Consider the following 60,948-nt stretch of genomic DNA (forward strand, 5'->3'; position numbering starts at 1 on the left):
ACTGTCATAGTACTAGTTAAAGGACACATATCAAGGAAAAGCTCACATTTGCAGTGTGCACATACATTTAGGGCCATCAACCCACAAACAGAGACATTCCTGATTTCAGTTTGGTTACAGAAATTACCAAATAAAATATGTTCTTGTTTTATAAAATATGACAAAGAAAGGATTTTTTTTTTTTTTTCCGGATGTTAGAGAGACTATATATTGAAACCACTCACGCAGATACAACAAGGCACTTGAAGAGGGCCATTGAGCACAGGTGTGTAGTGTGTATGTGTAGTTCTAAATATAATTATTACCATCATTCTCAAATGGGGCGGAGGGAGAGGTTTGACATATTTCTTGATAAGCGCTGCGGTTAGGTTGTCTGAGGTCATGCGATGTGCAGGTGAACAGACAGAACACCAGACACGTTAGGAACACGTTGTTCCCATAATAATTCCTATGTACTGAAGCACGGGTGTTGACATATTTTAATTGAGTATGTACTGTTTGCATGTATACAGGGCGGGGACATTTCTGAGAAGTTGTACACTTCTCAGAGGCATTTATGATTTACTGTAAGCAGACATCATTATGTATTTACATGTGAGGGCATGTTAGGCCACGCTTACATACAGAGAATCCTTTGAGTCACACCTGATTCAAAGGAGTCAGCTCGTACTTCCCTAGAAGAGGGAGGTTATTTTACAGTTCTGCTGTATTTCGTGTGAAGCAGCTGTTCAACTGCTTTGTTACAGGAAGAAGTTATCAGCCTACCAAAAATATATTTGTATTCTGTTTGAAGGCAAAACTAATAAGATAGCATTGTTTCCCACAAAACATATCTTTACATTAGAAAAATATCGCTTATAACGTAATGACATCTGTTTGCGTTTAGGGTATCTCTAAATGTGCTGTGTCATTTAGAGATGTGGCTTGTAATCTGGGGTTTAGGTGAAGATAGTGACATTCAAAAATGTAGGAGGAAATCATAAAACAAAGTGAACTTGTGACCTAACCTCTGTAGCAAATTAATGAAACCTAATGTGCTCTTTACTAAATGTATCCTAAAAGCCAAGAATATAACATGTAGAATGTTACACTCAGTACCTTTAGTCTGCCTGTGGAAAAAATGTCAGTGATCATAAAACAAATCAAACAATGAGATCTCATTTCATAGAAAAATAGTGCTCTTTTATTATAAATTAATGAAATGTTCTTTTACAAATATAAATAAGTGCAAAGTTGTATCAGTCTGCTTGCTTCGTCAAACAAATATATTCAAGCATCCGTAGCCAGTGGTTTGGCTGGCAAAAGTACATCTTTATAAAAGACAGCACAAGAAAAATAATCTTCACTCATGTTAAATCATGAAAATAAGATACATTATGACTCTTTTCCTTCACGGGAAAAGACAGATACCATTTTTAATACATTCATCTGCAAGCAATGGCAATGCTATCTGTGCCAAAAATACTTCCACATATTTTGGTATACATATATTTTTCAGCACTAAAGCCATATTAAGCAGTAGTACTGTTCTCTCAAGTAAGATCCTCTAGGGTTCAGTCATGTTTGTAATACAACAAACTGTTGTCTAGTTCAGGCAAGTTTGGCATAAACCCTTCATCTAAACAAAATATCAGAAACATGTCTTCTTTCCACAACTTGTTAGATTACTTTAAGTCATTTTTCCATGGTGGCTGTTACAAATATGCACCAAGGAAGCCATCAGTGTCCACTCAGCTAAGTTTCCATTGTCTGGGAATTTCCAAACTGGTCAGAGATGCCAGGATGCTTGACGGACGCGTCTAATACGTCCAAGATTATCATCCGAGGTCAGCAAAAAACAGCCTGACCGTAAGAGCCTGTCCAGCTTTAATGGATGGCCGATTTTCTGAGTCTGATGTGTGTGAGCTCGACAGCCTCACAGCACATTAGGTAAGCAGCAGCAGAGGGAACCTGTGTGTCATCAGACTGTAGACATCTGACTGTAAGCTTCACCTCAGTTTTCAGTAAAATGTATGTCATCAGTGAGGGTTCACTCTCTTTCATACCACAATATTACAGCAGCTCTCTCTTCTCTTCTCTTGGGCTTTTGTTGCCCACTTTTCTGTGAGACCAACACACATCTTGTCAGTACAATAAACTGCTCCTTTTCACAAGCACGAACTTGGGCTTGACTGTCTCTGCTTCATTCCACAGCGTGTGTCTTTAATAGCTGCACTGAAACCATACGGTTCCTTTTTAGTCTTTGCCCCTTCAAGAGCATCAGTCCACTTTAGATAGGAGCCTCATATTCCTGGAGGAACTCCCTGATGGGATGAGGAAGTTGGTCTCTTTTAGAAGAAATGTCCAAATGTCCATTGACTGTTTTCCTGCACAAGTGCTGCAAGGTGGATAGGTTACAGGAGAGAGGTTTGATGAGCTCCAGAGGAATCTTCTCTCCTCCAGAGTAAATGTAGTACATATTCCCACTGCGAGCATTCACTTTGCTCTGAGGCATGTAGAAGTGGATCAGCTTGAGGACACAGTCAAAGTGTGGAACAGACTGAATGTTCTTAGGGTCTGTTTGCAGGTAGAAAGAGGAAGAATCACATTGGATCCGAAGGTTCTTGGTGCCTGACGCCGTTTTGACACTGAGGGCGTACAGGTGCCGGTTGTCGGAGCTGTCTCTGATGAGGAAGGTGCCGGTGGTCTCAGCCGCCAGCATGGCATTGGCCTCCTTCCCGGTGATGGCCCCCCAATAGAAGCCACTCTCCTGCAGCTTGTGAAGTGTGGCGAGGACCATCTGATACTGGGTTTTGGAGGTGAAAGTTTTAAAACGCTGAGGCAGCCGCATGCTGGAGTCCAAGAGGCTGCTGCTCATTGCGGAGTCAAACTTGCTGTAAGTTACCATGGCGCTGTGCCCGCTCTTTAGGCAGCCTGGGGAGCACTGGGTGCCACACAGACAAGAGAAGAAGAGGTAGGGTCCAAAAGAGGCTCCGAGGGTTGTAGTTGTGGAAGGGAAGTTTGTCAGAACACCTAAGGAAACAAGAGAGGAAATGTGAGCTCAGTGTGGAAAACGTGACAATAAACATTCAAATGCAATTCAAAAGTTTAACATTGACATACAATATTAACCCTGAGCTGTGCTATTCATGTTGAGGTCTAATGAGACACTCCTCAGCTCAGGCAGCTCTGGAAACCTTTATTTTCCAGATGTGCAAGCTCTCTTCATCATGCGTTTAAACATCCATATTAAGGATGGGGACATTTCTCCAGACGCCAAGACTTTTTGTGTCTGCTTTAAATAAAAGACCCAAACTGGATGATCCTGTGTTTAAGAGGAGTCATGGTTTCAACAGCGTGTTGACTTAATTGAGTCCATGTAAATTACAGGCATTTCGGGGAAACTTTTTTTGTGTAATCTGCCCTCGAGACTCAGGTCAGTTCCAGTAAAGACATGTTAATCCTAATTGCGCAATCTACACGGCATACCGGCTTCACCACAACAAACTCACTTAGATAAACATGCAAAACATAATTAATATGATCATAAACATTATTAATAAGTATTGAAAAAAAAAACATTTGCTTACCTTTAATGTTTCTCCAAACTCGCTCTTTAAGAATAATTCCAAATCGATGGAAAGATGTCTGTTCAGCGTCTGTCCGGATGATACAAACGTTTTTTTTTGGCAACAATTTTCAGACTTTTTGATAACTTTTCTCGGTGTGAATGTGCCCGAGTGCTTGTCTGCTGTGCTGTGAGTTACTTGTGAAGCCTATGAGCAGAGGAGCCATTATAAACGAGAGTAGACTCCGCCTCCGCTTCCAGGAAAGCCTCCCTCTTGGCAGATTGTCAGGAAGCATGTTTTTTTGTTTTTTGTTAAAGATTCCTGCTATGAGAAGCGCCCTCCCCCCGCTGTTCCTCCAAAAATGAAGTTAAGGAGGAGTTTTCCAAGCAATGCTTTGTTAACAGCGTCGGTCTATTTACGGTCTTATAAACACTTTAAATAATACAATATTTCTCCTATGTTTATGAGCGTTTAAGAAACAGCTATCGAGGTTGATTATATGTTCTCTTTTTTTGGCAGAAGTTCTGCTTTAGCGTCAATGAGGTAATGATTCAGTCCAGCATTGTGTAGTCGGTTTCTGAGAAATTCTCAGTAATAGTGGCTCACATGCTGAGCACCAGTTCTCCAGAGAGGGCGCCAGATTCATAAGCCTTACATTTCCATTATAAACAGCTGGTATCCAGGGGCAACGTATGATTAAATACTCCATGTTGTGAATTTTTGTGTCTATTTTTCTCTGCAGTAATTATTGGATTATTGTTTCCTGGTAGGCTAAGTCCACATTCAAATCTGGTAAGGGCTCACTCAAAATGAAACATCATTTTGTACACATAAACAAATAAAAACAATGAATTTACTGTCCCACGCTCTATAAATAAAACGTAATGTAATTGTTATAAGTATTCATTAATGTAAACTGTAACTCCTCCTGTGGGCACACACAAAGTAAATGAAGGCTGGTGTATTATTTGGTAATAATAGACAACATAAACACATATGATATGATATTAAGTACTGTGTGCCTTTTTAAGATACATTACTTTAGTTGTAAAATGAATTCAATGCAATGTTTTGATAAACACTTTAAATGCCCCCCCCCTCACAACTATATTATAGTGTGTTACAAACTATTTATTATATTATTGTATCCGTCATGTTGAATGACTGTTTCTTATAGTAATCCACCCAGAACTGAAACATTTAACTAAAAAGCAAAAAATAGGTTAAAAGAAGTAGTATTCCTCTTCCACTTTTAGTTTTTAGCTTAATCCTATTTATTAAAGACCTAATTTGGATACTTCCTGTCGTGAACCTAACTCATCCTGGACCTTCACTTCCCAAAACTATCTTTATCAGCTTTACAATAATCTGGTAATCAGCATTAGGCTGTCTAAAGGAAGATGACTCCAATCCTGATGTGAAGACAGACTTATCTTTGGCAACATGTGACTGATAGACTGCTCATTCCATCCATATCGGCGCCTGGCTTGCTGACTCAGCTATGACCATATTAGCCTCAGGTGGTTATTGTGCTGTAGACTAACTCCAGTCTATAGTGTCATGTCAGGCATTGCTGGGCTTTAACCAGCTCACGAATACTCATCAAATAGCAGACGGCCTGTAACTTCAAGTCAGGCAGAAATACCTCTGAAACTTCTCAGCAGAAAGCATCGTTTTTGTGGTGTTCATTTTACCAAACCTGGGCCAAGAGATGGACAGAGGGAGGGGGTTATGGGCAACGGATTGACGCCACAGAGCCTGATGGGTTTAGGTAAAAGCCAGCTGTGTCTACAGAGGTGAGTCAGGTGTTGTCTCATTCAGAGCAGGATAGGGGGGGAAGGGCATCACTGGGATGGCCTCGTAAAACTACTTGTTTCCAGAAAATCTATTGTGTCATCATTGTGAGGCATGTATTTAGCATTCAAAATTCTCCTCTGGGACCATGATTCGTGTCAAAGAAAGGACGAAGGGCATGAGAGCCCCCCCTCATTAATTTTTTAGATCACCATGTTCCCATAGCAACCACAATGCACATTATTATAGCATGCTGACTTGGCTTTTTAGCATGTATAGTGTCAATTCTGAAGTCAATTACACTTTTAAAAGAGTGGAAAAAAATGACTTTTAAGCATAGTGTGGAGGAAGATGCTGGGGGAAAGTCCTGTAAGTGCCTACAGACGTCAATACTTGTTAGATAAGAATAAATAAAACAAAATTAAAAAAAATAAACAATAGGAGACAGTGTGTATACCAGAGGTCAACACTGAAATGGTGGGTCAGGCAAGGCGGATGAAGGACCAAGAGAGCTGGATACGAGAAAGCTTTCCACTCTGTTGCTCTGAGGCTCAGGGTGTGAGGCTTGGCAATGAAAAATGTGTTTCTGTGTGTGTTATCCTGCGTGTGTCAATTCTAGTAGGTTGTTAGAATCTAAATTAAAAAACGTAAAACAGCCCTTTTCAAATGTTTATCCTCCTAATTCTCCAGGCATGACACAAGCAGCAAGTGAGTTCTAACTCACATGCAAAGTCAATGAATGTAACCTTTTTTGAGTGGAAGAGACAAGGCCTCGCATGATAGCGTGTTGGTCTAATCCACTGTTTAGTGGAAAAGGCAGCTGTTTAGGTTTGCCCACACTGACTCAGAAATATACTCTAGCTCATGGTTCCCGTAAACCCACTGGGGACGAGGGGAAAAAAGCTGGGCTCTCTCCTGGAAACAGGGGTAAAGAGTAGAAAACTGTTATTTAACTAAATATTTAGAAACTGTTTGGTCAAGCAGATTTTTACTGAGTAGGGAGGTCTTTTAAAAGCTCAATCATGTTACATTGTTTGTGGTGTTGGCATTTACAAAGGCGCCGCTTATTGCTTGCTGAATGAGTGAGCCGTGAACTCAGGTTGAGCCGACAGCATTAGCATGTTTATTGAATATCATCTGCCATTATAGGTAGGTTAAACAAAGAATACAAAGCAGTTTTTTACTGGAACCGTGAATTCTGAATTAAAGAAAGGTATGAAAGAGGAACCTATGTTGTGCAACAGTATTAATCATAAGAGATATCTCAATAAAGTGGAACTATAACTGATCATCTGAGTTACGTAGGTTCCTGGTATATCGGTCAATCTAATTCCTGTTAGCCTTCTATCATATATTAGATTGACTTCCTACCTACCTTCCTACCTTTATGTCATCATAGTACTGTAAAACTTCTGTGTTGGTTGAGCCACACCACTTCTGTGTAACTACCAATCATCAGTTACAATTTCCTGGTAACTTCCTGGTAACTCTCTCTCTCTCTCTCTCTCTTCTCTCTCTCTTCTCTCTCTCTTCTCTCTCTCTCTCTCTCTCGCTCTCTCTGTCTGTGTGTGTTACTCAATGTCATTATTTGTCTCATTTCTTTGAGTTATGGGAAGTATCAGACCACCACTGACGAGAAGCCACAAAACCCCATAGTGGAAACATTGTTATCAACTCATTCTTAACCAATTATTCACAAACTGGAACTTGTGTGTGTTGCCTAGAAACATTGTAGAGTAGTCTTACCTGGTTTGTGAAGTGAGGCCATGAATTCTTTGAACATTTTTACACCATCATCAGAGATGTTTGTCATCATACTGATTGAGGAACTTTACCAAAGAGCATTACTGTAAGTTTACAGGGAAGAACATGATATTTGTGTAATCATTAATTAGTCATCTACTGCTGAGCAGGAAGTGCTGAATAAAGAAACTCTTCTTCTTCTTTCTTTATTTTCCATGGCATGCACATTAGTAACAGTCCACTCTATTGTATTGTATTTGCAGGGCTGATCCAATCGGTCTCCACCCTTTAACAGAAGCAGTTTGTAGACAGGTGATATAAATAGAGGATTGACATTTATAATCTGAAGTGTAAAATCTTTCAATGATAGTTGGCAGTGATAGTTGGCAGTGATAGTTGGCAGTGAATCCAGCGTAACATGCCGGGCACATGCAGTACTCTATAATATTGCATGGAGTCTATTTATGGCTGAGAGCATGATCAGTGTCACAGCTGTCTTCTGGGAAGAACTAAAAGCAGATCACACTAACATACCTTTAAAACTCTTTCCATTTGATTATTTATGATCATGAATAAGTATACTTGAATAGTGTAGCTTGTCAAGGTGGAGCTGATTTTAACTTCTTTCTATAGTGTTGATGAATATTTTATCTATGAGCAAATCATTTGTTTACTGCGGAATATCTTAAGTAATCATAGCTTTTATAAATGCGGTGGAGTAAAAGTTGTCTAGTTTGTTTTTCTCTGAAATGTAGTAGAATAGAAGTACAAAGTATCATAAAACAGAAAACTTAAGTAAAAAATAAGTACCTTAAATACAAGTACAGTACTGGAGTTATGTACTTCCTGCTACTGGAATAGATCATTATCTATAAATTGTTCATTTATCATACAACAGTTAATAGTAGCCCATAGAACATTGCCAAGAAGACTCTTTGAATAAATCATTTGATTCCTGACTTTATGACGTACTTTCTGGCATTGTTTGTCGTTGGCCCTGCCAGCAAATGACCAGCAAACTTTTCAACCCTGGGCACCGCTCCAACAGGCTGTTTACATTTCTCCACACTGTGGCCTATTGACGGGGCAAGGGCAAATTCTGCCCCTCTCACGGTTAGAAGAGGAGGGGGAGCAGAGGAGGAAAGCTTTCGACACAACAAAAGGAGAGCTGTGATGAATTTACGAGCGATTTCCCAGAGCCTGTTGCCTTTTATTTGCTTTTGTTTTTCTGGCATAAGTCAATGAGACTATAACAGGAACTTATTGTGTGTGAAGCTACAACTGGAACAGCATAGGGGACGGTTGCCAACAGTTCAGCCATGTGACAGTGAACTGGGATGTTCAGCTGGAGCTATTATCAACACCCACATCACAGGACTAACTCCTGAGAGACCTGACCTGGAATTTGAAAACCCTTTATTTCCAAATCACACACTGCTGACACAATTGGGGCAATAACTATTTTAAAATGTAGTGCTCACTTGTGAAAGAAAATTCAGGAAATGCACACTATGAGCACTTGTGATGCATTTCAGTTTGACTGCACAGTCATGGTGTTGAGAAAGAAGTTAGAGAAAGAAGTGAATTTCACAAACGTCATCAGGGCCTGGCAACCAGTGTGTCATTATTTCCACCACGAGCCGCATTGTGCTAGATGTGGTTGCTAAGCACATGGCACCTCAACATTTACAGGAAACGTGAAGTTCAAATGTTCAAGAATACTTTGTAAATCAGCTGATTAACAGTGTGCTACAATCTCTCTTCTAAAAGAAAGAAAGTTATTATAATAAATTGTTGCAATTAACTGGGAGCAAAGCCCTTTTCTTTTAGAGGAATAGTTAGACATATTTTGAAATGAGCTAGCTTAGCTTAGCATAGAATAAAGACTAGAAACAGAATGAAACAGCTTGCCAGACTCTGTCCAGATGTTACAAAATCTAAGGTGAACAATTTATCTACTGGTTATATCTTGTTATTTGAACCTTTTCAAAAATCAATGGGTAAACGCAGAGGTGGGAAGTAACTAATTACATTTACTCAAGTACTGTACTTAAGTAAAATGTTGAGATACTTGACTTGAGTATTTCCATTTTATGCCACTTCTTACTTCTACTCCACAACAATTCAGAGGTAAGTCGTGTACTTTTACTTTATAATGTGAAATATAATCAACACTTAAATAAGACTTTAGTTACACCTGGAGTAAAATCACAAGCTACCCTGCAGGATACAAAGTCATTTAAACTAGCTGCACCTTTACCAGCTTTCATAACACATTCTCACTCCTCCATACCTTTCCGACCTCCTGCGCATCAACAAACCCCCCCACACTCTCAGATCTTCTGCTTCCATCCACCTCACTGCACAACCTTTCCACTTAACCACCATGGGGTCCAGGGGTTCATATATATTATATTTTATATATTTAAGCCAACGCTTTTGTACATATCGTTTGCAAGACTTTGAGTTGAAACAGAGTATTCCTACACTCTGGTACTTCTACTTTTACTTAATGTAATATCTGAGTACTTCCTCCACCTCTGGGTAAACGTTAATATTTGCGGTTTTATCAGGGGTTATGCATCCTGAATTACTTTTAATAGTCCCCTGGCTGCAAAGACAAGTCCTGTTGTTAGTAAGTACCCTCATGTGCAACATTACAATCTGCACCTCTTTGATCTCTGCATTTTCAGACTGAAATAAGCATGTGAGGTCATACCACCATGCTGGCACAAGCCTCATCTGGAAAATGCAAATATCTGCCACCTTCCCTGAATAGGCCAGTGTCCTGATCATGATCAACTGCTGCTTCAAACATTCAGATTGCATCATGTCAGATAATATGATTGATCTGACGCTTCCCGCCTATCTCGGCTCGCCTGCCTCTTTTGCCTCCATCCGTTTATCAGTATCAAATGTTTGGAGACAAAGGGAGCCAGTGACCTAATCGGGATCTTCAAAATGGACTTTGATTCCCACAAACCCCAGGAATAGCTGGCTGATGTCATTGGGCAGATGGTAATAAATCTGTCTACACTGTAATAGCAGGTTGGCTCAGAGATGTTCTCTCTCACACACACACACGTGCACGTGCACACGCGCACACGCACACGCACGCGCGCGCGCACACACACACGCACACACACACACACACACACACACACACACACACACACACACACACACACACACACACACACACACACACACACACACACACACACACACACACAATGTTTAAACGCGCTTAAGCAAGGGTGCATGCTGTCAAAACATGCGATTTTAGCACACGCTGATATGCATGCATTCAGCATTCATATGCAAAAACGATAATGCACTTGTTATCCACATGGGTCTACACTGATGAACACATGCGAACACGGACACACACACTTCCTCTATCACACAGTAGTAGTAACTTGATCCTGAGCTGTGCCAGTAAGTCTGACATTTCCGGATAGATTTAGTGTGTATGTGCAAGGTTCACACATCGTCTCTGTGGTCACCGTCACGATAAGAGTGCTGATAGCAGCGGTGATATGTGCCAGGCAGAGGACAGGGAGATTTCAAAGATTCTAGGGGGATTAACCTGGAACGTTTTCTGTAATCCTGGAGCAGCCAGGATAAGGATGTCACCTTTTTCCTTCAAATTCCCAAAATCTAAAAGGGCCTGACTCACAGATGTTTGAAGATACTACCCAGGATGCATCAGACAGCCACAGGAAAGCTTTGATCCCATAGTCCCTCAGTCGGTAAACGACGCCACATGTGTGCATGACTTGGCTTTTGATGACCTTGCAAGGAATAGTTTTACAGCAGAAACAATGAAGTCATATAAGGGGTCTAAAAAAGGATATGAGGTCATTGGGAGCGTTGAATAGAGCCTATTGTTATGGTGCAGGTGTGAGCTACAGCAGCGCTCTCTCAGTCATCATCTGTGAGTTTTTGTTCACTGGTTTTAGATTGAGCTTTTAAAGGCGTTGCAGCTGCGTTTTCGGTCAGTATGTATGTACAGTATGTATTCCTTCGTCTTTTACACTTCAGTTCTCTGTGCATCCGCTGCAATAATCCCATTTTGTATTGTAGATGTACAACTTCTGCACTTTGAAGTTTTTGACCTCTGCACAACCCAGTTTCCCAGAGAGGCCGAACAGAGAGAGCCCCTGTCTCCACAGCCTTTCCTACATATTTCAGATATGTATTCTGATTGCAAGCATCACACAGAGGAGCTCAATGGGGCTTTTTACTCTGACCCTCAAATGCTGTTATAAAGTTGTGGATCAGAAAGCAAAACTGGAGGCCTCTCTTGCTCCATCTCTTTTCAAGGCATTTACTTTTCGTCCCCTTCTAGCTAGGCACTCCCTTTAGACAGGAAATTCTTATGGAGGCGCTCCAAACCATGGCCTCCCTTTTCCCTCTTTAACTATGAATCTTGGAAATCGGGTACAGTGTGTTCCAATCTTCGACATGCATGTAAACAAACAAACTCCTTCTCCAGAAATCGCTCCATCTTACACATCAACCAGCAGTTCTAATCTGAGATTTCTGCAATGCCTGTACTCATTAACATTGCACAATATTCCGCAATCAACATTAAGTAATATACAGGACGCTATGTTAAGATATGAGATCAATCGTAAAAAGTCCCACAGGAAAAAATGTGCTTCTTTTCACACCACACTGAACAAGTTTCCCAGAATAAAAGCCACCCACAGTTCAATGAATTTGCAGGAAAACATCCCACAATACCATTTTCCCACTGGGACAAACAACCCTCTGCGTTGTTCACACAGTTATTCTGCAGACCCTGCATCAGCAAGTTCACTACCAAAAATATTACAAGAAAAACGTTTCCAGTAAATGTAATTGGTGTGCACTGTTCTATTTGTTCAAAATCAATTCAGGAACACATACTTAATTTAAACTTGTTTCTCAATTTTACCCCTAATTTCCAGTAATTGTCGTTTAAACTAAACTGCCTGTCTGTAAAACAGTTCCAGTACTATACTATGTCTATTGTTTATAACTAGGGTCATGCAGTCAAGCATGCTTCTGTTCAACCAGAAGTGTGTTGACAGGAAGTGAAACAGAACCCGTTTGTTTTTACACCCTTTTAATTTCCTTACCAATATCATAGGTAATCGTTTCGCCTAAGGAAGTCCTTGTGATTCCTGGAAGTGTTTGCTTTTTGGATAATTGCATTCTATTTGAAGAGAGGGACTATCTCATCTCAAACATAAGCCTAAAGTTATTTATTCACAAAAAGTAAACATGCAGACAGCAGCTGCCTGGTGTTTTTACCATAGTTTAATGGTAAGCAAGTTTCAGTTTTTTTATAATTCAGAGTTCCAACTAACGCACGGTCGTAAATCTTTATTTTCTTTTGTTCTCCAACTAGTTTTAATGAGATGTGTTGCAAACTTTCATGCAACTCCATGTTTGTGGGAAAATGCCTTAAACCAAAACAAATAAATGATATACTCTAGTGTTTTACTCGCTGTACTGAACCAAAGACATTGTTTTATTTATTTTCACTATCAGCGTTATTACCTCATCTTCAGCTGTGGCTTACACTCCGGTGTTTGCATTAAGACTGTGTGAAGAAGCGAGCGACAGAGAGATAAAGCGAGAGATAGTGGAACGGGGAAGGGGAGGGCGAGACTTTGTTGTGGTTGTTTTAACTCCCTTTCTCAGAAATCCTGCCCCAGGGATGAATTCAGTGTCCTTTAGCAGAGTAAGAGATTCCTGAAGTGATTTGAGAAGGATTTATTCTTCCAGTAAAGCAACAATTCCTCTGCCAACACAGCACCTGAAGTGTACACGCACCTCAAACGCTGGTTTATAAGGTATCTGCAAAAATAATGTGAGTATGAGCTTCCAATCAGGTGTTTTTTGTAAAAACATTCCAATGGTGCAATCTGATGTCTGAATTGGCCTTAACAGCTTGTTATTGTCTAAGAACAACTGTGACTTTCAGGATTGACAGCTTTAATTTGGCTTAAATCGTCCCTTAAATTAACTAAGCGTAACTAACGTAGAAACCTGTTGAAGCTAATTTTATGCAGCTATGAACAGGTTTGAAAACATCCACCACATGTGATGCATTTAGGTTTGCATGACAGGTATGGTGTGTGCCCAGGCCTGTCTGTGTGTAACATTCTTTGCCTCATACGAGAAAGGGCTCCTCTCATGCCAGCTGAGGTCAGCCCCGGACACTGTGGGGTGCTCCCTGCTCCCGCCGCGGTGGGCTGGGAGGCAGGGGGAGGCCTCAAGCGCTTCTGGGAAACAGTCTGGGCCTAATTGGAGCCTGACTGGTTTCACATGTCTCCACTTACTGGAGGACACAGAGGATGGCTCTGCCTGGCCTATGAGAGCGGCTGCAGAAACCAGGCCTTTCCCCCTTCATCAGCATAACCACACAGAAGAGAATTCACCAGCAGGCCTGACATGACAGCATGGCTGAGTGATGTGGTCTGCTGTGTTTCAGCGCGGTGAGGTCAGGTACTGAGCATTATATTATGTTTTTTAAATTATTGGACCTTTCGGTACAGTTTGTTCCAAGGATCTCCTTTCTGTACAGCGCAAGCACCCTCCTACTATTGTTCCCTGTGAACTCATTCTGGGTCATGAATGATGAAACCTCCCCTTCCAACAGTATATCACATTCCCCTTGTCACGCACTCAGAAACCTCACTCTAACAAAAACACGTACAAGAACAGCCTGCATATCCGTGCTGCACTGAGAAATATGAGAAGTGAAGATGGTGAAAAACAAAAGGTTCCTGCTGCCTCACCACCACAACACATTCTCTACTCTTTTTCATGCCCCAGCAACATGCCTCTCATTTCCCATCATTCGCGTTCATGTCCTTGGCCCTGCATTGTGTTTCTCAAAATCGTCTTTATGATCGTGTTTTATAGCAGTGGTGCTAAAGGTTTTTTTACTCCAGTTGTGTAAAAATACGTACGGTCTGTTTCCAATCCAACCAAAATCTTTTTATTTAAAGGTCCCCTATTATACTGTTTTTCATCAATATATTATAGATCTCAGATATATACAAAACATGTCATTGAAGTGTTTGGCTCGAAATACCAAACAGATCATGCATTGTAGCATCCCATAATCCCCTCTGTTTCAGCCCTGTTTCAAAAGTGCTGATTCTCTATCTTTTATCTTTAGATGAAAATAAGGAGCCACTCCCCACGCCCCTCTGGGAGATATTTGGTTAAAAAGAACACAATGGAGCTCTAGGAGGAGATTCAGTTGATACGGTGGGGGGTGTTTCCTTGGTTGGTTATTGGCTAATGGTTAAAGAGGCCAAAAAAATTCGTTATGAAATCATAAAGTGTCCAAAATCTGATCAGCTCATTTTCAGACAGGTTTTTATTAGGGCTGTCAAGTTAACGCGTTAATAACGCGTTAACGCAAAAAAAAATTAACGCCACTAATTATTTTAACGCGATTAACGCGATTAACGCATGTGTATTTTTTGTCCTCGGCCGCCATAGTTTCAGAGCGCATCGAGTGTAAAATACCATCGACAAGCTGATGCTGACAGCCCCGCTCCTGCCGCCCGCTTGTGGCAGACCACACTTCCACGCTCACTGGCAGGCCCGGACTGGCCATCGGGAGGACCGGGAGGGAGTGTGTATGTGTGGCGCGACTCGCGCGAGCGAGGCACACCTACGTGTTGTTGTTAGCATCTGGTGCTAGCTAGCTGCGCTAACGGATATAAGGAGCTGTTTCAATGACATTTCGCCGACAACTGCGCCGAGCACTTGACTTTATGCAGGTAGCCAGACAGTGGGACATTGTACGAAAAGTCAGCGCAACATTATTGCAGCGTCCAGGCAGCTCCCATTCGAGCATATATGCCTTGAGCTGCACATAGCTCAACGATCCATCACAGTGTCCACACACACACACACACACACACACACACACACACACACACACACACACACACACACACACACACACACACACACAGTATTATTGTATGAGAGAGGTTCCAGGTTGAATTGAGGCGAATATTTGTAATGTTCAGGTTGTTGTGTTTAATATTCATGAGAATATTTGTCATTGTTCAAATGATAATAAACAAACATATAAAGCATATTTGTCCACTCATATGTTGATAAGAGTATTAAAAACTTGAAAGATATCCCTCTAAGGTACATTTAGAACAGATAAAAAATGTGCGATTAATTTGCGATTAATCGCGATTAACTATGGACTATCATGCGATTAATCGCGATTAAATATTTTAATCGACTGACAGCCCTAGTTTTTATATAAATGGATCAGGACAAAAAGAGAGTGAATCTTTTTTCCTGAAACTTTCAGAATCTCTTTACTCAGAGGTGACACATGTTTATGTATAAAAGACATGAAAAAGTGGATGTTGCATGATAGGTCCCCTTTAATATCATTATGCAAGGATGCACAACAGGAATCTAATTTTGCAATCGTTATGTGTATTCACTGCACATCTGGAATAAATTGTTTCACAATTTGCACCCAAGTTCCCTCCAAACACTGCAGGCAATTGCCCAGAGGTGAATATACAATATTGTTTTGTGGGAAAAACAATATTTTAATCTTTCACAGATTAAAGGACTTTTGAAAGCAATTCTCTCAGTTCAGATAAACATGTCTCAACTTCAATAAACTCATACGAGAGAACCGTTTCACATTATCACTGTACCTACTACTCAACATTACCCATGGGCCTCTGCAGCTCTGTAACTACACTGCATGTCAGTAGCATTTAGCATTCACTGTGCATGTTCAACAGAGACTGAAGTTAATCTGTGTTACTACGAAGTGCTTCTGTAGCTGAAATGTCGACCCAAACTGCTTTCAACAGTGGTTTACTCTGTCTGCAAGTTACACATTTACAATGCTATCAATCATACTTACAGACATAATGTTGAATGCAAGATGAAAACATCATTATCACTTTTTCAACTTCTCACAGAGACTTTTTGGCAACAGCCCCGTCGTTTATTCATATAGAGGTAAACAATCTCAACAAGTTTAAAATAGTCATTTATTTAAACCTATAAAATCCAAGTTTAGATTACTAGACAACAGAAATCCAAAGATATGCATATGTATTTTCAACTACATTTCCTGAATGCCCATTCCATTGAGAAAGTCATTTATATTGATTGCTTTTCCAGGCATCATTTAATATGATACATATTCACTTGTAAATATCGACCTTTCCCTGCTGCGCCGACATTTGTGCCATAAATACGTGCATGCAAGCTTTATAAATATAGGAAATGTTGCGTTGCTGCATGAGACTGGATTCAAACAGTGGCAGGAGAATGTGCTTTTTGTTTAACACAGGGTAAATGTGGTTAGAGTAACGCAATTTTTGGCAGTTGTGCACCAGAGAAGGAATGATTCAATTCCAAGGCTGCCCTTAAGTAGCATTCAGTATTCAAAGACATACAGCAGGATGGCCACACTTTAATGTGTGTTGCTGAGGCATAACTGTAATTTGGTTGCAACTAATAAGCAATATAAAAATACAAGTTATCTTTCTAGTTTGCTTCAGTATTTGAATTGTCCCTGCAGCAGAAAGACCATCGCTGCTGATCACACACTGCCCCCTGCTGGAGAGACTTTACTAGAGAGATCTGAAGGAGTTTGTGGTTGTGTAAAAGATTTCCATAGCCAGTGTTGTGACACATTCGTCTTTATTTTTAGCTTGATTAAATGGCAATGATACAAACCTCAAATCAAACATTATTAAACAGAATACCAAAAGAAAATGGCACAGCTAATAGGAAACAAAATGAAGACAACATACCCACTATACATTTTAAATATGTACAACTTTGATAAATAAACCAATACTGTCTAGAATTATGATTGTTTTGCATTTTTCATAATTTCCCTAGGATTAGTGCGTAGAAGAGCAGAGAGAAGAAGAGAACCAAAAGAGGCAGTGAGTGAGGATGATGAGCAGCAGGCACAGATGACAGTAGAAAAGACAACCGACTGTGATGCAAAATTGTACCTCCACGCAGTTGAGTTTGCCATTCGACAAAACGACTGCTTCAGCATCACCATACGCCATCCTGACCTCCATCTTTTGGTTCAGCGCAGTACATTCCTCACACCTAGCAGTTTTGTATTGTTTCACATCACAATTTGGATCCTGAGTCGGGACAGCCCATTCGTTTCCAGGCATAGCTTTTATTGAACCACATGTTTATTTGTGCCGCGTTAAAGCCTCTATAACAATATGTCATATATTATGTCTTATACATAAACAACCTGAAGCACAGTTTTGTACAAAGATCAATGAGGTCTGGCTGAGAGATGAAAATGCATGTGATTTGTTTTACCCTTGAATAGGTAACTCTACGAAGAAAATCAATATTAAATGCAGGAAATAAAGATTAAATTCTGTTGAATGGGGGAAGAAACTGTCGCTAACCAGCAGCTTTTCTCGTGACGTTTCATCTAGATCAACAGGCCCCATGCAGCAGTAACTTTACTAACAATGAAATTAAGTTTTGTGTATTAAGACAAAATTATATAAAAATGTATGGGAAGTGAAATTGAAAAATAGGGCCACCATTTCTAATTTCCAGACAACCTCAAAAAGAAGCCCGGGGTGATAAACAGTTGTCTCTTTAAAAAGACACTGATCCTCAGGATGCGTCTCCAGGACTTTCAGGAAATGAAGAACATGAGTCAGACACAACTCTGAGACCCCATCCAGACACCCTCACCTGCAGCATCCCACAATGCAGCTTCACATTTACAAAAACAGTTCAGTCCGGGACACAGATGAGGCTTTCATTCCTCACATGGCTGTCGTGAACAGGATCCATGTCACGTGGAACGTTTCAGAACGTCATAACAATCTCCTGAGTGGCAACTTTTTTACGTTTTCTTTTTTGTAAGTATAAAATCACTAACAGTTGGCAAATCATACCCTCCCGCCCTTCCTCCCACACCCGCCCCCCCTGCAGTTTCTGTTGCCATTTTCTTAACAAAAGTAAACAAACAAAAAGAGGAATCAACATTTAAAGCTGTAAAAATAGACACGTATTACTGTAACATTAAAGCACGTCAGAAAAGGGATTCACTTTTCTTTCAGGAAGCGAGGAATATTTTGGTTGGAGTGCCACACGGTCAGACCTGCTGAGTTTAAAGGATGTGTGCTACGAGGGGGCTGCATGAGTGTATGCATGTTCTGTATGTGTGCAACAATGTATATGGGATTTATGTTGTTTGATATTTAAGCATCTTCGAAGGGGGTTTGCCGTCTTAAACAGCAAGATTTCCTTTCAGCTTCATACACAGAGAGCACAAACAAAGCTGAGAGAGGAGGTTAGAGGAGGTTAACAGACACTTTGGCCCCGACTCTTATCTAGAAACCCCAGCATGCTTCCTGTTTTTCTGGCCTGTAGAGTCCCAAGTCTTAGAGAAATCCCCTGCAGAGGTCGGCAGACCTAAACCGCGGTCTCTGCACCCCCCCCAGACAGGGCGGGCAGATACCCGGACCCCCTGCTCTGTCAAGTGCAACATCTGGAGCGCAGGGCAGCTCTAGTGCCTCTTCATGGACGACACCTTCTTCTTCCTGGCTGCCAGCATCTCGTAAAAGGGGTCCCTGCTGATGGCAGCTCTGTAGAAACGGACGCAGAGGGGGGGGGGGGGGGGGGGGGGGGGGGGGGGGGTTAATGTTCCTGCGCTTTCAAAGTACTGGCAAGTCAGACATTTGCATGCAGGTAGGGCTCAATTTACAATGATGCTAAGAATTTATGTGTGGTCAAATTAGATTCTACATCTAACATCTGCAATACACAAGTTTATCATATTTCAACATTATCAGGAATTGTATTTCCCTTCATACATTATGGTTCCTGTAGCAAAGACCTTAGAGCCTGATTACTCCAAGTTCAAAGAAACACAGAAATAGGATCGACTGAACCGCACGTGTAAGTGACACACATGCACTTCACAATGCCAGGCCTTTCAGAAGAGAAGGAAACATGTTTTACTTGATGCTGTTCATCCATTCGTCTTTTTCCTCAGTAGTGGGGGCGGAGATACGGTAGAAGGTATGGTTGCCCTCGACTACGCGTCCGTCAGCCTCAGTCTTGCAGGCTTTAATCACCTGGTCCTTGTTGTCAGGGATGAAAAGCTCAAAGCAGTTCTACAGAAGAGGAGAAGATGGAGGTTAGATAATATAGAACACATAATGCATAGATATAAATAACTGTATTTATCAACTAATTCTATCAACTAAAACCTAATTTACCTACAGTTCTATTTAGGTACATTATCCACATTAAGAAATCCCTCTCTATGGTATTCTGTATATATATATATATATATATAATGTTGTGAGGGCCTTACTCCCAGTACAATTGTTTGTCAATAAGGAAATAAACTACCCGTCAATGTAATTGTCAATTAAATGTATTATGTTTGATTTTTTTTTGTGTGCAAATATCACAGTGGTGTAGGTGCAAATCAAAGCAGTGAAAATTCAGCAAAAATAATCCCAGTTTTTAACTTCCTAAAAGGGCAGCACCGAAGAAAATCCTTCTTTATTGTCCATTTAGAAAATGGGTGGAAGTAAGATTTCCAAGTACCAGTTCTTACTGTGTGAAATTAAATAAATGACCAGTAGAGGGAGCTGTACTTACAGGCTTCTTATCCTCCACCTCCTTGATGCTCAGGTTCTCCAGGGGGATAATTCCTCTGGGCTCTTTGTCCTGGACAAACAGAAACTCTGTGAGTGAGAGAGCTGCACACGGGCACAACAAGAACAGAGGGAGCACAGTCTTCAGTGTGACTGAGAAACTGATTGTACTCACTGTGGTGTACTCAAAGTAGTACAGGCAGTTATCTGTGAGGATAAACCACCTTCTCTTCCAGGTTTTAACACGTCCCCCTGTGGAGCAAACAGCCAGCGTCAGAGAGGCTCAACAAGAGAGAGAGAGAGAGAGAGAGAGAAACGAGCACCGAAGCACCGGGTCGAGCAGCAGACAGGCAGACAGATGTATGGCAGACAGACAGATGACGGCTACAGAGGACTCCTTTTACCCACTATAGCGATTCACCCTCTTCCACCATTGCACCAATGCGCTCACCATCACCAGTTACTTTGTTATTTTTTCTTGACTTGACTTTATCCTTTCCCCTAATGCTCTACGATGAAGCTACGTCTCCATGAATGTATTGGTGTGTCTGGGAACTGTGCTAACTCGGCCCTGTTTCTCTTTCATTAATAGCTGACTGAGGAATGAGTGTGGAAAGCCAGGATCAATAGACAGGATACAGATCCATTTGCTTTGCACTCACTGACCTTAATGAACTACTGTCCAAATGAAGTAACTAGAACACAGGTATACATGTGGAAAGCAAGAACTCAAATGACTGCCAGAGGGCTGAATGAGGAAAGTAAGGAGTGACTTAAGATTAACTTCTCTTTCGCACCCAGTGGGGGCTCTCTGGTTAACTCTGCACCCCCTGATCTGTAGCTGACCTCTGACCCCTTTTGTCACCTATACTTCCTGCGAGGGGAAACCTGATCAGAGGAGCAGATGGCACTCTCTCTGGGAGGATGGGATGCCAACAAACAGAGGCTCATTGAGCTCTGTGCCTGCAGCTATGCTCAGCTTCTCTACAGGCATCTCAGACTAGAATTTCCTGTTTTGGCTTTGTTAAATAACTTCTTAAGTCTTATAGTAGCAGTGTCCGGTAAGTAGTGGGGGGGGCTTTGTTAAATAACTTCTTAAGGCTTATAGTAGCAGTGTCCGGTGAGTAGGGGGGGCACTCGATATCTTTCTGAACTCGATATAAAGACCTAAGCCTTGTCTAGACTGGGCTAACCCACCACCAATGTTAGTAAAAAAGCTGCATTGTGAAACCCATCTACCCGGATAAAGGAGGCTTAGAGGATGTTTGTATACATGTAGAACACACACATTTGATCATATAGCAGCAGTGGCACTGTATATGATATCCCATCAAATCACAGACGTCATGACAGGGCAAACACTTCAGTCTATGCTTGTTACAATTTACAGACACCATCGGCACACGCTTCACTCGACAGGCAGAGATGGAGAGCCCCGTCGCCACATCTCCACTTGTCAGCGTGATGCCAAGGAAAAAGCAGACAAACAGAAAAAACACAGACGCGATGGCAGAATCAAACAGCTGACGGCCCGAGCTGATTGGTTCAGTCGGAGGTTGAGATTGGTTTCATGGTCATGTCAGCTCCTCTAGCTCCCACAAGAGACAACTGACCAACTCCCCTGCAAGAATGTCTGGGACGAGGCGGGACGTCCCAGCAGATTGTTGCAGGGGCATGTTGCCGGAGTGGAGCGGGGGGGGGGGGGGCACCCATGCTAGACCGGACTGTGAGAGGCTGGGCGAGTAGAGGGTAGGTGGGAACAGGGTCTCTTTTAAAAACATATCTAGATTTTCTGATTCAGTTGGAAAAGATTATTCTCAAAAGGACAAATTAGAAACTGGTTTGCTTCTCATGTCATTTCACTTCTTGTTTTTGTAAAACAAGGGTTCAAATGTAGTTATGAGAGGAAACATTCATTACTTACAAGAATGCACAACCAAACCTCTTAACTATGTAGATTTCATGTGTATGGGCAAGCAATCCTGAATAAATCCCTTTCAGCCCGCTCCTCTGCCCACGCTTCTCTCCCACAGTTTGGTCCAGTCCAGCGCCACACCGGTCCCCACTGTTATCCTTCAGATCCATTTAATCATAAGATAAGGAGAGCAGAGCCACACGGTTGAAACGGTGCATTATTCCCTTTCCATGCCACCAGAGAGCAAACAACAATAAGCCAATGAGTAACTGGGTTCATGGTGAATTTGGAGAGTCAAGCGAAACTCCTTTGTTGTGCTCACTGTACGGCAAAAAGGCATAATGCAGCTTTCAAAATAAACACAGATCAAAGAGTGACCACCACGGCATACAGAGAAAAGAGAGGCAAACTGGTCACAAAGCCTCCGCTCCCCGAGCCGAGCCCATGGTGTGGCGAATGAACCCGGTGAGTGCCCAGCAACCACCCACAGAGATTAAAGAGTGTGGACGGACCACCAATGACAGACTACACAGACATACATCTGAAGATCAAATGAGTCAATGGAGACACAAAAATAAAATTAAAAAAAATCTGCGGCCCAGCTTGAACATTTACAAAACATGAGAAAATAGAACAAAAGCATGGCGGACCACCAAAAAGCACCCGAGAGCTGAGAGATGGACTAGCGTTTGGGAAGAGCAGGTGTACATACCTCCTGAGGAAAGACAACAGCCAAACACATGGACACAAACAAACGGAGAGGAAAAGAAAACAAAATAAATCAAATTAAATGATAAGGAATTATTGCACCACAGTCCTGTTGATCTGGTTCCAGGGAAGGCTTTGATGCACTGCTTTACAGCTTTCTTTTTGAGGGTCAACAGATTTGACATATCTGATGTTGTATCAGCCCACAAGGGGGAGTTGTACTCAATGCCACAGCTACTGTAAAGCACTACATTAAATATCGCCTCCACTTGGCTCCATGTTTGTTATATCCAGTCATTTACCCCTGATTGTTTTTATTAAAAACTGACAATTCAGAGAGAGAGTAATTCTTCACTTTCTTCTTTAAGTCCATTGTAAAGATTCACAGTGATTGGAAGATTCAATTTCATGTTGAACATTCATGCGCTCTTTAAATAAATGAATTGTGAATCTGTACAACAGAGAGAGATCTCAGAGGAAACAGAGGATGAAGAGTTCAGGGGTCCAGGGTTGTGCTTTTCTTTTTGTAGAAGTATTGTGACCAGTGAAAGTAACATTAGACATCCTGTGAAACATTTGTAACAATACAGGTGTATGTATTAGCTCAATGGTGTCCACAAATATGTTTAAGTCAAAACCAATTCAAATGGTCAGGACGAACGAAAACACCCATCAAACCGCACAAAAACTTTTAAACTCTAATAAGGATAAGAAAAATCATTAGAATCATTCAAATTAATTAAATTATTCCAAATAATAATAATAATTCAAAATAATGCTTGAGGAGGGTTTCCACTATGGTACAAATCTGAATTAAAATGTCTGCAGTAAAAAGCTAAAACACATCACAAAAAATGCCCTCTTAAGTAAAATGTTCTAAACGTTGTGTTTGTGCATAAACTTGATTTACAAGCCATAACAGTCGTCATTGTGCTTGTGTGTGTACGTCAGTGTATAAAAATGCCCTGTGGTAAATAATTCAAAGGCCTCCACATGTGGTTGTCTGATCTCAAAGCCATATATATATATATATATAATACATGAAAGCGGGCAGAGATGTTTTCAGATGTCTCAGGTCGAGTGTCTACCAGCTCATACACACCTTAACGTACACACACACACGGTAAACATTGATTATCACTTTGTGCAACATGTGCCTTTATGAAAACACAACGTAATCATTCTGCACAGACACATACATGAGAACACCATTATCTTGGCAATACATTTTGTACCCAAATAAATGTGCACGTGTATTTCCAGTTTCACTCACCCAGTTTTAGCAGCCAGCCCTCTCTGTCTGGGTTAAAGAAAGTGTGTGTGAGGTCGTTTCCGTCGTCCTCTGGGATTTTGAAAGGCTCATTCTTGATGCTATCATACAGATTCTACAACACAGGGAGTGGAGTATAAACACAGAGCTTGTGGAAGAGTCATTCACAATATCTGTGCGTTACAGCCATACTGACCCTGAGCAGGTCTTCAGGTAAGTCTCCTCCTTCGTTGATTCCTCTGTTCATGGAGATGAATCGTTCCACAGCCGGCTTGTCCTTCACGTTCGGGTTGTGGAGGCTGGTGTTTAGCATGATGATGGCAAATGACAAGATGTAACAGGTGTCTGTAACACACACACACACACACACACACACACACAATTATAAGAGAGAGATGAGCAAAAGGTTGCTGTTTACCATAAAACTGCAGCCAATGTCTAATTTAATGTCTAATGTTTAAATATAAATGTAAATTAGCCGAGCTGAAAGGACTGCACTTAGGGGACCACAGTGGAACAGAGAGGAGCGGATAGGCGAAGCTTCGTTAGCAGGGAGAGTGGGCGGGAGTGAGAGGCTGCGAGTGGGCAGCTAAGTATGCATGTGTGTTTCTGGACGTGCACTCTAATGTGTGTGTTTACTAAAAGTCAACGAGGCCAGCACAAGGCTGATGCAGCAGCACTTAATCGGGCCCGTTAGGTTGTTGAGGAGCATGCATTATTCACATCCATCTGCATCCATGTTAGAGGCAGGCTGCTGTCTGATATGGACATTATTTCCCAAAAGCCAGACGCTGCTGCAGAGCACAGCTCACCTCAGCAGACGTTGTGTCTGCTGAACCGAGCACTTTAGATATCAGTTCCGTCGACATGCCATTAGATCTCAATGCTTTATGGAAAAATGAAGTGCTTCAGGGAGGAAACAAGTTTATCTGCTTTAAGAAAAATAAGTGTTTTAATAGGTTGTTATTATTAATATTGCTGATGGCTATATTTTAGAATAAATTAACCTAAATCTGAATACATTATGTTGTTTGTTTCACTGCCCACACATCCATAGCTCTTTGGATTTTCATGACAGCACTGAAAGCTTGTCTTCATGGCGTGACGCTGTACCTGTGGACTGGAAAACGCCAGGGTTGCATTGGCAGTAGCGCTGAGCGAAAGACTCCATCATGCGATCGATCTTCTGAGCTTCTCCCGGTAGCCGAAAACTCCACAGGAACTGTCTGTCAGGGGACACAGTCAGCATTCAGCAACACTCACTTCCACTGTGAAAAGGCTGATATAGCTCTCTCATGAAGGAACAACACTGAAAAGCACAGATGTGAGGGGTGTACGTTTCTTGGGAGATGATGTCTTACCTGAGGGCCTGAACCAGGTTCAGGTCTGTGAACTCATGAAGCTCCACAAAGGCATGAAGGACTTCCAGATTGAAGTCATCTCTACAGGGACAAAAACAAAAGCAGAGCAAATTGTATCACTGGTTAACATTTAACATGGCTTTTTCGGCATTAACCAAGAAAGAAAAATACAGAAGATTAATGCTGCAAATTATGATTATACTCATCATCAATTCTTCCTATTATTCTTCTAAAGTTTGTTCACTGCCTCATTTGAAAAGTAGACTCCATCAGGAGTGTGATCTGACTCTCATACTAAAGGCTTGAGGTCTGTTGTATTCTGCATTATTCCATCAAATATAATAGGAAAGGGAAAACACCCGCCACCCCCCTCTCATTTATCATCTAATCTCGATCATGACATCATCCCTGACCTTCAGGCCCTTCAGAGTAAATGATCTTCCCTGTGGGATCATGGGAAGGCTCTGAGGACCTCTCGCTGACAGTTATCCAGTCACTACTGTTCCCAGTGGACGAGTGACCAATCGTGTCTCAAGGCTCTCACGCCATTTCAGCCTCTCTTTGTAGAATCAGAAACACTTGGAGAGGTGATAACAATCATACTTAGAGCGTCCATCCACAGCCTGAGCTCCATTTCCTGGTCTGACCTCGGAGACCACACCCTGACTGTAACTCTGCCGGCCCTGTAGTCCCTGAGCAGCGTGTGCTGTACATCAGGCCATAACTGTTATGTTTCCACTCTAACAGGGACGGTCTGGAGTGTCTTCCAACACGTGCGTTGTCAAGTTTCTTTATCGTGTTATATGAATGAGTAAGATAATCAAAGACAGATGGAGTAACAAACATCTTGAGAGGGTAAATGTGGTTCCAGTAAACTTGAAAGGAAGGGTGTGTTCCTGACCAAGAGGAAACACAGCAATACGGAAAATATGCACTCGCCATTCAAGGCTTTTATCAACCACATGGATGGGTGCTGGTGAGTCATGATAGAGTGTGAGTGGAAGATGGTTAGATAGTGGAAAATAAAGATCAGTCTTCATCCTCACCTCTCTCCGAGATAATCTCCGATGGCTGTTTTGTTGAGGCCCTCGCCTTTGTAGAGGAATTGAGCAATGTCGTCGCTGGTGTTCTTCAGCAAGTCGTTCTCAATCAGGAACTGGATCCCCTGAGAAAGAGAGAGGGCCCCCAGGTTACTTCCGGTTCATCAGAGCATGTGGACCAAATCACATTTCTGAAGAATCCCGACAGTTTCTTCAACCTACCTTTTTGGGGTCCATGTTGAATTTCTTACGGCCCATGGCCACCTGTTTATTCCTCTGCATATTTTTCCTGGAACACAAGAGTGTAGGTTGTTTTTAAGTTCGACGTTATGTTCACACAATGTTGTATATAAACAAACTCTGGTATATAGGAAGGGCTTCAAACTAAACTACTTTAATTATCAATAATTCTGAAATATCACCTTGTTGGAAACTACACCAAACCAACCAAAACCCAAATATATTCAATACAATACCACAGAAGATCTAAGACAATCTTCTTGTTTGAGAAGTTAAATCTAGTGATTTTTGGTAATTTTGAAAAAAAAAGAACTATTGCCCTGAGGGGAATACATTTAGATTTTTTGGTATACGAATCCAACAAATGGATTTCACAAGGCTCGGCCAGTAACACTAAATGTATTTGCTTCACTTCCTAAAAGTGTCTTTCACATAAACATTTTTCATTTGTTTGGCAGAGACTGGCCTGTCCTCCCCCTCCATTGTGATGACAAATACTTGATAAGGCGTTTAACATCATGCATATGGGAACGTCTCATTTCCCATGCCTGGAGTAATTCAGGGGTCAAAGTGCACTCAAAGAGTCCGCTGTCACCATGGTTACATCTCCATCTCCAGCCGGTGAGAGGTCGCCACTTCTTCTTCCCACTGATTCACTCACAGCAGCATTCCTTGGGCTATATACTGCCAAAGTCTGACATTCAACTGCACAGAGGCAACACAGACTACAATGCACTTCCTTCAAAAATGGATTGAAGGAAACTTTGATTGTAAGAAAGTGCAGTAAACCTTAATGGGTTTTATATCCAAGAAAGATAATTCGGTAGTTGATGGGATCCCTATCCACTTGAGTAGTCCAAACATCAAGCCTCCCTCCCCCGGGACGGTCCATTGTCTGCCTCTGCCCGTACACCCACTGCATTATTCACTGAGGCCTCTCATAATGGGGGTGCGCCTGATGAAACATTTAAAACTGCCTTAAAAGCAGCATTGCCAATTTTGAGAGCCATTTTGGTGTGACCAGATCACCAGACCTGCCCATCAAACATTCATTATTGATAGCTTCATTTGCTAAGTTAATAGAAGGCAAACAACAAGCCAATATAGGCGACACAGAGGGAGATTGTGTGCGAAGGGGGGAGGGGACGAGAAGGGGCGGATCCTTTTTTCTTACCTCTCCTCAGTGGAACCCAGGTTCTCGATCTCACTTGTCACTTCTGCTATCTCATCCTTCAGCCGCTGCAGAAAAGAGAAAAAAACGTTAAGACTTAAAATGTCATTCATCATGTGCCAGCTAATTTCCCTGACCCAGGAGAAGCGTGTGACAAACACAAACATGCAAAGTATTTGTTTGTCTCTATTAAACAGTGCCGAGGGAGAGGCCATCATCTCTGAATCACCTGTTTGTCTATAAGCCAGGTGGCCTTTTATCACATCCGGCCTTTTATCTCATAAATACTCACATCGGAAACCATCAGCTCAACAAAGAGAGGCTCCTGATGAGCTGAAGCATCACACACTGGTGCCCTGCCAGCTCTCCTTAGTTCTCTTAAACAAAAAACTGATATCAACTGTCTACAGTTAATCTCATATAGACACATGTGTTTGCGTGTGTGCGCTCTCTCCAAGCAATCCTCTCATCGGGGATTCGATTAGGCGGAAAACATTCAGGGATAACCGCAATACAAATGAGTGAGATGGCGTAAAAGTGGATTGTATTTTGTGTAGCGTTTTAGAGATTAATGGTCTCAGGTTTAGTCGATCAGGCCAGGATGGCTGGTGCCAGGCTGCCGCAGGGTGATGTCAGCTTGATGAAAGTGTGGAATAATAGACTGTAGCATGAGAGGAGTCCTGTATACAGATAGAGCTTACCCTTTATCAAGAGAGGCTGCGACTAAAAGGTTACAATCATGGAGCCTCCCCATTCAAATCCAGCTGTGGCATTAGTTTATTATAATTCCTCATCCATAATACCAACTCACCATAGGCCAAACCACAAAGGGAACATCTGTGTTTTGAAGGCCTGCGCAATTCTAACACATTCCTCAGATGCTTGCCTCCACAAACAAAGGCTGTGCTCATACGGGAAAGTGGGTGTTTGTGTTCGGGGGGGGCCTTGACATGTGGGAGTCGAGGAGGAGGAGAGGGGTCAGTGTGCCGACTACAAGGAATGAGAGGAGAGGAAAGGAGAGCAGTGGTGGCGAGAGAGGGTGGGAGGGGCAGGGATGGGGGCTCATAAAAGAGAGGGTGTCAGAGCATGCCTGTAGTGTTTGTCGGTCAGGGCCAGGGGAAGGTGAGGGGCCACCGGGACGTCTGGAGGCCAACTCTACACAGCAGGACGTTACTGTCACGCCTGAGTATCCATTGCTTACGGAGCTGGTTACTGAGTGACAGGTCTGATCTGAGCAGCTCGCTTCAACAAGCAGCTCTTCTCCGAGGCAGGATCAAAATATTATCTCAGGCCGAGGACAGGAATGAAACAAACCACTTTAGGGAAATTCGGCCAAGCTGCTTTGAATCCTGGCTCTCTTTGGAAATAGGAAAGTACACGAAGGATATTTGACTGGCTGCATGAGCATGTTCCTATTGAGAGCCTGATCCCTTTTTCATCTGTGTGTTTATCTTGTTTTTTATTCAAAAACACATTTCAATTAAAACATCATTAAGAGATAGCTTGCATCCATAAACATAGGTCTTTGTTTACACGGTGCATCCACAAAAACACAAACGGCTAAACAGTAAGAAATGGTTAGCTAAGGAAGTGAGCCCTTGGCAGGAAATACCTCACATTCCAATCGGGTTGAAATGTTTTAAATGGATTCCTTGCAAAAGGAACATTTGTACAACTGGCTAGAAGATAAATGTTTAACCAAAAACAGAGGAGTCCCAGTTGTAGCTGAAGGCAGTGGAAGGATGCCAAATGTCTGGACATTGTTAGTTTGAAAATGAAATCCCCTTTCCCCCTTGAGCCCCTAAATCTCAAGACTGGTCCTTTTGATGGGCGGTTGACTGAATTATTCTATTAAGATTATATCAACTGTGATATTAAGTGATATTTAGTCCAATCAGATTAAATATTAAGTATTTTCAGCCAACTTGAATAGTATTTGTTGTCGTGACACTTTTTTGTACTGAGACAAGTAAATAAACGAGAGTAAAAAGGCTTAAGGTTAACATTTTGTGCAGTCAAACCGGAGCAAATGAGTTGTAAGCCCATTTACTGTTTCGGAGCAATTTGTGCACATAATCATAACAAAACCCCCAGTATGTTATTCCAGTATTACCTGAATGTCCTCCAGCAGCTCCTGCTTGCGCCGGCGGATATTCTCCAGCTCCTGCTGCTCCTCGGGGGTGAGGTCGTCCGGCACTGGGGAGGGAGGAGAGAGGATGAAGGGTTAGGACAGTCGCCCAAAAATAATGTACCTTCTCTATGCGTATGCGTCTCATGAGGCGTGTCCCTGAGCGTATCTCATTGCACAGAAATGCCATTATAATTCTCCTTGATATCAGAGGGTGACATGGCAAAGTTTGTGGAGTCTGGCTGTTTCAATGACAGTCATATAAGCTGTTTCTCAGCAGTAGCAGATACTGTATCTGTACCTAAGAGGAGAGGAACACTCAGCGTATGAAACATCTACACAGTAAATCAAGTGTTCAGCAGCAAGGTGCACTCTGAAGAGGATCAAACTTTTAGGTGTGAACTGTCAGACTGAAGGAAACCGCTCAGGTCAGCCAGGCAGCACTGAGCCCCAGAGAAACACAGATGTGACAGGTCTCAGAGCTGCCGTCACTCACACTGTAGGCTGCTATAATAAGCTCTGCTGAGTACTGAGGGGCGAGCTCTGTGTCCTGACGGATGGACAACCTGCCCTACTAGCATAAAGGGACACCAGCAGCGTAACTAGAACAGCAATCTAAGCACAACCTCTGCTTTTTTTTATTTTAGCCCTGCGTTTGAAGACATTTCGCCGTACTATTTCAGAATCTCAAACTTAAGTCTCCTAAAGAAAGGCGAGAGGACAAAGTTAAATTGCAACTCTCTATGTATTGCTACGAGTATTTGAAATACCTTCAAACTTGTTTTCACCTGCTGAAGAAATGCATTAATAATTAACTTGTAATAACAATGTTTTTTTTAAAGTTCAACTAAGTTGAACTTCCTGTAAAATAATAAGGAAAGTCTGCACCCTCTAAGGTTAGAGAACCAAACCATGTGTTTTTGTAGATACTGCAACATTATTTCACAAAACAAAAGATCCTTAGTGACAAACTCTTTGCACACTGACACTGTCATGACTGTCTCTCACTCCCCCAGTTCCTAAGCATGAGCCCCCTCATGTGCCCTCTCATTACCTCACTAGCAGGGTTCAAAGGTTAAAGGGGTCGAGGCGAAGGTTGACTCTGTGGATCTCTGCAAACGGTTAACAAGGTAATGGTTATAGAGTAATGAAAGCTGAGTCCAGAGGAATCTTCAACACAAGGTTTCAGATTACCCATTTCATAACCTTGTATACCAAACGATGACCCGAGAGAAATCTCCCTCTTTCTACAACTTTATCCTTTCCTCTACCGTAGAGTACATCATCCGAATAAAACCACAACGCATCGTTAACATTGACGCAGTGTACCTGCAGTGAGAGGTCAGTGAAATGAAGGGTAAAAGCTCAACTAAATCTGGCGCAGCAATCAATAAAACAAGGACGAGGCAAACAATCCGGAAAGTATAAGCTCCGTGTGCTTTGACACACAAACAACTTTACAGCAAAACATATCAGCTTTTTTAATTTTCCCTTAAAGAAGAATTAATCCTAGTTTAAAATCCTCAATAAATGTTATCCTAGAGAAAGAAAGATATGCATAATGGGAAGCAATTATTTTAATAACAGAAGGTATGCTCACCTTAACATATTGAGGCTAATACCCATGATGACATAAATGGAATGCCTGCTTATATTTAACACAGGGATACAGACAATGGAAGTCCAAAGCAAGAGCCTTAGAGTGGGGCTGATAAGGATCCCCAAAACAAAGCCATGTTGTCTTCCCGTCTTTTTTCAGAGAGCTGGGGGAGCATGGCCGTCCACACACACACATCATACCTCACAGCCTACAGTCTCCCTGGCAAACCAGCCCTAATGTTCATGGTATCCATGGAAACAAAACTGTTCTCACTTACAAATGAAGCTGATATCAGACAAGCACTTGGATGACCTTTGTTTTAGGTCAGAGAGTTCCCTCAATTGCAGCTAACATTGGAGAAGACTTGAATGTTTTGATACAGACTGAGAAGCATAAACAGACGCACACACACACACACACACACACACACACAGATGCAAAGCCAAGTGCTGACAGGTTTAAGTATGTGCTCTACCAGTATTTATTGACCCTGTCTAAGTTTGACTGGGTCAGTAAATGTCACGCTGAGTAAATGCAGAGCGGGCTGTGAGTTTATCAGAGCGATGGGGAGGACAAGCTTAAAGCAGGACGTTTTTTCCCTTTTCTGGAAGTATGATGTCAGTTTGGACGGCTGGTGGATGCAGAAGAAATCGGGAACCAACCAAACCAAAGCATTCCTGGTTTAAAGTAGGACCACAAAGTGAAGGAGACAGGACAGAAGAGCGGCAGAAAAGGACTATAATTTAAAAGAAACTGAGCAAAGGAACGTTATCATTTGAGGAAACCATCTCTGTCTCAAGAGCACAAACAAGGACCTTCTCCAAATCGGTATCTTAGCCCATGAGCCGGGCAGACGGAGGATGAAGCCTTGGTCCTGCGATTAAAGGGCAGGATTTCTCAACCTACCACCCCACATGTCATCTGTTGTCAGCCACACAATCAGACTTACTCAAGCAGCCAATGAGGTACACGCGTCACTGCCTTTCTAACTTCAGCTGAAAGGATCAAGACCACATCAGGGAAAGGAAAGGCCCCACCAACGCATGTTCCTGAGGTGGGCACCAAGTGGGTGTCATTTTCCTGAAGCCAGCTGATGAGGGGGGAGCCCGTCCACGTATGTCAATGCTGCTTGTTTTTCTTCTGTCTGGGAACGCTGCTGGCTGTCATTCTGCCATCCTCTGTACTGGTAATTAGGGCTGTGCGATTATGGCCAAAATCATAATCACGATTATTTTGGTCAATAATTGATATCACAATTATTAAAAACGATTATCCATTTACTTTGAAAACATCCATTTATTGAAAAAGAAAATGTGAACAATATGTTTTTAAGAGTTGATTATCCTGAACTTTAAGTATAATTCAACTGAAAAACCAATAAAAAAAATATATCGTTTTATTTCGATTACGTTGTTTTCGTAATCGTTGCAAGCCAAAATAGTAATTGAGATTAAAATACGATTAATTGCACAGCCCTACTGGTAATGTCAATGAAAGACGCTTTCAACAGGACAGACAGGAATTGAAGAGGTATAGAAAGAGTGATGGCTTTAAATCTGTTTCTGTACCACAAACCCAGTGAAAGCTGATCATCTTTTATCGAGATTAGGATCCATGTATTGACAACTCAGTGAGAGGACGATAAGAGGAAATGTGGCATTTTTACCTTCATGTTTACAAAATGTATCACTACTCATCCGCTCTGTCTATACGTCAATTTAGGAGCCCCTCTAATCCGAACTGGGGAAAACCTGTATGCGGTGACTTCAACGGTCTGAAAGAGAAACACGGGCCGCCCACATCTTCACTCGCGCTGCTCAGAAAGGTCATTCTAGGAAATCACATGCACACGGAGGCGTGCATACAAGAAGTTAAGTCGTGCACATAGAACAGGGTACAGTCACATGCACTGATATACATGCATAACACCCACACACACACACGCCCTGATCAAAACAGTGCTTCTCATCCTGTGCCTGGCAGTGTGTCAGCACAAAACAACTTGCTTTTTGTTTCAACATTCAACAATAACACCATCTGACTGGTACTGTCCGCGCTGATATTCAGAATGAATCCATTACATCAGTGAAAACACGTTTGGAAAGCACCCATCGTCTGTGTTGGCAAACAAGGTACGGCAATCATAAAAGAAAATGATACTTAAATGACAGCTAAACATTAGGCTTTAAAGAAATGTTATACATTAACTGTCGATTAAAGAACTTCATAACACCAAGGCGGTGTGAAATGATGCGTGTCCTTTTGCCAAATCTGGGACAGTATATTGTGAGTGCAGTGGCCCTCATTAATACAGAGTGCTGAATAAAATGTATGTATTACTCATTACACTCATTATGTTCCCTTAAAGTCCCTTAAAGTACACCTATCATGCTATTTTTAGGCAATAGCATAGGTCTCAGATATATGAAAATATATAAAAAACATGTCTCTGAAGTGTTTTGCTCAAAATACCAAACAGATCAACCATTCTAGCCATGCCTCATATCCCTCTATTTCACTTCCTGTTTCAAAAGTGCTGATTTTGGGTATAAAGCTTTAAAAAAAAAGAATTGATAAAAAACAAAAAAGGAGGGGGCTGAGCTCATGCGGGACCCGGCAGCTACCGTCTAAACTAAATACTGCCGTGGTGAAACGCCATATCATGGATTATCAAGGATTATGTCTGAAACAGTATGGAGCTCAAAGGCTTTCTCTCTTGCCGGTTATACCACAAGTATATATAGAGTTCCTTTTTATATCCAACTTCTTCACACACATGCTCTGTGCAGTACAGGTTAGCTCTGAGTGTTAGTGATGCTAATGTAAACATGCACCGACCATATTACGTCCAAAACAGTCGGGCATTGTTTCTGATAGCAACATTTCTGATAGGGCCGTGGGTGTAAAGCCAGCCTACATTTCCGATATTACGTCATATCGGACGCAAATCTAGATCAGCTCCGTTGTAGCCCCGTTTTTAGAGATTTGGGTACGGAGGAAAAGAGAGGGTTTTATTTTCTGACGCTGCGCGAGTTCCCTGACACACCGGGGACACATTTAAAAAAGACATAAAAAAGTGCATTTTGCATGATAGGTCCCCTTTAAGTTGGCCATCCCTTACTAAAACATTTTGTTTTACACAAACTGTTCGCGCGAAACATCATGTTTTACCGTTGTTAAATCCCTAAGGTGCTTTATTTAAAAACCATTCAACCGTTTGACCGGGTATGTCCTTATTTTTGGCTTCTAAGCATCTGCAGAGTTCCTAGATGGGCAAAGTCGTTTTTAGTGAGGGCTGGGTCAGCGGAGAACTGACATCAAGGGAGTTACCAATTATAGCTCCCTCTCCCACAGCGGCGGAGCCCACTAATACACATCCTGATTTCCATCATGGCAGAAGAGGCAGACGTCTCATTTCCACCCAGATCACTGAAGAACTCTCCTTGGAAAATAAGGAAATTAAATTCTTAAGTGCTTGTAGGATATCTCAGACCCCCCCCTCCCTGCAGATGTGACCCAATTTAGGGAGCTCCTCTCAGCTCAAAACGACACAAATCATCGCCTAGTTGCCCCTAGTGACACAGTAACTGGACGGGGTCACAAGATGAACACTTAGGTGGACTTAATAATATATACATGTGCTCCACAGTTTAGTGTGACACCGGATCTATTCTGTCTATATCTACTGAACCAGATGGAGACATCAGTGAATGTATCTATGGTGCCTATGATCTATGTATGAAGGAATATGCAATCTATTTCTGCAGCCACGTGTCTGTCCATAATGACATAATTTCATGTTGATGAAGTGGACGCACTAATCAAGGCAGATGAATGACACTTTAGTTTCTCTCTCCATCCGTTCTGTGTCTCCTCAAAATCTTTTAATTAGGCTTGATTAGCCTTAGTCTTCTTCCTCTCATCTACTCCATCTTTATTCCCGACTTTCTTTGAGTTTTCTAGCCAATCTAATCAGTTTAATACATCCACCTCCCCCCACCCCCCGTTCCTTTAAAACTGCCAAATGCGCCCTTCACCCCACCGAGGTCCCTGTAGGCTCCAATCAATCGACCCTTAGCCAAAACCAATGAGAGCACAAGCTGTAACAAGAAACAGTCCACTTCATGATGAGGTTTAATGCGTTCAGCACAAAACACGCGGACACAAACAATCGATAATGTGAGCTGGGATAGGCACAAACACACGGGTAAACCGGGGTCTAAAAAACCTTTCTGATCTTTTCTGCTGTTTGAACAACAAAGGCCGATTCAGAACGTCTCATCCGCTGATCTCTGATCCGAGACTGAATCTCATTACTACAGTAAACCCCAAGGGGACTGTCCCTCATATATATTTGAAACCACACACACAGACGCAGACACACAAATACACCTTCATCTTCTGAACCAGACAGCTTGCAACAAAGCCTTGCATGGGCTGTGAAGGAATGCCAGTCCTGAATATGGGCACCGGCCCGATAGAACTTGTTCACCTCTGACCTTCAGATCCCTTTCTACCAAACTGGACCACCAGGTATGGATCAGAAAGCCACAAAGCATCCAACCTGACCTGGTGTGAGGGTAGGAGGATGTGAGGAGAGACTGAGAGAGGGGAGATACCAGGAGAACAAGTCCAGTGTTTGGCCTGGGAGGCGTGGGACGGCAAGTGGCAGGAGAACACATAGATAGTGGGAAGAGATGTGGGACGATCACAGATTTCCCTTTGTGTCTGAAAGTGGCCTCTGATGGAATTCCTCAACAAGGCCCTGGCAGGGGACTGGTGGCTGAAGCATCCTTGGCTTTAAATGTTGCCCTGACATTTATTTATTGTTCATCCCAGCTTTCTTTTGTGGCACTGAGAACATTAGTTAAGTGAATTCACCGTCTGACATGTGGTCATAAATACCTTGCCTCTTATGTTACATTTATTGTTGGAAAATCGAACCATCAACAGCAATACAAACAGCGATCCTCAACCCTACTGACCACACTGCTCAGTCATTGGCTGCATCAGCTCTCATTCATCTTAAGTGTCATTGAGTGGAGTTCAATCCACTAAGCTTAACCACAACACAACAAACCAGGGTGGAGAATGACAGGACAGCAGACAAAAAGTCCAACCCCTAGCACTTTAAATGATTCATCCTAGCTGCTTTTTATGTGGACAGCACACTATAACCCCAACTTCACTGATTTAATCAAAGCATGGCTGTGGTTGGACAGAATCAATGAAAACTGACCAAAGTCTAAAATTGACATCAAAGGACCAGAAATAACAGGCTCTACAAACAGAGTGGAAGAAAATACAAGAACAACTTAAAAAACACATGACGGCAAACAAATGTAAGTGCTAACCTGTAAGAGAGTCCTCCAAAGAGCAAATTATGTGTCTTTCCAGAGAGCTCTTCTTCCTTCTCTATCACCTTATCTCTGTTCCTTGATATAAAAAAAGTCCTCTTTTCTGTCAGCTCCTGTGGCGTAACGCAGGCGGGCCAGAAGTCCACATGACAGGCGGCGGAGAGAAGGAGCCTGCTCCTCCAGTCACAGAGAGACACTGCCGGCTTTCCTCAACTGTACCGCTCTGCTATCAGCTCCCAGCATGCTCTCAGCACACTGACACAGTCCATTTAGGAAGTCTTACTCACTGCCTCCCTTTCTCTTTTTTGCTGTCACTACCATAGAGGCTCCACCCAGTGGTCATTCCCTTCCCTGCCTCCTGCTCACAGGGCAATATAAAGAAAGTCTATATCCTATTGCCCACGTGTCTTTAAATACAGAGAGCTGTTTTATTCAAGGTTCAAGGTTCTTTATTGTCAAACTGACATAACTACAGAGTAATTATGTCGTTGAAAATCTTATGTCACAGGCTTCTCCAACAATGCAACATAATAATACAGATAGTAAAAGTAATACAAAAGAAAAATAGCTCTAAAATAAAGTGAGCATGTGGAATAGTGCAGTACGAGTCTATATACAAGTTATTGGAATGATATATATTAGATAGTAGATATATATTACTAAGTAGAAGATGAATGTTTTGAAATTGTTTCAGCAGTTAATCAGATGTGTGATTAATCAGGATTGTCACATTGTGGTGTTGTGGACTATTTGAAACATTTTGGGAGAAATCTGTCTTAGTTGGTGATCTGTATTAGAATTGATAACACCACTTCCTTGGTACGATACTGATGGTTGACACCCAGTCCTAATAAAATAATTACAATACACAAATGTTAAACATTCACAAACAGTGTTTTAGAAGGGAACATAAGATATGACCATAGACTGTATTTATAAAAAGGGATATGACTCATAGTGGGTATTGTCCACAGTAATAAACTGTTACATGTCTAATGTGTGTGATATGTCATGTAAAGCACTCTAATAAAAATGTAATGAATTCATATTATTAAACATTATAGTTAGCAGCAAAAAAATAAATAAATAAATAAGGTCTGCCCCCAAACAGGGCACATTTCCAAGAAAAAAGTTTAGTAAAAAGTCACATTTCTACCAAAGACTATACATCGTTTTCAGTAACTTCAGATTCAACATGTCAAGAAAAACCAAGAAAGAAAAATGTACTGAACCAGACGGGGAGCAGTATTTTTAGGAAGTCTATCTTTTTCTCCAGACACATCCGGTCACCACAGTGAGGTAGTTATGAGCTGTTGGTATGAGTCAGCACTTTTGAGCCAGGTCTTCTCTCCCGATGAGTCATGCCCTCATCATGACCTCCAAACCCCAGTTTAACAATAGAGTCTGTCCTGAAGATCACTTTTTATTTGTGTTAAAAAATCTGAATCTGTAAAGTAAAAATTAACTTAAACTATCAGATAAATGTAGTGAAATAAAAAGAAACGATATTGGCTTGAAGTGAGGTAAAACAATAAAGTAGCATATCATTAAAATACTCAATACCTCAAAATTGTACTTTAGTGCAATACTTGAGTAAATGTACTTTAGTAAATCCCACCACCGGCATTATCCCAAATGATTCATGCCCAAAGATTGCACAGCATTCCTCCTCGTCGTGTTGGTACAGCATGAGTGTTGACTTGCCCCGGGAGCGTCTGCATCACAGAGCAGATGTGAGCGCTTCCCTCACGTCTGCATATCTTTGAGAGTCAACCTGGAGCCCTCTGCAGGCCCAGTGACACAGCTGCTCTCACTGCTGTCAGTACGGGACCCATGTGTTGTAGGGTACAGCCGGCTCTGACATGGAGTGGTGATTTATATCCTGGATTACACGACTAAACAGATCATATTGAAATGCCAGAAGGAATAACATGTTCACTTGATCATGCTATGACTATCAGTATCGTTATTCAAATCTGAATAAAATAAACCTGCAGATCAAGGTTTGGATTGTTTATTTCTAGTCTTTTAATTTCTCTAATGTACAATGCCTTGTCTTTTTATGCTGCTACAACACAAAAAACTCCCAAATTTGGATCAATAAAGTACTTCTTATCTTATGATCAGGCACTTTGTCTTTGAGTTACCTCGAAACTACAAAGTAAAGTAGATATGTAAGCAAGAAAATAAATAAACACCTTAAGAGCCCATATTCACTCCATTAGTTGGTTCATTACTGTTTAAAAAGAAAAGACCCATTAGAGGTTGCCGTATGAACATGAGTTGTGACGAGCCTGTAGATTTACCCCGAGGTTGGGAGCCACTGCACTGCCCAGTTAAAACCGCCCCTAGCCTCGTCTCTTCCACAAAAAACAACCTGTAATTGTTGTATTGTGCACGAGTGGGGTCAGGTGTATGCCTCGCTATCGAGTAACGGAATTCAAATGAATGTTGATCCCCCTAAAGGACCTTAATATCCCAGAAACAGCTCAGTCTGCTGGCTGTGTTAAAGCTTCAGTGAAGGAATGCTGGGAGCAGAGGATGTGGCTGGGTGGAGGCTGGAGAACGTATGGCGAGGTCTGCCACCACACACAGCTTCAGTGTAAAGCAAACATACAGACGAGTCCGCAGCATACACATCCTGCAGCTTCACGCACACAAACACACACAATCCATCACTATGAACACAATAGATCAGCTTTCTTAAATAATCTCCATTCTGATTTATTGGCATTTATCAACATTAAATGTTTGGTTAGGCCAATGTGGAGGCTTCTCAATGTTTTTCCTCAAAAGCGGAAGTGCTATTTCTACCCACAATGCATGCCTTTGTCCTCCAATGCTGCTGGCCTTGATTCTTATCGGGGCTGAACTACTATCAACATCCTCTCTTGCCAGTAAAACACACACATCCAGAAAACACATGATGGGAAAGCTGGAAGAGCCAGCCGTGTTTTCCTCTCTTCTTATTTCTGTCCCTGCGTGGCTTTTTCTGTCATAAGGCAGTGTAAATGTAAGCCCACACACAACCTGTGGGATTTCATTTCCTGACGAGCATATTCGCAACCTCTCTGCTTCCTGTTTGTTAGCTGTTCTCAACGTTCAGGGGAGGAGTGAAAGCTGAGGCTAAACCCACACATCCTGTGGAAAATGTAACAAAATAGCCATCCTGCAATACTTGAATTCACCCGCTCTATCACAACATGGTGGCATGAGAGTTCAAATGGGATCTGAACAGTGCACAAATAACAACATGACCTACTCAACTCCGCATGCATTGTTGTTTGCCTCTTTGTCTAAAGTTATAATGGTGCAAGATCTTTCTCAATGCATTTTGAAAAAAAGGATTAAACACACAAAACATATAGTATATATCCTCAATCATTTGTAAATTAACAAAAGATGTGATAAGCAATTCTAAAAGAACATCGGGAAATGCTTGCAGTTTTTATTCTTTCCTGCAGCTCAGACAAATCATACACAAATATTGCTGAGCAGACTACGCCAGCACAACCAGACTGTGACCAGGCCCTGAATGCACCACAGCTGTGATTGGTAGTCAAATCAGCACAGTCTATTAAAATGCGGTGTCTATGGAGTTGCTGCCAAGCGCCATTTTACATTTATATGCCCCGTCAACGGGACTGATCATTGAGGCCTGTATATAGAAAATGAATGCAGGCATGTCTCTACCTGCTGCAAACCAACTTCATCAGCTCAGGAGAAAAGACAAAAAAATGCACTGCAGGCTAAAATGTGCGAGACAGGAGGGAAACATTAAAGTGAAAACAGTTCTGGTGAAATGTGAGAAAAATTAGTATATTATTATAAAATAAATTAAGCCTGGATGCAGCGGGGCTGGCACACACTTCAGACAGCGTCCCCTCACACATTTAAAAGTTGAGGATTGTTTGATATATTTGTGGAACACAGAGGATATGGCTTTCTCACAGACCGGTTTAAAGACAAGTTTATGAAAACAAATACAGCCACCAAATAACTGTCAACCGTGTTTATAGCAAATTTCAGAGAATCAAGTTTCCCACGCAAGTCCTGCTGTTATCCTGACAGGCAGCACCATTTGAGAGAGCAGTAACTTCAGAGAATACATTGATTCAATGTTTAAGTTTATAATGTGTCAGAAAATAAAGAAACACACACACAAGCTTCCAGATCCCAAGGGGACATGGTCAAATAGATTTCCTTTTTACAACTTGCTTGATCTAGCAATCCCTTAGAATGTGTTCTTAATAAATGTCTTAAACAACTAATACAAGTACAGAGAATAAGGAAATTCATTGTCTTTCTTTTAATCAATGAAGTTTAGAATAAGATAGTGTGTGGCTAAGATCTTTTTTAATTTGATGTAAAAAATGACAACTTTTTCCAAATTAACTTTTTTTTTAATTATTTTAAATTATTTTAGATGTTTTGCTTTTGGTCTGGTTTTTTAATTGCCCTTTGCTTTCTTAAACAAGCTATGAAAGGCCATTCATATATTTGTTCCCATGTTGAACTCTGTGATTAATTAATACATCTAATGAATTTTTAATGCATATAGAACAATAAAAAGACAATGAAAATACTTATTGATCCCCATCCCACATATAACCAAACATTACTGTGGCAGGTTGCTGTGGTTTAAAAACTGAGCTATTATTTTTTTGCCTCTTTAATTGACTGGTGGCACTGCCCTAAATATTTCAGCAATGAAGCGTACTATGTTCTGCTGAGACACCAACCATGAGACTAACAACAACACCTCACTGCACCATAGTAAACACATTTGTCCAATTACATTATAGCTGTAATTGTGCACTGGCCTGAGAGGTAAGGAGGTCCACTCGAAGCTGGAAAGAAGGCTAAAATATGATTATGGGGAGAGGATGGCGATTATCAAACCACCGGGGCATTAGTGCCAGGCAGGGCATTGTTCTGGCGGGCCCCATTAGATCTCTCAGCACCACTCATTAGGGAACCATTAGTGACAACTACTCCAACTTCCCAGACCACCCACCCCTAAGTGGCAGAGACAAATGGACTCGAAGAGAATCGACTGTTCCCCTGTCTCATCCCTGAAAACAGAAGCAAAGAGTGTGGAAGTTCTGCCTCTCCATCAGCAGAACAAAAGAGCAGCAGCATATAACAGGATCAGTCGCTCAGATGTTCACTGTTCTCTAACACGATTAATACGGGCGGGGGTGCTAATTAATTCTGGCAGGCCAACCACAGAGATGAAGGCATCAGGCTCAGCAACAAAGGGTTTGTGTCTGACTTAAAGGGCTGCTCACTCCTTTATTTCTATATAGTACTGGCATTATAACTATGCTTTTTATTACGTTTAAACATCTGTTGGAATGGGGATGTGAGGATAACATAACTATTTGAACTAGGATAATGTTAAAGATGAAATTAAATGTTTTGAATGTCAGTGATTTGCTGCCATAGGAAGTTCTCACACCTGTTGCTGCTTACAGACCAGCAGTCACTTAAAAATGTGTTGTGCATTGGGGGCCAAAAGATTACATGTGTTACTGAAGTGTTTATACATGTGGTTAAAAAATAACACCCACAGTGTACATATTAAAACCTACAATATATATTTCTTACTGTATCTTTAACAAACAGACTGTGGCAATGTATTAATAGCAATTTACAAACTTATAATGGCAATGCTAACATACAGGAGCGTTTTTTGTGTTTTATGATGTTTTTGTGAATTTGTTTTAATAGCATTTTGCATACAGACACTATAACTGACTGTGAATTATATAATATTATATAATTTGTGTTTTTATAGATGTTGCCCACGTTTAGAAACCCACAACACAATGCACATAGTTGACTGAGTCAATACAATAGTGTGGGAATGGAGCAGTAAACACTGTCAACAAGGCCAAACGATCCAGCACCCACTTCACACATTTGGTTCCTGAGGTTTACCTTAAATATTTCACCCGTAAACAAAGCTTAAACTTCGCATAAACATATCCTGTATCTAAACACATCATGTAAAGACATTTCAACGACATTCAGACGATACATATGTATTTCCTGGCTTCTTCACTCACCTACGCCGTCTTCCGATTTTAACACCATGCTGTCTCCGTGCAGGTCCGAGTTGAAAAAGTTACAAGTGGTTTCCGAGCGACAAAACTTTGACCGGTTACCAGTATCGGTAAATATATTGACCTGTTTTATAAGTTTTTCTGCCGAGTTAACAAACACACTTGGGAATGGTTTCTTCGGTAAGTGAAGGGTGGCTCTGTCGACAGCTCAAGGGAGTGGTTAGAAGAGACGAAGGAGGACTTTAACCAGCCAATCTGTCCTGCGCGCGATTCTCTGTCAAGGCACGCGGCTGGACAAAAACGATGAGCTTCCGGTTGTGACTTTCACAATAAAATCCGCACAAACATTTACCAAACGGGTTTATCATGGCTGAAACAAGGATGGTTGAAAAGAAGGGGGGATTTGAATTGCTATTGAATATTGTCAATTTGTATTTGATTGGGCCTACAAGATAAATAGCTAGATAACAAATTAGCATCAAAAGTAGGAAGCACAAATAGTCTAATTATTATAAGTTCTCAAGTAGTAGCTAGCAGTTATATTAATAATTAAAGAAAATATATTTAGCGTAAGATATCTATTTAAGAAACGCGTTGGAGATAGGACAATTTGAATTGTATCACTGTGAGTGGTATGAGTTTAACAACTTCACTGTGTGAAATACAATATATTAATCAATTAAGGATCCAATTACAACCCTAACATTTCAATACGTTTAGAAAAATATTATAGCAAATTTCAGCAGATTTGGAAAATACAAAAATAAACCTAGTGATTAACAAGTATAGTTCTTTACTTTAAGTCTATGATTAATTGAGGCTTTAATCTGTAGGAGCTGCTCCCTATCCGGTAACAGCTTCCCGTCACAGCTGACGTAAAAGCCGTAGTCTGAAGGTGCAGCAAATGGGCCAGATGACGAGTCTGCTGTTGCCTTACACACACACACACACACACACACACACACACACACACACACACACACACACACACACACACACACACACACACACACACACACACACACACACACACACACACACACACACACACACACACACACACACACACACACACACACACACACACACACTGCTGTTGGGACAGGGTTGAGTGGGGGCAGGGAGAGAAAAGTGATTGACACACACAGGCACTGCAGTTCACTGGTGCTGTTCTTGCGAATTGTGAATTCACCGCATCCGCTGAGAGCAGACGTGTTTGCAGTCAGACTTTTATCTCTTCAGAAAATAGCAACAACACTGGTCTGTGGGCTGTGGCGAACACATAGCCTCATACTTACAAGCACTTTCAAACACCTGTTGGATGTTCAAGTGAAATCACAGTGGGCTATATTCCCATAAGTCTGATAGAAGCTATACTTCTTTGATAGTTTTACACACTTAATAGCCTATTTTGTATAAGTGGTATTAGTCGCTATTTATTCAGCAACTTAAATCGTTTGTTTGCTTTTGTTCTGCTACTGACACTTGCCTATATGCTTTCTTAAAAAAGCTATGATTGGCCATTCATATTTAATTAATATAACCAAAACAAGCTACAATTTGAAATACTACAGCTCTTCTTTTCATTAGGGATGTTTCAGTATGTTTAGGTAAATAGTTGCTTGACATTAACCATTCGTTATTGCACAACTCAAAATGGTGAATCACAGCGACAAGACTACAACCACTTAGCAAACACACTGATGTGTCTCCAATGGTAAAACTGGTTCTACCAAATCCTGGTGAGACTGTCAGGATTCACCTTGACAGGTTTGCGCATCTGCACAAAAACAGTCTCATCTTTTTACTTTCAAGTTTATCCTGCTCCATCAACACAGTAAACTAACCTGCTGACTGTGATAAGGTGCATCTGATGGTTGCTCTGGCAGGGAGATATTTCATGGATTATTTTTAAGGGAAAACTGTTAGGACAGACATTACATGTTACTTGTTAGACGCTTTTATCCAAAGCGACTTACATACTCAATACTGTGGGCAATCCCCACAGGAGCAATTTGAGGTGAAGTGTCTTGCCCAGGGACACAACGACATGCTGACTGCAGTGGGACTCAAACTTGCTATCCTCTGATTCGAAGATCAGCGCATTAACCCACTGCACCACACGCCTCCCAGACAGGAAAGCTACGGAGTTTCTCATTTTTATGTTCAAAGAGTCTAAATCAGCCTGCTGTTTGTATAACACCTGCTGGACTGTGCTGCTGTCAGATAGGAGAGAGCCTGTCGCTGCCTGTCGATGAACACAGGAGCGCCAAGAGGAATGCTGCGCTCACAGAGAGGAGAGAACACCTCCTCCCTGTTTTTCTTCTACCTCTCCAATCCTGTTTCACTAGGAGAAAAAATGTGTCTAAATAATACCTGTTGGGGAAATATTTTCCCAGGCCCACACCTTTGACCCAGTTTGCCTGCAACCATGGCCTGCTGTGCTCTCAGTGTGTTGTCTCCCTGTTCCTGCCTGTTGGCGTCAGCTGATAGAGGTTTTATGGTTTTATCTTGTTATGCAAAATGTTGATTATTCTCTCAGAACTAGCTAAATACATGGGTCTGGGGTAGAGATCAGATCAGAATTGGTTTGGCAACCGCCAACTCGTGGCACAGCACATGTCTTGTGAATTCTCCGGCCGAAGCTCCAAATAAACCATCAGTGTTTTCCATCAAAGTTCCTGCTCTCCCCGTGTCTCTCTGAGTCCTGTCTCCATTGCTTCAGAAGTTTCCATCACAATACCTAAAGCATAAAATCCTACCCCACTCCTGAAAGGCCTTCGTCTGCATGGCTATACTTCATTTGAGAGGCTTCAAGCTGTGGCCTATGAATGCCTCAGTTGTGCTGCCAAAACTCAACAACTGACAATGTAGTTCGTGAAGTGAACCCTGTTCACACAAAGTTTCTATTCATTGTTAGAAAGTTCATCCATTCCCCAGAGCACTGCTGCTATCCTGAAGAACCCAGTACCAGTGAAACCAGAGCGCCGTTTGACCTTCAAATAAAGAGATCCTCAGTTGATATCAACACATTGTTGTCTGCAACTTCCTGACAGAACTGACCCTTGAATAAATGTGAAGTTCAATATGCAAGCGTCAAAGCAGCGTCATACTAGATGCTGAAATGTAAAAGAGGGTTTTGTTTTTGTATGTTTGAGACATTTCCTGAAAGAACAATGTTTTTTATTTCATCACTCTTCTCTGTTGTTCACAAGGTTTTGTTAACAATTTTAAGGCCAATTTAGCTTGAAAAAAAAACAGGAATGCCTGACAATTTAAGGTAATACAATAAAAGAACAACTTAGAGATACAAAAATATGCATCAACACTTTTTTGAAACAATTTCAACATACATTAATAGACTGAAAAATACTGGCAGGCGATACTATTTTGTTTCCATTATTTGTAATATTGGTCCTTAAGCACATCTGCTGCTCCGTCTGCAACATAGGAAAGATAGAATCAGTTATTCGGACAGAGCTTCTTTTGACAACTTTCCAGCAGCTGAATCTGCATTAGCTGAAAGTAGCTCAATAACATCCCTGAACATTTTGAACACACAAAAGCCTTGTTATGAAATAGCTGATCTTGGCATACTTTGTTAAGCCCTTGGATTACAGTGTGGTTGCATGTGACAGAGCCGATTTTCGAGAGCAATCCTGGCTCTCGAGTTTAAAAATGTGCCCCCCAGCTTCTTGTGAAAACTGGCTGACCAACTAATCAGCTGTATGGACATTGCACAAGCCATGTTGCCCCATATTGTTTCCCACAGAAAGTTTCCACAACTGGTTAGGCAGAAAAAACCCTGTCTTCAAATTCTGAAATGTGCTAGGATAGAGTCAACACTTTACTATACCAGCATTTTGGGAACTTGGGGGAAAATATTGTAAAAAGATTATGCAGAGGCCGAGATATCATGGTTTTTAGCACTTTATATGAGCCAACCTCCACTGGATCCTACTCTTCCCAAAATACAACTTGATAGTCTTTATATTAGTTTTTAGTAAATGTCAATTTCTTTCAAACTCAAGACCCCCGTTTTTAAAGCCGGCTTTCTAAAATGTGCATACAGAGAACACATTTCAACTAAATTGATCTTGATGTATATACAACCAATGGGAGTCTTGCCTGAAGGGTTAGCTTCTGTTTCCGGCTGTGTGTGCCCGGGGCAATGTAGTGGTCTACTCTCTAATCATCATGGCTATAACTGTAACTGTACCACAGGGTTGTTCCTGAAACCACAAGGCTCTATTATTAGCCATATCACCATAACAACACAACTTAAGCTACAATAGCAAATATTGGTGTTTAAATAACCTGAATTAGGTTGGAAAAGTGAGAAAATTATTTTTTACAATCAGAAGAGATGCCAAGAATGACCCCTGCTGATCATCTGGAGTAATTACAGCTCACACTGGACACATATCACTAAAACTATAGCTAAATTGTGAAATATAAGGGCAATTATTTGGGAAAGCCTACACACATGCAAAATGTATTAATATATAGTGTACTTATGTATTATACTTACAAACAAAATTAGTTTCCAGAGTGTAGTTTGTGTAACCTTGAAAGAAGGAAACACCAGACATGAAAGATTCCTCTGTTACTACGATTTCTACATGCATGGCAGGCATTCTTTGGCATTAGCTGCATCTGGAGTTTTGATGTGCCATGCAACATGACTCATTGCACAAGCTGATCCTGAAACCACTTTCATTTTACAGGTGCAGTCGGAGGTAAATCCATCCTGTAATTTTCCGAGGGAGGGAGTGGGCAGACCTGAGCCATTAATGATTGACTTGAGTCATAATAAGGAAATAGCTCACCTTTCTGATGTGGTACTGAGAGAAAGATAAATCTGTGGGCAGCCATCACTTTGTATTACATGCATAAAGCTCTATTACAGTATACAACATGAACTTAACGTTTCCTTAACAGCAAGATTGTATACTTTCTAAGGTGTTTCCTTTGAAGCAGCCTACAGTATAACTCACATACTCTTACATTAGATATACATACATAAATACTGCTGTCGGAAGATGGGACTTTGCAAATCATTTTAGAAAGAGAGTGTGAAATTCAGAGAGCTCTTGCTGAAGTTGGACAGCCTGTCTAGAAGTCACTCTTCCTCGGGCTAGACACAAAGCATTCTGCACTACATACATTTCTGCAGTTGACATCACCCCAACAAGCCTTGGTAGACTGCAGGCTGACAAAGCATTTGTTCATCTGTGATACATTATGCATACATGTCAGGGAATGACACAATGAAGCCCCTTCTGTTCCTAGATGGATTGTGTCCACAGGCATGAAAGCTTGATGAGTTAGAGGACAGCGTCGATATACGTACATCAGCAGTGCAACAATAAGAGATACAGTATGCCATACATGTCAGAGAAAAAGTATAAAACACAATAAAAACATTATTTTCTATCACAAACGCCTCTTAATTTCACTGCGTTTCCTCAAGATAAAAACCAAGAACTCAGAGAAAACAATTCCTCCCAAGCAATCAGAGGGACTTTAGTTGGCTTACTGAGCTGTATGGATTTCATTCGCCTTTGTTTTGATTCCCACACACGCCTCTCTGAAGCTCTGGCAGGGACTGTTCTCTTCAGAATCCAAAACATATCAAACTGTGTGTTACCAGTAGAAAAACGTATCTTTTAAGACATCATTATAATCGTCTTTCATGTAAATATTCATTGTTCATTACTTTTTCACCATACAAAGTTGAGATTCCAAAAAGACTATCACCCAATAACCAAAACAAATGTAATATCAAGCTTAAAAAAGGAGGCCCACGATCTCGAGGATCCCACACAGAGGTTGTTTGCTATCATAGCATCACCCTCCTCCTTAACAACAAGCTGATTTGGCAAATATTCTGAACACTCTTTCACTGACGGGCTTGTTGGTGCTCCCAAATAAATCACTTTTTCCTGAACTGCCGCTGGAGCCCACATGGACTAATTTCCATAAATGAAAATCATGGCAAACCCCAGGCCTAAGAGAGCAAATAGCGCTGATATTAAGCATCTAAATTACTATCACGTTTTCTTTGGGCGATGCTCTGTCTGCTATCAGTCCCAGTCTGTGCCCTGGGAAGATTCATTGGGCATGTTGAGTCACACTCAGAGACTGTGAAAGTTAGACTCACAGTAACATTTACAGTCTGAAAGGGCAGTGACATAACACTGTAGGCCTAATTAGTTAAGAGGCAAACGGAGAGTGACTAAGAAAACTGAAATAATCAATGTAAATTACCCTGGGAAACATAAAGACTTTGGGAAATAAGCCGTCACGTCACCTAGTGAAACAGCCAGGTGACTTTTATTAACCTATCACTCATATACATAACTTTTTTCATGTCAAACAGCATTTGGCTCAATTTCAGGAGTGATTTAGTAGTGATGCTGATACATGATACAATGAGAACTCACGACCATTTGATGAGTCACACATGAATCACTAGCATGATTCATGATTAAAAACAGAAACACCAACCCATACAGAATAGTGCGCAAACCCTTACCACCACAAGGAGTCCAAAATGCAACGGCTGCCATTTCAACATGTAGGTTTCATAACGGTTTATCCAAAGAAATGACACTTGCAGATGGTGACAGCTGGGAAAAAGCCTTTGGGAATATATTAAGTTTAGACGGGAGGCTAAATATTCAAATGACAACCCGTTGACATATCAAACCAGAACTTTTCTTCCATTCTACCCAATGTGTCAAGTAATTATTCTTAGCGAGACAACAATCGGATAATCTTTGTTGTCACCATGTTCTTGATACCAGAACATTCTTTACGTAGCGTTTAAAAAGAAGTCCCCTCTCATGTTTGACCATGGTGCTGATTCAGGTGTTTTTAAAATCACTGAGACAGCACTGTTTCCCCTTTGCTACGCATTCAGTCAGCTGATTCACCACAACCCAGCGAAGCCGCTTTAGTCATGTCAACACTGTCTGCCAACATAGTTTTAAGCACTCGCAATAGAAACCTGTACACAACCCTGCAGTGAAGGGTAATGCAGTTGCATCACCTAACAACCAACAATCCTAAACAAACAGTAACACAAACTAGCTCCATTACAGTTCAGATTCTGGTATGACTACAGTGAAGTGAAGGGATACGTCTTAGAAACAGATGGGGTGTATGAAAAAGCTCCTAAAGAGGTCAACGTCTTAGCCAGCTCTACTTCTCCTCCATCTGTTATTATGAGAGTTGTTTATGCAGGTTAGGAGGCGATCTCTGTAAACACAACAACATGCTGTCCCTGTTATCGAAGAAGACAGCAACAGGGAGAAATGTTTTAATGCTGGGGAAAAAGCAGAAATATGTGGCTGTTTTTACCTGAGGTTTTAGTGTTGCCATACGATGTGTGAAAGAGGTTGTGAGAAGTCATCTTGAGCAGTTCAATGGGTTTTGGCTGGGGATAGTGTGTGAGACCTGCTGGAGATTAGATCTACTCAGTAAGTAATAACATTAGCCCGATCCCTCTCAGCACATGTGTGTACAGAGCTTTAAGTTAATGAGAGAACCTCCTTAGCCATGGGAAGCTACCTCTATTTCTGTCCCGCTGTTATCATCCCATGTGTTTGTGAATGTGGTCAAACAAGCATGTACAAGGACACAAACACTGCCAATCAACATGTTTTTATCGCCAGTATGAGACGTATTTTAATTGATGTTGATTTGTCTATTTTAAGCCATGTTACAGGAAATAATGCAACAACAAGCGACCTACAAACAATCGTACAACAACACCATAAGGCCCACAGTTATGTGAGTTTACCTGGAGCTTGCTGAAGCGGCTTCACGGCTGGACACAAGAACGTCTGAAGGCTGGACACGCAGAGTTCACTCACTGACCCCATAGCTTCAGTGTGATGTGTGTGTCTGTGAGGGATCTGTTGGTGGCTGTGTGAGTGCTTCCTCCTGACGATTCAGATTGAGATGCTGCTGGGAGTCACTCAGTCCAAGGAGAGACTCCAACTGTGAGGAACTCCATTCGGTCACTTATTCCCCCCCCCCCCCAGCTGCTGGATGAATCCTGCGCTCCCCAGCCAGTCTCTCACACTCACCTACTTTCTCTTCCCTCTCGATTAGAGCGAATGTGCAACTTGCCAGGACGCTGAAATCACTTCTGCTTTCGCCCAGTTCCCCTTTTTTGCTGGTGTCTCAGGCTCTCTCTATCCTCCTCTGCTCTGTCTCTCTCTTCCTCTCTCTCTCTTCCTCTCTCTCTCTTTCTCTCCCACTTGCACTCTCTTGATACTTTCCATACTAATTCAAGCAGATATTCTTAGACATAACAGAATGCACACACAAATGGAAAAGTCAGCTTGTACTTTAAAGCGTATGTTAATGTACCTTCAGGGCAGATCTCTATTTTCTGTTACTTTGTTTTTGCTGCAAGCTAGTTTGCCTGATAAAATGTAGAAACCAAAGGAGAATTAATTTAAGAAACAGTTCATTAAATTGTTTTACTGTGCATCAGGCTCATGGAGAAATATCCGCAGCACATTTATTTGTTTTGTGCCCTGCAGTGTTTGAGTTCCATCTCCACTGTAGCTTTTTAGCTGCTAGTCACTCATCATTTTTTTTGGCTTCAAAAGCCTTGTATATAAATTCAAGATATCATTGTTGCTTGGCAACGGGGTGAAATAAATAATTTGTTCCTGGGCAAAACACTGGGAGCCATTTGTTTTGATCAGATAATATCTTCACAGCTATTGAGGTTATTCGACACAGTCACATTTTCAGGGTCTTGAAATCACATGACACACATACACTCACTCACTCACTCACACACACACACACACACACACACACACACACACACACACACACACACACACACACACACACACACACACACACACACACACACACACACACACACACACACACACACACACACACACACACACACACACACACACACACACACACACACACACACACACACACACACACACACACACACACACACACACACACACACACACACACACACACACACACACACACACACACAATAAACCGGTCTGGTTCTGCTACAGATGTGCTCTTAATCATCGCAAATCAATTTCATTTTGGATTTCCAAAAATGTTTACCAACTCCTGAACTCCTGCCACTCTGAATTAGCCTACCTGCCAATTTCACACAGTCTCTAACTCCTTAAAGGTCCCATGTCATGGCCATTTCTACTGCTCATATTTCCATTGTTGAGGTCTACTAGAATAGATTTAAATTGTGCAATTTTCCAAAATCACATTGGTTTCGCATACAGCATCTCTGTATACAGTAGTATGTGTATTCACTCTCTGTCCTAAACGGCTTGTTGGAGCTCCTGCCCCCCCCCTCCCTGTGAGCCCAGTGTGCTCTGATTGGTCGGGACGTTGCGAGGCTCGTTGCGAGGCTCGTTGCGTTGCGAGCTGCTGCGAGGAGCGGGCAGGTTTCCGGGTTGGCGATACAGCGAGTACAAGCGAAACTCATCCTGAGCACACACAAACACTCACAGCCAAAGTAAAAACAATAAGTGTGGCTTGATATTGAGTAAGAAAAAGGTTTATAACGCTGTGAGAATGGGTCTGCGGAGAGCATTTCTCCGCGATCCCAACTCGTCTATTACCAGCGTTTACCAGCCAAGGGATCCTGGTGTGTGAGGTGCTCCGCGGATTGGTCCGGTCATTTGTTGTTGATTTGGGTGTTCACACGTCACAGAACCCAGGAAGCAAACAATGGAAAATTAGAAATCTCCAACGAGGCGTTTTGGGGCAGCATAGACAGGTCTTTTCTGTGTTAGAGTTTTACTCGCTACAGGGTGTACTTTGAGGGTTTTTGACTCTGCAGACCGTTTACATGCATAAAAACCTTCTTAACACACAAGGGGACGGGTAATAACCGGAAAAGCATGACATGGGCCCTTTAATAACAGCTCTCTCATTTAGTGTCAGTCACTATTAATGATCAATTCGGCCCTTCATCAATGGCAAGCATGTCAGCAACTCAGGCTAGGTGGCATTACAGAACCCATCTAGCTATAACTGACATATACTGCATTTCTTCACCCTGCCAGGCTCTGACATGACCTCTGATCTAACAATCATTGCTCAGTTCATTGCCAGAGGGCCGAGTGCCCTGGAGTGACCCCTGCCTGAACTGCATAGTCAGTCCTGACCATTGTTTAGCGCTGCAGCTGCACATCGCCTTGTCATGGGAGGAATAGCGACACTGTACACGTTGAAGTCAGCACAAATGTCGTCTTTTCTTTTTGAATATGCATATTCCTCCCCTACCGCTTTGCTCCACATTACCTCTCTGAATAAGAGTGTGTTGTCAGCAGCAACTCAGTCAGCACCTGCCGTGAGTTTAAATAAGTAAACAGGTAGATAGATAGATTGATAGATAGATAGATAGATAGATAGATAGATAGATAGATAGATAGATAGATAGATAGATAGATAGATAGATAGATAGATAGATAGATAGATAGATAGATAGATAGATAGATAGATAGATAGATAGATAGATAGATAGATAGAGTGTGTTAGACTAAACTGCCAAGTGGCCAGGCCTGAGTCCCCATAGCCAAATGTAAGTACCCTAATGAAAGCCATAAACGCAAATGAGCCATAGCAATAACGGTAAACTTTAATTCAGTATGTCTATTGCCTCATATGGTCTTGCAGGTTATTATAGTGCAACACAGCGTTGGAGACTTAGAGCACCGATTGCAGTCACTACAGGCTCGACTTAAAGGTTTCCTGAAGAGTTTTTAATTAAGCCCTGTTGAACTGTTTTTCAAGGATTTTGTCCCCTTTTGGTTTATCCCATGTAACATTACAACTTAAAGGTCCCATATCATGGCCATTTCTACTGATCATAATTCCATTGTTGAGGTATATTAAAATAGATTTACATTGTTCAATGTTCCAAAATCAAATTGGTTTTCTCATACAGCATCTCTGTATAGTATGTGTATTCACTCTGTGTCCTAAACGGCTTGTTGGAGCTCCTGCCCCCCCCCCCCCCCACTCCCTATGAGCCCACTGTGCTCTGATGTGTGTTTATGTGTTACAATGGCGTTTGTTAGCAGCCAGAAAATGACACCAGTAATGACGGCAGGTCTCCCTTGTAAAAGAGATCATTGATCTCAATGGGATTTTTTACCTGGATAAATAAAGGCTACAAACAAACATACAAACAAACAGATGAGAATGCTGCGTGGGGTCTGGGTGCCGTGTTGGCTGGACGTTGCGGGGCTCGCTGCTCCGCCCTTTGAGACTCGAGGAGCGCCGTTTCCTGGTTGCTGCGTGGGGTCTGCGAGACAGCGAGACACGGCGAAACTCAGCCTGAAATCAGCCTGAGCACACACACGTGAGTGTGTGGCGAACTGTGAGTGGAGATCCACGCAGCTGCGGCTGAGAAAAGCTCTATGCAAGTAAATGGGACTCCCTGATAGTTGAAAATCGACGCTAAAGGTCCCGCCACTGCGTTTGATAGTGACGCCAAGGGATCCTGGTGTGTGAGGAGCTCCACAGATTGGTCCATTTGGACCAATTGGTCCATTGGGTCGTCGTTACGTCACTTGGTGCATAAAAAGCTACATAACACACAAGGGAACGGGCAATAACCGGAAAAGCATGACATGGGACCTTTAACATTTAAAGTTAAGGAGTAAGGATTGTTGGGGCATAAACATTGCTCAGTTTAACAGTCTGCAGTCATAATGATAAAGACAAACACGCCACTGTCTACTCACTCAGATGGTTTTAAATGGTAAAATAACTTCCTATAGCATCAATGCATGTCACATTACCACACTGTGTAGTGTGTAGTCCCTGCCTTGAACTGGACCCACACATGCACTCTGTTATGCATACATGCCACCAGGTGGATATAGAATGGAACAACACCTTTTATTCTTAAAACCAGAAGGGCGTTAGTCATTCACAAAGTAAAATGTACCATACAGCAGATTGAATTCGTCTAGGTTGAAAAATCTAGCAGAAAACCTTCCACCGCCTCAGCAGGCACGTCTAGCGGGAGAATCTGATGAAAAATACTCCTATGTTTGTCTTCAAACAGTCAGGTAGGTAGACACATCTCCTGTGTGATAAAAGAGTTTCCCCATATGGGTATGAAACCAACCGAGAGCTCGCTGAACTGTGTTGGTGGAACTCCTACACTGTAGCATCACATTCAGTGATTAACAATAGCTGGGTGGAAGCAGAACAAGCACCTATGCGGAAACCACTAAACAACAACCGGAATAAAGCTTATCAGGCTGAATATGGATTTAAGCAACGTTATCCAACACCCTAGCCCACGTTTCATTTCCTGTCTCAATGCCTTTAACGCTTTTCTCTATGTGCTTCCCTTAATCTTCATCTCTCTTTGATTGGTGTAGATTTAATGATGGAAAATAAAGGCGTGATGCTTTCATCAGCTTACTATTCTGCACTGTAGCTTTTCTTGGTTTATTAAGTAGGTCTACAGCACAAGTGCAGACCTGGATTCACCTTGAAGTGACATATTTCAACGACACATTTTTATTTTCATGTCACACTTCTTTTTCTTTTACTAGGAATACGATATGTCTGCACACGTCCTCTGAGATTTGGCTGCTGCTGCTTTGACAGAGTATGCTTTGAACGAGAGAGGAGCTTTGTGCAGGAGTAAACCTGTCTGATGATTGGTAGAGAGTGGCAGTATACATTTGAAATCAACTTATTACAGACCAGCAGAAGCTCCTATATTTCAAACTGAGAGCGAAGGTGAAACCCATAACCACAGAAACCACACCTGCAGCTAGTGCACCACACCTATAAACCAGCACACGATTTCCTTTGTTTGCACACATTTCTTTATGCAAAGGAAAACTGAGCTGCATTGACAAGTGCAGGTAGATTGCAAAAGAGCACGAGAAAAGAAGATGATGATTCTGACAACGTGCAGCTCAAAGCCTTTGAAGTGAGGCTTGAAACAGAGCACACCCCAATGAATCCAGAGGTTGCTGATTTAGGGAACCATCACAGTTCAAAAACACAGTATGGTAATTCTGTCCTAAATCTTTAGCCGGTGACTTTACACATGACACTGCAAGACTGTAAAATTATCCTCAAATACACAGCATGGGGTTGTTGCATAAGTCTGCATCAATAATAAAGTAGAGCTGTACGAAAATAGTCTGTTTGAATCTTGACAGCGGATGGATTATTTCTATCCTCCCTCCTTCTCAGCTTCAAGTACGCTGAACAGTCACGGTGCTCAGACACAAGAGATGATATTACTTACTCATTCTGATCCACAAGCTCCTGATTTGACTAAAGAGGTGTCAGGGACAGTGAGAGTGTTATTTGAATGCGCTAGGAGTTTTGGCATGTCCCTTCTCTTGTGCTTCACACTTAAGCAGATAATTACATAATCATTGCCCTATTCATTGAACATAGGAAAGTACTGACAAGGGAAGACGACTGCAAATTAATATGATTATCCTCTCAGAACAAACATTATGTATGTGAAAAGTCACATGTTCCTTGTGTCTATGTCAAAAACACAATCAAGGGGCAATACTTTAGCTGGGTAAGTGAAGAAACAAAATACAGCTTTATCACTATAAAGCCCTCATTGGTAGTAAGGTTAGATTTCAGTTTTTTGGATCAATTATGTGGGGTACCAGCCCTCCCTTCTGTGTACAGAGCATCAGTTTTGCAATGAGGCCATTTCTGATGGTTCTATTTTGAGATGCATTAAGCTCACAGAAAAAATGAAACTGCTAAATAATTGAAGCAAAGCCTCTATCATTGCCCAAACTGAGCCATCAGCTAGCTCATCATGGCCTTGACATCAACAGGGCGGGGAGGACATCACCCTATGTGTGATTCAGAACTTCCTCTAAAGACAGTTTTACAAGAACGCATTTTGTGAAACTGTGTCATCTGAACATACACCTCAGAAGAGAAGCCAGCTTATAAATAAATCCTTTTGCATCTCAATTCCCCCAGGAACTGAACTTTTCTGTCTTTCACTGCATTAACTCTACTGTCTATGTGGATTTCTACAGTGTCCACAATGCTCCCATACTGTAGCTGCAGTGCGATGCTAAATAATTCATCAAAGATAATTTTATACCCCTTTGGCATGAATACCAAAGGGGGCACCTGTTTTACGATGCCATCTAAACACACAACAGGATTTTCCCTTTCCTGTGAAAGTGTTTCAATGTAATCAAGTAATGAGTCCCTTTATGAATTACGAAATTATACACAGTACAGTCTGCCATGCTCTCAGTGACAGTCCCACCACACTGTCACACTGACAGCAACATCAGTAGCTGTCTGTCATTTCCAAACACTTGGCACAGCAGATATCCAGCAATGCTTGAAACCCCGAACATACAGGGGTAGCCAACTTTACAGGGCTCGACTGTAAACGTCCACAACATGCAAAACAGTGTGGGAGGACGACAAACCGTGATTCTCCCCCTCCATGCTGGTGGTCCTGATGCTGCTGCAGGCGGCACCGTCCGGGGATGTCTCTCGCCAAGAGCTCGCAGCAATCCGGATACCTTCCTCCTTTCCTTTCCGGTGTCCTCCTCGCTTTGCTCACCTCCCAGGTTTCAACTTTACGGCAGGCTCTCTGAATATTCTCGACAGCTCACTCAATGCTGGTACTTTCCAGGTTGTTGCTGTTTTGTTTGTCCCCAGTTTAAAATGTGTGTGTGTGTGCCGATCTCGGCTGGCTGTTGATATCCAGAGGAGCCGGAGCACATGTTAGCCCCACCCCTTCCAGATGTGATGTCACAGTCTTACTTTGTTATCTGCAAAACTGCTATGCTGAATATTAGGACCTTGAATATTTCATTTATTTCCTTATTCACTAGCTGTCATCACATCCTTTAATACGATTTGTTAAAACATTGTTGTTTCTTATTTTCAGTTTGCTTCAAGCAGTGGCTGTACGAGAAAGACGTGGAGGACCAAGAAATGCTGGCCAGATTGGCAAAGACCGGAAGATACATAACAGAGAAAATAATGGATATTAACAAGAAAAAGAAAAAAAATACTTTAAAAAAAAATGTTTATAATTTCTTTCTTTATAATTTGTTATTTTTAAATGAAATGCATCTATTTTAGATGATATATTTATTTAGATGTAGGTTTTTTTTGTAATATTATTGTATTGTTAATGTATAATTTATTAAATAAAAATACTGTTATGAACACTATACAATGTCTTTATTTTGATAGTTACCAGAATACATTGTATATTTAATAATAACATAAACTGGTGATAGATTAATGCTGGTCTGCTGGTCTGCTGGTATGCCAGCAAAACCAGCATATGTTGTGTTTTGGTCGCTTGTATGCTGGTCTATGCTGGTATGCTGGTGACCAGCAAACCAGCATACTATGCTGGTCCCCAGTATGATCCACCAGCATGGACCATGCTGGTGGATCATGCTGGTCCATGCTGGTCCATGCTGGTGGATCATGCTGGTCCATGCTGGTGGATCATGCTGGTCCATGCTGGTCCATGCTGGTCCATGCTGGTCCATTCTGGTCCATGCTGGTCCATGCTGGTGGATCGATCATGCTGGTCCATGCTGGTCCATGCTGGTGGATCATGCTGGTCCATGCTGGTCCATGCTGGTGGATCATGCTGGTCCATGGTGGTCCATGCTGGTCCATGCTGGTGGATCATGCTGGTCCATGCTGGTCCATGCTGGTCCATGCTGGTCCATGCTGGTGGATCATGCTGGTGGATCATGCTGGTGACCAAAACACAACATATGCTGGTCCATGCTGGTCAACACCATGCTGGTCCATGCTGTTTTTTTCAGCAGGGAGCTTAATCGCTAACTCAATTTTTACTTTCTCCTCCTAAATGTATACAAAAACATACATTTTAAAACTTCTTTCCTATAAACTTACTTGACTGAAAATGTTATCAGTTTTTTGTTTTTGTATGTACTTTTTTATAATGTTCCTGTAATCATATTTATTTATATCACTTAGGCCAGGGGTAGGGTACCAGCTGCGGCTGTTTAGCCCCTCTGCAGTGGCTTCCAGAAGCTTCTACAAAAAAAGACATGGAAATAAATAACACCTTTAAACTTGTGAGAAATTAGCAAACCACAAATAATGTAATCTTGAAAGACATTTCCAAAACAAGCACACAGCATGTCCTGCTTTATATGTTATACTGGGTAAAATAGCATTGGACTTTCAGCATTTCCCTTTATTTTTGATCTAGAAGTTCATAGATGACAAAACCTAAAATAAGCTGTGTTGTGATTTGCGGCTCCAGAAAAACTTAATTTGGTGGCTGAGAAGGAAAAGCATTCTTTTAAAAGTAAAGGTTGCCGACACCTGACCTTGGCCCTTTGCCTTATTGTTGCTGTTTTTTTCTGGGGCCTGTTTTCGCCTGTCCTCTGCTGTGCTGTTGTGCTGTGGAGGATTTGCCCCAAAACATCACGGATGCTGTGCTGGTCTGGGAAAATGGCCCTCATCGTGTTTCTGCTGTGCCTGTTAGCTGTTTTGGACAGTGAGAAGTTCTCTCATCATCCTGAGAAGTCGACTGGGTTCAGGTCTGTTCTGCCGCCCGCTGTGGGCATCCCCTGCAAAGGATCGGATGTGTTTCGCGAACTATTTCCAGTTGCCTTGTCTCAGTCAATCAGTTCGGCAAACTATGTTTGTCTCTTTCGCTTGCCTGCCATGATGGTTCTTCAGGACTGCTTTTTGAGCTCTAGTCACACTTTCGCAGACCTTGCTGGTGATTTCAAGGTAGATGATAATTTAGGTGTGTCGATTAAGAGGAAAAGATACCTGTTTTTTTTGTTATTATTGCTAACTGGTAATGTACAACCTAATCCTGGTCCGCCCAGTAGTAGTAGTCAGATCGCTACTCCTGCTGATTTTAAAGCTAGGTCTGGGTTGGGATTCATCCACTTGAATGTGCACAGTCTTTTACCTAAACTAGATTTTGTCCGCATTTGGGCGAACTCGACTGACGCTGATGTCATTGTTTTATCAGAAACGTGGTTAAATAAATCTATTTTGGCCTCTGACATCTCCGTAAATGGTTATAATGTATATCGTATCAACCAACCTAATAAAGGTGGTGGCGTTGCCATTTATGTGAAGAATACTTTTAGTGTAACCACATTGGTTTCCAAATCAATCAGTAAGCAACTCAAATTTTTAGCCTTAAATATTGAAGTGGCAAAGGGTCAACAGGTCATGGTGGTGGGCTGTTACAGACCCCCTCAGCAGTCAAGGACACTTTGTCTTCGTTAGCAAATCTTTTATCTAAACTTGACTACAAGGAAATAGTGCTACTTGGCGATTTTAGCTGGGACTGGTTAACTACAGTGTCAGAGGATTTTAAAAATCTTTGTATCTCATTAAATGTTACTCAGATTGTTGACAGTCCTACTCGCCCTAACATTAAGTCCCCAAATAAATCCTCCTTAATTGATCTCATTTTAACTAATGTTCCCCATAAATACTCATCTGTGGGAGTATTTGCAAATGATGTGAGTGACCACTGTGTTGTAGCTACAATCAGGGACACTAAGGTCCAAAAGGTTAAACCTCGCATTATAATAAAGAGAGACACAAAACATTTTGTGGAGCAGGGTTTTGTACATGATCTGTTTGGGTTTGATTGGGGTAAAATCGATCTGTGTGCTGATGTTGAAACTGCATGGTCTTATTTTTATCTTGGTTTTATGGAAATTATTGATAGACATGCACCCCTGCGTAAATTTAGAGTTAAGGGACGAAACAATCCTTGGTTTTCTGCTGAACTGTCTAGTCTCCTTCATGAGAGAAACAAGGCCTGGGCAAAGTAGAAAATCAGGCTTAGAGGTAGAATGGCTTCGTTTTAGGCAGCTAAGGAATAGCTTCACATCGCAAATCAAAAGTGCTAAGACTAAGTATTATATGTCAGTTACCACAGAAAACCTAAATAATCCTAGAACATTTTGGAAAGCCATAAAATCGATATCCACCGGTGAAATCCGAAATGAGCTACCTCCTTGCCTTACCACAGCATCTGGCACTATATCGGACAGGGCCACTATGTTAAATTGTGTTAATGAGCATTTTGTGTCCTGGGGCTCTCTGTTTGATTCTGTTACTAACTCTGTCTCGGTGAACACCACCGAAGCAGACTCTGAACAATGTGATTTGGAAAACCCTTTTAATTTCTCTCCTTTTACTATTGATGTTGTTCATGAAGCCTTAACCAAGTTAAGGCGCATTTCCACTACAGCGCGGAGCGCGGTTTAAGCGTGCCGTGCCG

The 60,948-nt window shown here is 41.7% G+C and overlaps 2 protein-coding genes and 1 long non-coding RNA gene across 8 annotated transcripts; 1 reads left to right on the forward strand and 2 right to left on the reverse strand.

Moving 5' to 3' along the window:
- Positions 1–1,157: 1,157 nt before the first annotated feature.
- socs3a (suppressor of cytokine signaling 3a) lies at positions 1,158–3,754 on the reverse strand. Its single transcript, XM_034143733.1, has 2 exons — positions 3,570–3,754; positions 1,158–3,012 (listed from the first exon to the last, which is right to left on the reverse strand). Exon 2 carries the CDS (start codon positions 2,885–2,887, stop codon positions 2,270–2,272), a length of 618 nt encoding a protein of 205 aa, XP_033999624.1. The 5' UTR covers positions 2,888–3,012; positions 3,570–3,754; the 3' UTR covers positions 1,158–2,269.
- Positions 3,755–16,779: 13,025 nt separating this feature from the next.
- cyth1a (cytohesin 1a) lies at positions 16,780–57,323 on the reverse strand. 6 transcript variants are annotated; one of them, XM_034142544.1, is made up of 14 exons: positions 50,428–50,685; positions 49,986–50,084; positions 29,581–29,663; positions 27,471–27,535; positions 26,279–26,345; positions 26,063–26,181; positions 25,017–25,097; positions 24,769–24,881; positions 23,852–24,000; positions 23,659–23,770; positions 19,938–20,014; positions 19,767–19,835; positions 19,116–19,270; positions 16,780–18,739 (listed from the first exon to the last, which is right to left on the reverse strand). In XM_034142544.1, the coding sequence occupies exons 1-14, from the start codon at positions 50,507–50,509 to the stop codon at positions 18,661–18,663; spliced, it is 1,350 nt and encodes a 449-aa protein (XP_033998435.1). In that variant the 5' UTR covers positions 50,510–50,685; the 3' UTR covers positions 16,780–18,660. The 6 variants fall into 6 exon arrangements, with proteins under 6 accessions (XP_033998435.1, XP_033998434.1, XP_033998439.1 ...); XM_034142543.1 differs by having other exon boundaries at positions 19,938–20,016; positions 23,658–23,770; positions 49,986–50,081; positions 50,428–50,683; XM_034142548.1 differs by lacking the exons at positions 49,986–50,084; positions 50,428–50,685 and adding an exon at positions 57,113–57,323 and having other exon boundaries at positions 19,938–20,016; positions 23,658–23,770.
- On the forward strand, positions 31,703–36,739 carry LOC117492349. The gene is made up of 3 exons (XR_004556846.1): positions 31,703–32,309; positions 32,918–33,020; positions 36,663–36,739. It is a non-coding gene; the product is annotated as an uncharacterized LOC117492349 (long non-coding RNA).
- Positions 57,324–60,948: the final 3,625 nt, after the last annotated feature.

Source organism: Trematomus bernacchii, unplaced genomic scaffold (assembly GCF_902827165.1).
Source record: "Trematomus bernacchii unplaced genomic scaffold, fTreBer1.1, whole genome shotgun sequence".
Classification (NCBI taxonomy): Eukaryota; Metazoa; Chordata; class Actinopteri; order Perciformes; family Nototheniidae; genus Trematomus; species Trematomus bernacchii.

Bases quoted from the DNA above. Each gene is read 5' to 3' on its own strand.
- socs3a (XM_034143733.1), bottom strand. From the start codon at position 2,887: ATGGTAACTTACAGCAAGTTTGACTCCGCAATGAGCAGCAGCCTCTTG.
- cyth1a (XM_034142544.1), bottom strand. From the start codon at position 50,509: ATGGGGTCAGTGAGTGAACTCTGCGTGTCCAGCCTTCAGACGTTCTTG. The intron at 26,346-27,470 runs GTAAGAAAAAAG...CTTGTGTTCCAG, and splicing joins CTGGGTTCCACTGAGGAGAG to GAAAAATATGCAGAGGAATA. The intron at 19,271-19,766 runs GTAAGTACAGCT...CCTCTTCTGTAG, and splicing joins AGGTGGAGGATAAGAAGCCT to AACTGCTTTGAGCTTTTCAT.